Source organism: Panulirus ornatus, chromosome 11 (assembly GCF_036320965.1).
Source record: "Panulirus ornatus isolate Po-2019 chromosome 11, ASM3632096v1, whole genome shotgun sequence".
Taxonomy (NCBI): Eukaryota; Metazoa; Arthropoda; class Malacostraca; order Decapoda; family Palinuridae; genus Panulirus; species Panulirus ornatus.
This window is the reverse complement of record NC_092234.1, coordinates 43,013,003-43,085,091: the sequence shown is the minus strand read 5'-3', so window position 1 is coordinate 43,085,091 and position 72,089 is coordinate 43,013,003. Positions and strand designations below refer to the sequence as shown.

Here is a 72,089-nt window from a genome sequence, read left to right as displayed (position 1 = left end):
TATTCCATGACATTTACGAGATGTTAGTTGTTGTTTTGTGTTGTAACATGTAATTACTGTGAGTCGATGAGGGGAGAAAAGATATATAGAGTGGAGCTGGATACGCTACTCTTTCCCAGCTGAACGTACCCACTCCATGTTTGTTTGTGGAATATGATCCTAGTGTCTGTTGTCTCTAGTGCTTTCTAATTTCCATTATGTAGGAGCACATGCACACCAGTGCTTTATGTAACATTGTTACATTTGGTTTTTTTCAGTCTATATAATGTATGCTGAAATGTTGTAACTTCTGTATTGACTTGTAACTCCTCCATTCCTGATGGTTCATTGCTCAAACTCGTTTTTTCATAACTGGTATCTTCCGCAGGCCTGACCCAGAGAAGCACAGGACGGAGTTCGACATCTACCCAGACTTGGGCGTCCCGCTACGCGTCAAGCTCCGCATGCAAATGAATGTCATCTTGGACCGCAGCCAAGCTCTCGAGCGTGCGCGCCACTTCGACGTGTTCCTGCCCATATTCTGGTTCGAAGTTGGGGTCGACTCCTTACCTGGGGAAGTGGTGGGCTTGCTCAAGCTGGCCCAGAACTTGCCTCCCGTGGTGAAGACGACGAGCGTGACCCTGTGTACGGCGCTCACCTTCATCTTCCTCATACTGCTGCTGGCCCAGACGGTGGCCGCCTGGTGTGGCTGGGGTACCGGTACCTCCGCGGCGAGGAAACGCCCTCACACCCCAGACGACCTGCCCCACCACACGCACTACCGCTCCGCTCCTCCCATGTGGGAATATAATGAGCTGCACAAACCCCCGAGGCCAGGGGATTCTCTCGCCTCCTCAACGGGTTTCAAGGATCCGTTCGCCTCGCCGCTACCCCACCCTGGCTTAGACATCCCCATCATTGATGACCATACTCTCCTCCCGCCGTACCGTCGCCACAACCAAGATATCCCCGATGCCCTGCCGCAGCCGGATAGCGACGCAAACAGGACTATGGAAATTGACCTGATACCTCCGCCATATAGCCCCGCCCTACCGCAACGGACGCCATCCACAGTCTCGGTCGAAATTCACACGACGGCCTCTGACGACGAACTCTCCGACCTTCCTCTCGATCCTTCCCTCGCGAAGGCCATACCTCAGGGGCAGTGTCCACCGGAGTACACCGCTGCCCCCGAGCCCCCCGTGACTGACGAGAACGAGGAGGAGCCGGAGAGGGTGACGCCGTCCACGCCGCCCCCAGCGCCGGGCGAGTCGGTCGTAGCTCCGTTGGCGCGATTGGAAGAAGACTCCATAGACAAGGAGGGTGACCTGGGAGCCTCCGATCCCTCCGCATCACCCGAGTGTCCACTGATTTCTCCCAGATCGCCAGCCGTCTCTGACAGGTTGCCACATTCCCCAAGGGCAACATCGCCCCTCGCCACTTCGAGTCACCAAGGATCAGATGATGTTGACGATTCCGGTAACCACGCTCCTCCTCCACCGCCCTTGGAGTCGGCCTTATGAAGCGACGTGGTTTCTAACGATTAAGCCATGTGTGTTGAATGTTATAGAGAGATAACGTTCAGAATTAGGTCTAAAAGGACCTAACCAAGTGCCGAGAAGCGATGTTACCATAATTATTGATTTTCTTCCTACGCACTTTTTGTTTTTTCATCTTATTTCCAATGCTGTGATCTGACACTTCAGCACTTAAGTGTTTGTTGTAGTTTCCTGATGAAATTACTTTTTATAACTTGTAATCATTTCCAAGTGTCTCTTGTCCATGAATATCACCAGATGCATGACTCACACCCATGCTCACACAGTGTCCATTATGAGTTAGTTACTTTCATGTGTAGACCTAGAAATACACAAGCAGGTTTAAGTTATACTTCTTGTCTTCTTCATTCTGAAACTAGGTTAAGCTAGTTTGTTTTTGAATGTAGTTGATTATTGAATATCAGTGTATATATATTGCCTCCTGTTGATTCAGGAATGGAGTTAGGTTGACATATATATGTATGTATATGCCTTAGGAAGGAAGGTATATTTATAATTGGCCTTGTAAACTTTTTTTTTTTTGAAGAATGTGTTGGATTTTATTTATGTGAAATCCCTGACATTGCTTGATCTCTCATTAACTGCATCCACGATTGGCCTTCGTATGGTGTAAACAGTGATGCACAGTGATTCCCAGATTTTGTATCTTTAGAGAGATTAATTGATAAACATTATTGTATTGTCACAATACATAGTTTGTGATTGCTTCTCAAAATTCATAATTATAGACCTCCAAGGGTTGCTCATGACTGAGGACATATATTTTGAGGCATTTACAATGTGCAGTATAATGAAAATTGCTTATTGTTTATGTATCTTATAGATTTTGACAGTTATTTTACGTGTTTTATCTCTGCTTAATGTGCTGGTATGATTCATGGTATTCCTTAAGTATTTATTGATATAGATTAGTCATAACAGTAATGAGACCTTTTTTTTTCCTGATTGCTCACATCTCCAAACATACGTGTATGTTCCTTTGATGCCCAGTCTTGTGTCTTTCATTATGTTAGTTCATGAGCGGGACGTTCCATGACTTCCAAGCAAATGTTGTTAATATCATTTCTCTCTAGTAACAGTCTGTTTAGCTTAAATGCCCCTGCAACAGTTGTCCCTTGATTGGAATGATGACTTACTAACTGATGATAATCAATCGAGAGTTACAAGCACGTCATTTTTTTTAAACCGCGAATTAACTGATTAATGTGTCCTTACAAGAATCAAAAGTAATTGTAAGTCATAAAGTTTAAAGTAAAAGATGATTACAGGTTACGCTGTGCCAAAAACGTTATGATTGGTAGGCCTGCTGTATCTCGACAACATGAACTATGTAATATGGAGTACTGTATATACGTCATTGTTTTTAGCCCCCCCTTTTTTTTTTACCTATAAGGGTCTGGTCATTGACTAGGCAGTCATACCCGAGGGTCGTAGCGTCGTGTTCAAGGGTCGTACCGTCGTGCCCAAGGGTCGTGCCGTCGTGCTCAAAGGGTAGTGTCGAATGTTTTGCCATTAGGATTTTCATGTTTATGTATTTCCCTGGAATTCTCGTGACAATGAGGGAAATATCATCTCTTGCATCAAGATTTAGTAGCGTAGTCAAGGATTGTAGAAAAGTTAGTTTTTGTACGTAATCAAAGCGTGCTTGTGTGTGTGTGTGGTGTGTGTGTATCTTTTATACTGGAGGTAAGAAATGGTAATATTTGTAGGATTTTTATGAGCAACAGCTAGAAGGAACAGGTATGTTGAGCGTTTAGAATGACTTTGAAGAAATTATGTTGTCTTCTATTGTGTCGTGACTAGGAACTGTCATACGATGGTTGTATATTTTATATTCCATGGATTTCTTAAGAGGTAACATGCCTGCCATTATGATAAGTGCCTTTTGTTCATATCGCTGCCAAAATGATATGAAGTGCATTTCATGAATTTGCCATTTGCTTCGTAGGATTAAGTTGTTGCCACAGTATTAGTAATCGCTATTGTGAATGAAATTTATTGATGACACCTGTCGTGTATCATGTCTGCTGTACGTATATGCTATTGTCTTGTAGCAGTTCTGAATACAGTTCTAGTGACTTCAAAGTCGGCTTTTGTGAATGGCTTGTCGCTGACAAGGTCCAGCTACCGCATTGTATTTTGGAATGTGTTTTGGACGGTGTTTTATTGTGGCATTATTCTACCAGTCAACAGAAAAGGGAAAAGACTGTAGGAGTGTTATCGGGGCTGTGTGACTGTCTTCCAGGAAATTATAATTTTCCATTGCCCAGGTTTACATCTGGTCCTTGATAAGACTTCATCTGGTCCTTCATAAGACCTGCTTGCTGTAGTATGTGATACATTAGTGTATAGCTCTTACTGTTTTGTGTTTTTTTTTACTGAGATGTGCTTTTTACAAGTCATGAATGATAATCTGTTCTGTCCATAGATATACTCTGCTTCTCTAGTGTAAGGAGAGCGAGGAAAGTGAGTGTATTGTAAAACCTTTTGGAAAAAGAAAAAGATAAAGGACTACTTAATTTATGCAATACTGAAATCAAAGCCTTTTAGATTCTTATTGTCCCTAGTGATCTTTCTTGAAGATTGTGACTTAAGAAACCCTTTTTTTTTTTAACTTTATTTCTTGAGCAGTATGATGCAATGTCCAACCAAGGAACACATATCACAAGTTTTTTAAAAGTTCATTTTAACCTTGTGGATGATGATGATGATGATGATGTCTGGATGCTGTATTTTGTAATCACAGTATGTAACTTGGATAAATGTGCCTTTGTCCCATATTGTCTTTAATAAGGACGATGGTTTAAGATATATTTTTTATAACAACTACTGTGTAATGATTATATATTTTTTTTTGTAAATAAACTTTTGCGAATTATTTTTTGGGTTTCATTTTTCTTATGAAGCAGCGATATTTCTGATCATAAAGGAATTTTTTTATTACCCCATCTCCTACATTGTTCTCTAAGCTACTGTATTGGAAGTGTATAAACATGTTGATACACAGTGAACGAAATATTCTGCAATGCTTATAGCAGAAATCTTAACCAGCTAAAACTTGAGCAATAGGTGGGTACAGCTCAACGTCTGAATATATTCAGAGAACGGCATGTTGAATACATTCAGAAAACGGCATGTTGAATACATTCAGAAAACGGCCCGTTGAAAACATTCAGAAAACGGCATGTTGAATACATTCAGAAAACGGCCTGTTGAATACATTCAGAAAACGGCATGTTGAATACATTCAGAAAACGGCATGTCCATTACATATTTCCATTACATATTACCAGTTAACCCACGACATGTCTGTACTTCAATACATTACGGAGAATCCCTCTGAAAATTTGGGATGCGAAAGATTATTTAATCATGTCATCTGTATTTCCACCCACATCTTCATGGTTGTAAGATTATTTTTATGAGAGTAGAGATAACAGTGATAACCCAGACAAATGATGTGTTCATTGTTGTGTTTACAAGATGGAATGTGCCTAACTGAGAATCAGTTTGCGGTACTGGGTTGAGGAAGTTTGAGTGCGACAGAAGTGTAGACAAATTATAGACATTGGGAATAAGAACATGAATTACAGAAATAAAAATTTGATGTATTTCTAAATATAAGTAACTTGTAAAGTTGAAAAGTTTCTTAAATGGTTTTTTGGGGAGGGTCTTATATAAAAGTCAACTATTGTTTTGAGTTTGAAAAGGAATGCATGCAAAATTTTCAGAATTTGTAATCATGTCTTGTCGGGGATGAAGGATGCCACCAAATCTTATGGCCATCCGTGGTGTAGTGGTTATCGTCACTGGTAGATATATTTTTCATCCACGGGCCCGTCTGGGTTCGAATCCTGAGCGCGACAGTTGACCCCCAGCCAACCCAGCTGCTCATCCAACGACGGGGCTGGTCGTATATATATATATATATATATATATATATATATATATAATTTCATACTTGTACGCCGTTTCCCGCGTTAGCGAGGTAGCCCCAGAAACACGAAAATATGGCTGCATTCTCTCTCATCACATTCTCTTGTCGTCATGTGCAATGCACCGAAACCACACACACACTCATACAGCATTTTCAGTTATTTAAAAAAAAAAAGTTAAAGACTCAAGTGTTCACTGCTATGTATTTCACTGACGAAGTTTAAATCTAAAAGAATGAATCCAAAAGAGTTCTGCATAAATGCAAGATATGTAAAGTTGCATGAAGGTAAAAATTACGTAAAAAAAATAGTCGCCTTTGTTTATGTTGAGATAACTTACATATAATTAATCCTTGAAAACAACGGTACGGCTCTTAAGCACGACGGTACGGCTCTCAAACACGACGTCACGGCTCTCAAGCGCGACGGTACGACACTCAAACGACGGTACGGCTTTCAAGCACGACGGTACGGCTCTCAAACACGACGTCACGGCTCTCAAGCGCGACGGTACGACACTCAAACGACGGTACGGCTCTCAAGCGACGGTACGGCTCTCAAGCGCGACGGTACGACTCTCAAACACGACGGTACGACCCTCAAACACGACGGTACGACTTTCAAACACGACGGTACGACCCTCAAACACGACGGTACGGCTTTCAAGCACGAAGGTACGGCCCTTTAGGTATAATGAGCTTGCCTTTTGACTTCATTATAAATGGTACGAGTTAGCTGGTTAACGCCATCATACCCCAAAGGTCGTGTGCATAGAACGAACCCTTGTGGTCAGGGTTGTTATGTGTTCAAATGATGCGTTGAATTCTGTAAGTAGGAAATGGACGACCAAACTCAGGAATTTGATCTGCTCGTTGCCATCTGGTGGTTAAGTCGATGTAACGAGCGATACAGGTGTATTTGGTAACGAGATTTGGAATTTGCATACAGGTGAACATAAGCGAAGACCTACAATAATAAGAGATAAAGGGATTCGCTTTCTAAGATGTAAATATACGAAAAAACATAGTTTTCATACTACGATTGTTTCATATACCCTCACACCAGTTTTCGTGAGGTCAATTACCCGCCAATGTTTCTTTTCTGACCTCGGCAACACTACAATTGACATGACTGTACAGTTGTTGTGTTCCGAACATGAAATATAACCAGGTTGTCAGTGATGCTGCCCTAACTGGACGTCAACCACAACAAAGCAAAGGAGGTGCCCTGGGCGGGGGTCCACAGACCGGCCCTTACTCTCATTTCCTGCAGGACAGCTGGGGTCTGGCCCGCCGCTGCCGCACTAGGCTGGCTGGCTGGACCCCACGCTCGCTCACCACACGAACCTGACCACCACCGCTCAGTGTGACTCACCACGCACACATACTCACCCTCCTCACTAGTGTGACTCATCACTCACCACACACACACTGCTCACTACCGTGGCTCACATACTCACCCTGCTCACTAGTGTGACTCACCACGCACACACACACTCACCCTCCTCACTACCGTGGCTCACCACACACACACACTCACCCTGCTCACTACCGTGGCTCACATACTCACCCTGCTCACTAGTGTGACTCACCACGCACACATACTCACCCTCCTCACTAGTGTGACTCATCACTCACCACACACACTCTGCTCACTACCGTGGCTCACATACTCACCCTGCTCACTAGTGTGACTCACCACGCACACACACTCACCCTCCTCACTACCGTGGCTCACCACACACACACTCACCCTGCTCACTACCGTGGCTCACCACACACACACTCACCCTGCTCACTACCGTGGCTCACATACTCACCCTGCTCACTAGTGTGACTCACCACGCACACACACTCACCCTCCTCACTACCGTGACTCATCACTCACCACACACACTGCTCACTACCGTGGCTCACATACTCACCCTGCTCACTAGTGTGACTCACCACACATACTCTCACCCTGCTCACTAGAGTGACTCACCACACACATACCCTGCTCACTACCGTGGCTCACCACACACACTCACCCTGCTCACTAGTGTGACTCACCACACACACCCTCACCCTGCTCACTACCGTGGCTCACCACACACATACTCACCCTGCTCACTACCGTGACTCACCACACACACTCACCCTGCTCACTAGTGTGACTCACCACGCACACACTCACCCTGCTCACTACCGTGGCTCACCACACACATACTCACCCTGCTCACTACCGTGGCTCACCACACACACTCACCCTCCTCACTACCGTGACTCACCACACACATACTCACCCTGCTCACTACCGTGGCTCACCACACACACTCTCACCCTCCTCACTAGTGTGACTCACCACGCACACACTCACCCTGCTCACTACCGTGGCTCACCACACACACCCTGCTCACTAGTGTGACTCACCACACACACTCACCCTGCTCACTACCGTGGCTCACCACGCACACACTCACCCTGCTCACTACCGTGGCTCACCAGACCATACATACATACATACCCTCTTCCTTCTTGGCATTCACAGTAGATCATATTATACACACTTAGCTATTCATCTCAGTGCAATAATACATCCATTCATGAAGTACTTACCTGCACTTCATTACCGTATTGTATTATCAGGAATATTATGTTATATTTATTCAACATCACTCGACCAGATACTGGCCGTTACCCATACATCGTCAGTGAACACTTAATGGTATCTGTGAGTATATGGTTCGCATATCATTATTTTTGGCTGATTGTGTTTTCACATGACCAATGAAGCGTTACACGTGTTAACTGTGGTCTTATTTATTCATAAAATTCTACAAATTTCATACCAATCGTTAAATACAAACAAGGAACATTTCATGTTAAAATATAAAGTAAATTAGGCACTATCATTAGGGCTGTTAGTTGGCAAAATCAAAACCAATTTTGATCCTTAATTACTCATAAAGCAATAAATAATCTTTATTAATGATAAACAGTTATGATAAACTATGACGTAGACACCAACCTCACAGTAGACACTGTGACGTTGGTGATTCGAGAAATCCCTCATTACTGAACATGCAGCGTAGAGCAATAGCCTGAGTGAGTTGTACACAGATAATAGAGTTGACATTAACCTGTTTGTCATTGTGTTAAATTGGCTCATTCGGCTAATTACAGCGAGGGAGTAACTGAAACAGGTTTCTCTTTCAAGGAACGACCATTGTAAGTGTAGTGAATGACGTAGAAAAGAGTTGAGAGCTAGGCTACGAGCACAATTCATTGCATGTTTTTTTTCCCCTAAAGATAACCATAGATTACAGTAGCTATTCATGTTTTACGTCAGTCATACAGCAAGTACCAGGAGAGTGTGTCATCCCTCATAATGCCACGGGTGAGGAGGATGGTGAGGTTAGCTGGGGGTGAGGAGGGTGGTGAGGTTAGCTAGGGGTGAGGAGGATGGTGAGGTTAGCTGGGGGTGAGGAGGGTGGTGAGGTTAGCTGGGGGTGAGGAGGGTGGTGAGGTTAGCTAGGGGTGAGGAGGTTGGTGAGGTTAGCTGAGGGTGAGGAGGGTGGTAAGGTTAGCTGGGGGTGAGGAGGTTGGTGAGGTTAGCTGGGGGTGAGGAGGTTGGTGAGGTTAGCTGAGGGTGAGGAGGGTGGTGAGGTTAGCTGGGGGTGAGGAGGGTGGTGAGGTTAGCTAGGGGTGAGGAGGTTGGTGAGGTTAGCTAGGGGTGAGGAGGATGGTGAGGTTAGCTGGAGGTGAGGAGGGTGGTGAGGTTAGCTGGGGGTGAGGAGGGTCGTGAGGTTAGCTGGGGGTGAGGAGGGTGGTGAGGTTAGCTGGGGGTGAGGAGGTTGGTGAGGTTAGCTAGGGGTGAGGAGGGTGGTGAGGTTAGCTGGGGGTGAGGAGGGTGGTGAGGTTAGCTGGGGGTGAGGAGGTTGGTGAGGTTAGCTAGGGGTGAGGAGGATGGTGAGGTTAGCTGGGGGTGAGGAGGATGGTGAGGTTAGCTGGGGGTGAGGAGGGTGGTGAGGTTAGCTGGGGGTGAGGAGGGTGGTGAGGTTAGCTGGGGGTGAGGAGGATGGTGAGGTTAGCTGGGGGTGAGGAGGGTGGTGAGGTTAGCTGGGGGTGAGGAGGGTGGTGAGGTTAGCTGGGGGTGAGGAGGGTGGTGAGGTTAGCTGGGTGGGTTGAAACACAGCACCGAGCGCGGGGGTCGGTCGCTACCAGGGTTGGTTGCCAGACATGGCCGAGGCGAGTGTGGGTCCGCCATATTCCTGGAAGGGTCGAGAAGACAACTGTCCCTTAATTTGTCTTCACCCTTGTTTTATCCACCCAGCGGACGAGGACTCACACGACCAGAGGACGTAACATGAAAGTAAGAAAGAAGTTAGTTTAAGAATACGTGAGAAGAAGTAACGTTTTAGTGCTTGAGAATGGTGTATGAATGGAACAGAATGACTGAGGACATGGTTAATGCAGTAGACACCTTATATGAATAAATTTGAATTATATTACAGTAGAGAATGTTCAAGGGATGGGGACCTGCAAGTGTAGAACTCTATCCCCGTAAATTACAAAATATTTAATAGAAAGCATATATATATATATATATATATATATATATATATATATATATATATATATATATATATATATATATATATATATATATATATCCCAACCTCAGGTAGGTACACATTTTATTGGCTAACTCCGAGGGCAGATGATCTGTTGGTTTGACTGTGAACCGACTACCGCAACCAAGATTCGAACCTACGTGATGGGTGGGAGTTAGGCAGACTAGAAAGGGTAGTGACTGGTGGGGTGAAGAAGTAAAGTTGTTTGTGAATGAGAACAGGAAGGCGTTTGGACAGTACGTACAGGAAGGAACACACATGACTGGGAGATGTATATGATAAAGCGGCAGGAGGTCAAGAGGAAGGTACACAGGTTGAAAGAGAGGGCAAATGAGAGCTGGGGTGAGAGTATCAGTAAACTCTAGGGAGAATAGAATGTTAGGAAGGACGCTAATAATATGCGAAAGACGAAACAAATGGGAACATCGGTGAAGGGGGGCAAAGGGGGAAGTAATAACAGGCAGTAATGAAGTGAGGAGATGGAATGAGTATTTTGAAGGTTTATTAGATATGTTTGATAACAGAGTGGCAGATGTAGGGTAGGTGGTGTGCGAAGCGAAAGGGTCAGGGAGAATGGTTTGGTAAAGAGAAGAGGTAGTGAAAGCCTTGCTAAGGATGAACTGTGGCAAGGCGGCGGGTTTGGATGGTATTGCAGTTGAATTTATCAAGAAAGGAGGTGACTTGTGATGTTGATTGTTTGGTAAGGATATTCATTGTATGTATGGATCATGGTGAGGTGCCTGAGGATTGGCGGAATGCGTGCATAGTGCCATTGTACAAAGGCAAAGGGGATAAGAGTGAGTGCTCAAATTACAGAGGTATAAGTTTCTTGAGTATTCCTGGTAAATTATATGGGAGGGTATTGATTGAGAGGGTGAAGGCATGTACAGAGCATCAGATTGGGGAAGAGCAGTGTGGTTTCACAAGTGGTAGAGGATGTGTGGATCAGGTGTTTGTATTGTGAGAGAAATATAGATTTGTATTTGTATGTAGCATTTATGGATCTGGAGAGAGCATATGATAGGGTTGATAGAGATGCTTTGTGGAAGGTCTTAATGATATACGGTGTGGGAGGAAAGCTGCCAGAAGCAGAGAAGTTTTTGTGTACGAGTAGAGAGGAGTGAGTGGTTCCCAGTAAAGGTTGGTTTGCGGCAGGAGTGTGTGAAGTCCCCACGGTTGTTTAATTTGTTTATGGATGGGGTGGTTAGGGAGGTAAATGCAAGTGTCTTGGAGAGATTGTGGTGAGTGATGCACTATGTGGGGGATGAGAGGGGCAGTGAGTCAGTTGTTGTTTGCTGATGATCCTCCCAATGATAGAGCCTTTGCTGGGAGTGACTTTTTCCCTTGCACTGTGTAACCTCGAGTAAGCGGAGTCCGGACACACACACACACACACACACACACACACACACACACAGGTATGAAATTACCCAGTTCACTTTTAATTTGTTTGCAAGCTGGAAACTTGCTGGTTTTCTATTTTCCTTCAAGAATCTCTACAATGTCTTGAAGGTAAGGTCTTCTTATAAGTCTGGGGTTATATTGACTTCAGTATCAAAGCCGTGGCCAACAGATCCGGCGGGCTGCAGGGCACACACTGAGCCGCACGGTCTGGTACACTCACCAAGATCCTCTTTTCTTAACACTAAATTTCATTCAGTAAAATAATGTTGCCTTCCATTCACCTTCTGTATACATGTAAGGTTAAAGAATATCAAACACATGTTGATACATGTAAGGTTAAAGAATATCAAACACATGTTGATACATGTAAGGTTAAAGAATATCTAACACATGTTGTCTCGTGAGTGTGACCATACAAACGTCTAACACATTATTATTATCTAAGGCGCTCAACCCTTGGCGGTGTACGAGTTACGATATTCTTTAACACGCACAAATAAACCATTATTCCACTGAAATAACAGCACAAGAATATTCTACACGTCTTCGTTAAGTATTGAACCATTACTATCGCTACTGGAAACTATATATATGACGACTGGAGTATATTATCTGATGTTACTGTCTCATGACCTCAAAAGCAATGTTTGAAGCGTGGAGTGGCCAAGTGTGCCATTTAGTACTGCCAGTCAGACGACCAACAACATTTGTAAGTTAACCATGAGTGTTATAATTCTGCCTTACTGACGATATTCTTTAACCTTACATGTAAGGTTAAAGAATATCTAACACATGTTGATACATGTAAGGTTAAAGAATATCTAACACATGTTGTCTCGTGAGTGTGACCATACAAACGTCTAACACATTATTATTATCTAAGGCGCTCAACCCATGGCGGTGTACGAGTTACGAAGTAGCTTCCCCATGATCATCCCACATCCACAACTTACTCTCATTTAGAAATTAATCACCACAAAATCAAGTGAGACATTTAGAAATAATCATCACAGACTCAAGTGAGAGATCATAATGTTTTTTTTCCACCGCCACACATTCTATTCTGGGAAAAAAAGAAAAATAAAAAACCCCGACCGTACGCCTAAAGCAGCCGCGAATTGAACGTGCATTCCAGACGAGCCTAGCTAGTGTTGTGGAGCCGCGCGCGCGGGTGGTGGTGGCCGCCTCCCAGCTGTCCTAGGGCTGGCGGGTCTGGCCACAGTCATGGACGAAGTGCTCTGTGCTCTGCCGCAGGAGGAGGGCGAACTCTAGCCTGACTGTGGTCATACCGTGGGTGGAAAGTTACATTTGATGAAGCTGTTTCATCGTCTGTCGTAGATCCCCTCACTCCAAAGGTTCACATCATTCCCCTGCTACTGGATGTAGCGCACCCTTGCATGTATATAAGCTGCTGGAAAAAGGACCAATTTCAATACTTTATTCCTTGATCATTAACAGCGGTCGTACATTACTTCCCTAACCCTGGCAATAAGGGTAGAATGATACTGCCCGCGTATAGACACAGCCTAGCGTACCATCACTTGCAACCTAATGGTCGAATCACTGAGAGGCTGATCACGTTGTTGGCCTTACAAACCAAAGATCGTCAGTAAGGCAGAATTATAACACTCATGGTTAACTTACAAATGTTGTTGGTCGTCTGACTGGCAGTACTAAATGGCACACTTGGCCACTCCACGCTTCAAACATTGCTTTTGAAGTCATGAGACAGTAACATCAGATAATATACTCCAGTCGTCATATATATAGTTTCCAGTAGCGATAGTAATGGTTCAATACTTAACGAAGACGTGTAGAATATTCTTGTGCTGTTATTTCAGTGGAATAATGGTTTATTTGTGCGTGTTAATTATAAGCTTGAGACATGTCGACCAAGTTGTGATAATTACAGCTTTTTTATTGACCCCTTTGTAAGATACTCCTCAGCTTTATTTCCCCCCCGCCGCTGTAAAGTAATCCACGGCTTTATTGCCCCGTGTTTGATAAGACGACCTTCCTCTGCCGTGTATCAAGTCACTGGGCTCAGCCCGTCTGGGATGGGAGTCAACAAGGTTCATGTACCCGCCCGCTGCCGGATGCGCTCCCCCCTCACCCGCCCGCTGCCGGCTGGAGTGTGTTCAGTTCCTCCATTGACCCGCTCTCCTCCTCCTACATTCCCCTCTCGACATACGATAGCCCCAGAAATGCTTTAGGTTAGCCTAAAGCCTCCACTTCAGGGTGTATATGAATACCCAGTTCCCCTTTGACCTGCGTAATTATCTATTTGCATTGTACGGGACGCCGCCGGTTTGGAGGAAGCTTAATTGAGTCGAGACCTGGAGGGGCGGCCATATTGTTAGGGCAGATGCCAGCTCAGATGTTCTAAAATGAGGTTTTATTCTTCTCCTGTGAGTCGTCCAGATATTCCTTGTGAGTCACCCTACATTTTTATGTCTAATATTGAATGATGGTTATGTTGAGACTTTAAGCATGATATGAATTATGACAAAAACCATGATACATCACGTTATGAAACTTTCAAGAAAATCTGCTTTGAAAGATCACAATCAGAATGGAAGAGTTTGTAATGTATTTTATTAATAAACTTTGTACCAAAAATTACAAAATATTAATTGGCTCTATATTTTTATTGCGAATGAAATGCTTTTCAAGAAAAAAAAAATCAGGTACATCATGTGGGGAAGAAGTTATCTTCCCTCGTTGTTGAAGGGATAACAGTTCCATAAATTGGCCGTTATTAAAAATTTAGATCCCAGATTTTTCATCAGTTATGATAAATAATATCCATTATTGTAATTCTGCGAAAATTTAACTTTTGAAGGAAAGCGGAACTTTACTTCAAAATGAAAATAACATCGAAGAGAATTGTTTCCTTATATAGCAATGTCAAATTTGAAGTGGTTGCGGGTATTACTATAAAATAACTAGAAATAATCATATATTTATTAATACAAGAGATAATAAATCAATTAATTTAATGAAATACGATATTTTGACTCATTCATCTTTGATATATTTTTTAAATCAAATTACTTAGAGGAAAATGTCAAAAAGCGCAGTAATAATTCTGTGTATTTTCTCGGACAATAATTGCTTACTTGCAAATATGGAAAATAAATTAATAAAAGTCTTGATTAAGGGCAACCTCTTGAAAAGATGGTATCCAGATAGTACAGGTAGGAAATAATCAAGAAATTCATTTATATATTTTCTATGACTCAAAGAAGTAAATATGATTAATACAGGAATAATCATGATTGATAACATTATTATTGCAAAGAAAATAATTCCTGAGAAAAGTGTCCGAAAAATATTGATAGTTCGGTGTATTTTCAACAAAAAGAAATCACATTTGGAATATTCATGTGAGGAATATCTTCAGCACCTTAGACAATAACCTGATATTCTTCAATATGGTTCCCAATATCCGTAATCACTGAAATATGATGAAATATATTAAAACTTGTATTGTTCCAAGGGACATCAACGCAACTAATTATCCAAATAATAAATACTTTATATATATATTCAAACTACTGACATCTGTCAGACGTAATGAACAGCGACTACGATGAATATCTGAATGAAATATATTACAAATGCCAAAGCTTAGAGACAATGATTTCAAGTAGTTTTGAAGCAGAAAATCTTTTTGTTTTAAAACCTATAATGAGAGGGTTCAGTATGTTGACACTAAGTAAAATAGTACCGAAAACAGACGTAAAAACTTGTTGACATATGCGTTACCCCCAAGATGTGATTACGCGTTTAATTAGCAAAAGAACTTGATGAATAGCATTTATGATTAAATTTGAGAAAATTTAAAGCATGAACAAAATACATGATAACTGTTAAGGGAATCTTTCTCAAAAAAAAAATTTCACATGTAATAAGTATCGTACTGAAGGGTTTTAATATCTTACGATATTCACCTGATACATGACTGGCTTTTGTTTGCATGGAGCAGGCTTATGTAAGCAGCTGCTTGCGATCTCAACGTAAATATAGATAGTAAAAGGATCCAATCATTTGTCTCAAAGTAACAATAGATGAATAGATGGTATTTTTTTCTTTATTATTATTATTATTATCATTATTATTATTATTATTATCATTATTATCTTTATTATTATTATTATTATTATTATCAGTTATTATTATATTTTTTCTTATCGAGTATCCGTTTTGTAATGACCGCACTAGGTACCCTGGTGTTCATCTGGTGGCAAACATGAGGCTCAGCTGATGTCAGTCTGCCATTTTCCCACGTCAGTTTCTTCTTTCTTCCACCATTTGGTAAGTTACGAATGGCTCAACTGTATGTTTACTTACAGAAATTTGTTATCTGTTAGGCCGGGTATGTTAATTTTTAGAGATAATAATGTAATAAACTTTGTGATGTACGAACATGGCTCATGTTAAACTGGCCCAGCAGTTATGAACTTAATTTTATAATTACAATGGCGGTAGGTCATCCATCATGCACGGCCTGAGGTCTCGGCCATATTAGACGTGAACTGTGAACAATATATGTCGATATTACCAACGAATTTCAAGCATGAGACGAAAACCAGCGGGGAAGAAGTGGACGCCATATTGTGTTGTGGAAGGTTGTACACACGTGATGGCACACACACACACACACACACACACACTGTCTTCTGTCAAAACTGATATATATATATATATATATATATATATATATATATATATATATATATATATATATATATATATATATATATATATTTTTTTTTTTTTTTTTTTTTTTATACTTTGTCGCTGTCTCCCGCGTTTGCGAGGTAGCGCAAGGAAACAGACGAAAGAAATGGCCCAACCCCCCCCATACACATGTACATACACACGTCCACACACACAAATATACATACCTACACAGCTTTCCATGGTTTACCCCGGACGCTTCACATGCCTTGATTCAATCCACTGACAGCACGTCAACCCCTGTATACCACATCGCTCCAATTCACTCTATTCCTTGCCCTCCTTTCACCCTCCTGCATGTTCAGGCCCCGATCACACAAAATCTTTTTCACTCCATCTTTCCACCTCCAATTTGGTCTCCCTCTTCTCCTCGTTCCCTCCACCTCCGACACATATATCCTCTTGGTCAATCTTTCCTCACTCATTCTCTCCATGTGCCCAAACCACTTCAAAACACCCTCTTCTGCTCTCTCAACCACGCTCTTTTTATTTCCACACATCTCTCTTACCCTTACGTTACTTACTCGATCAAACCACCTCACACCACACATTGTCCTCAAACATCTCATTTCCAGCACATCCATCCTCCTGCGCACAACTCTATCCATAGCCCACGCCTCGCAACCATACAACATTGTTGGAACTACTATTCCTTCAAACATACCCATTTTTGCTTTCCGGGATAATGTTCTCGACTTCCACACATTTTTCAAGGCTCCCAAAATTTTCGCCCCCTCCCCCACCCTATGATCCACTTCCGCTTCCATGGTTCCATCCGCTGACAGATCCACTCCCAGATATCTAAAACACTTCACTTCCTCCAGTTTTTCACCATTCAAACTCACCTCCCAATTGACTTGACCCTCAACCCTACTGTATCTAATAACCTTGCTCTTATTCACATTTACTCTTAACTTTCTTCTTCCACACACTTTACCAAACTCCGTCACCAGCTTCTGCAGTTTCTCACATGAATCCGCCACCAGCGCTGTATCATCAGCGAACAACAACTGACTCACTTCCCAAGCTCTCTCATCCCCAACAGACTTCATACTTGCCCCTCTTTCCAAGACTCTTGCATTTACCTCCCTAACAACCCCATCCATAAACAAATTAAACAACCATGGAGACATCACACACCCCTGCCGCAAACCTACATTCACTGAGAACCAATCACTTTCCTCTCTTCCTACACGTACACATGCCTTACATCCTCGATAAAAACTTTTCACTTCTTCTAACAACTTGCCTCCCACACCATATATTCTTAATACCTTCCACAGAGCATCTCTATCAACTCTATCATATGCCTTCTCCAGATCCATAAATGCTACATGCAAATCCATTTGCTTTTCTAAGTATTTCTCACATACATTCTTCAAAGCAAACACCTGATCCACACATCCTCTACCACTTCTGAAACCACACTGCTCTTCCCCAATCTGATGCTCTGTACATGCCTTCACCCTCTCAATCAATACCCTCCCATATAATTTACCAGGAATACTCAACAAACTTATACCTCTGTAATTTGAGCACTCACTCTTATCCCCTTTGCCTTTGTACAATGGCACTATGCACGCATTCCGCCAATCCTCAGGCACCTCACCATGAGTCATACATACATTAAATAACCTTACCAACCAGTCAACCATACAGTCACCCCCTTTTTTAATAAATTCCACTGCAATACCATCCAAACCTGCTGCCTTGCCGGCTTTCATCTTCCGCAAAGCTTTTACTACCTCTTCTCTGTTTACCAAATCATTTTCCCTAACCCTCTCACTTTGCACACCACCTCGACCCAAACACCCTATATCTGCCACTCTGTCATCAGACACATTCAACAAACCTTCAAAATACTCATTCCATCTCCTTCTCACATCACCACTACTTGTTATCACCTCCCCATTTACGCCCTTCACTGAAGTTCCCATTTGCTCCCTTGTCTTACGCACCCTATTTACCTCCTTCCAGAACATCTTTTTATTCTCCCTAAAATTTACTGATAGTCTCTCACCCCAACTCTCATTTGCCCTTTTTTTCACCTCTTGCACCTTTCTCTTGACCTCCTGTCTCTTTCTTTTATACTTCTCCCACTCAATTGCATTTTTTCCCTGCAAAAATCGTCCAAATGCCTCTCTCTTCTCTTTCACTAATACTCTTACTTCTTCATCCCACCACTCACTACCCTTTCTAAACAGCCCACCTCCCACTCTTCTCATGCCACAAGCATCTTTTGCGCAATCCATCACTGATTCCCTAAATACATCCCATTCCTCCCCCACTCCCCTTACTTCCATTGTTCTCACCTTTTTCCATTCTGTACACAGTCTCTCCTGATACTTCTTCACACAGGTCTCCTTCCCAAGCTCACTTACTCTCACCACCTTCTTCACCCCAACATTCACTCTTCTTTTCTGAAAACCCATACTAATCTTCACCTTAGCCTCCACAAGATAATGATCAGACATCCCTCCAGTTGCACCTCTCATCACATTGACATCCAAAAGTCTCTCTTTCGCACGCCTGTCAATTAACACGTAATCCAATAATGCTCTCTGGCCATATATATATATATAATGAAAGGCTTCTACACTTGAAATGGTATAGTAAAATATATCGGTGCTTCCTCTGGCCGACACACCAAGAAGATATGAATCAAATAATCATAAATTGATCTCAATCATGTCATCATTTAGAAGCTTAATTAATGGCTGCCAGACAGTAGTAGTTCAGCCCCGGAATCTTATTCAACAGCAAAGTAGGCCATTTATAAAGGTCTTAAGAAAATTCTTTTTCTGAAGATCAGGAAAAAATGTCGAAATTGTTCAAGGTATTTTTCAAGACAAACCCTTTTTCTTTCAAATTTGGAAAATAACAATGTATAAGGATGTTTTCTTTCAAAAACTGGAATATAATGAAATGAAATATACTTGAAGATATAAAAGAAAATTCGATATTGATTCCCTGGCCGACAAATACCGAAAAATTAAGAAACGAGTAATCATGAAATATATTAAACGATCAAATTTTAAATGCTGTTAGATTTAATGGCCGCCAAAACTATATATTACGGTATAGCTTTTATCATACGGAATAGGCTTTGCACTAAGGTTTTGTGGAAAATATATTTACCGAACAAGAATATCATATATAGCAGGTGTGTTAACGGTATTTTCCAGATTAAAAAAAGAGAAACTTTTTCTTTCAGAAATATATTATGACAATGAAAGGATTCTGTACCTAAAATAATAAAACAATATAATGCCTCCTGTAGCTTACGGATACCAAATAAATATGAAGCAAAATTATCGTAAAATATTTCAAACGTATTTATTTCAATGATTAATTACGGAACTTATAATGGCACCAGACAATATTTCATTTCCATAATAAGATTCAGCATGAAAAAATAGGGCAGGCAGTGTGTGTGTGTGTGTGTGTGTGTGTGTACAGATTCCCCAAGACAGCCTGGCACGGGGTACACAGGGCGGCCATTGTGTGTGTTGTAGTGTAGTGGGCTCAGATATGGATGTGTTTCGTGTACGACCTGTGTGTGTTGTGATGCACGAACTATAATATGGTGAATAATTGAACTACAACAGGAGTCTTTTCAGACAGTGGGAACGCACCCTCGGGCTACACTGTTGGGAGAATGTGTTCTACGGGTCGATTTTGGGGTAACAGTTTCTCTCGTTAAGTGAAATAGTTGTAGTTCCTTTTAACATAAAATTTAATTTGTCGCTCGCTCCATGAGTGTATTACACAACCCCTTGATCCCCGACATTCTTACCGAACGCGTTCAAAGTTGCCCCGGATGTAGAACGTCGCGCATGCGCAGTTAACTCTCACTTCAACGTGGCTGATGCGCCTTTTTTTTTTTTTTCTGTCTTTACGAAAAGTTTGAGAAACCACGACAGAGAAATTCGTATTCATCTGTCAGTCATATGCAAATTGTAAACATAGGTACATTACTTACCAGGTTTGTTTACCTTAAAAAAGAACAAAATACACGCGATACAGATCTCGTAAAACAAAAAGGTTGTCATTAAATGCACATTTATCTTTATTTTAAAGGACAATTGTAGGAATATCCTACATAACGCGCCAGTACTTTTCAGTTAGTTAAGCTATATTATATTAAAAGAGAAATACAGAAATTTGATTAAAAATTTAATGTTTCCTTTGCCTTACGTATGTAGGGAATATAATTAACTATGTTACTCAAAAGGACTGTAATTTACTGCAATTGTAAATCTATTACGTGGCATTTTTTTACCGACCTAATAGTAAAAAACTAAAACCAAAAACTAATTGAAATCTACTTACATTAACTTATAATCTTATTGGGATCAAAGCTAATTATCAGTGAGTAAGGCTACAGAGGAAGTGAAGGTTTATTCAGTACGTGGAAGGAGAGGTCGTTATGGGGGGGGGGGGGGAGCGAAAATGGGTATGTTTGAAGGTATGTTAGCACCAACAATGTTATAATGGTTGAGAGGCGTGGGCTCTAGATAGGGTTGTGCAGAGGAGGGTGGATGTGTTGGAAATGAGATGTTTGAGGACAATATGTGGTGTGAGGTGGTTTGATCGAGTAAGTAATGTAAGGGTAAGAGAGATGTGTGGAAATAAAAAGAGTGTGGTTGAGAGAGCAGAAGAGGGTGTTTTGAAATGGTTTGGGCACATGGAGAGAATGAGTGAGGAAAGATTGACCAAGAGGATATATGTGTCGGAGGTGGAGGGAACGAGGAGAAGTGGGAGACCAAATTGGAGGTGGAAAGATGGAGTGAAAAAGATTTTGAGAGTTTGGGGTCTGAACATACAGGAGGGTGCACAAGATAGAGTGAATTTGAGTGATGGGGTATCCTGGGGTCGACGTGCTGTCAATGGACTGAACCAGGGCATGTGATACGGCCGGAGTAAGCTATGGAATGGTCTTTGGGGCCTGGATGTGGTGGATAGGGAGCTGTGGTTTCTTGGTGCATTACACATGAGTTTTCTTCGTCTGTTACTGGCGAAAAAATGTAAATTGTGTGTGTATATATATATATATATATATATATATATATATATATATATATATATATATATATATATATATATATATATATATTTTCTTTCATACTATTCGCCATTTCCCGCATTAGCGAGGTAGCGTTAAGAACAGAGGACTGGGCCTTAAAGGGAATATCCTCACCTGGCCCCCTTCTCTGTTCCTTCTTTTGGAAAATTAAAAAAAAAAGAAAAAAAAAACGAGAGGGGAGGATTTCCAGCCACCCGCTCCCTCCCCTTTTAGTCGCCTTCTACGACACGCAGGGAAGTGGGAAGTATTCTTTCTCCCCTTTCCCCAGGGATAATATATATATATATATATATATATATATATATATATATATATATATATATATATATATATATATATATATAACCTTTGATGCGTGTATCTATGTAACATAAACGTTATACAAACATATGTCTGTGAAACTTGGTTCATGTATCACGCTACTTTACTTATATGTGGGTGCTGACCCAACCAGTTATTAGTGTCTGTGTACTTATAAACAGGAGGACCTCGGCTCTCCGATCGTACCCTGCTTTATATAGTAATATACAGTCCTATTACGTGATGAATAATTGGCTCTCAAACCACCTTTTTAATATGCATCATATGCAGCCATTTTTGTATGAACTCGATACACCTGATTTTGTCAAATGCCTGTCAAGTCTTGCCCACATCGGATGATAGATAAAGTGATTCAGTTTATCTTGCCCACGTCATAGGATGTGGGATGACAGATAAAGTAAATGATTTAACTATACCTCAAGGCCATGAAGACTTGATGTTGACAACCTTAATAGCCCTGGTATATCTAGATAAGCGAACAGCCACCTGTGCCGTGCGTTATCCATGCTCCTGTCCCAACCAACTGTGCTCCCTGATGTTGAGTTTCCCGTGTCCCCGTCATCACCAGCTGTGCCATGTGTTAGCCATGTTGAGTCTCCCCTGTCCCCGTCATCACCAGCTGTGCCATCTGTTAGCCATGTTGAGTCTTCCATGGACCCGTCATCACTAGCTGTGCCATGTATTGGCCATGTTGAGTCTCCCGTGTCCCCGTCATCACCAGCTGTGCCATCTGTTGGCCATGTTGAATCTCCCATGTCCCCGTCATCACCAGCTGTGCCATCTGTTGGCCATGTTGAGTCTCCCATGTCCTCGTCATCACCAGCTGTGCCATGTGTTGGCCATGTGTTGGCCATGTTGAGTCTCCCATGTCCCCGTCATCACCAGCTGTGCCATCTGTTGGCCATGTTGAGTCTCCCATGTCCCCGTCATCACCAGCTGTGCCATCTGTTGGCCATGTTGAGTCTTCCATGTCCCCTTCATCACCAGCTGTGCCATCTGTTGGCCATGTTGAGTCTCCCGTGTTCCCGTTCTTTATGTTTGCAATTGTAAACAAACGGAGCCCAGGTGGTGCAACTCACCACCTGACAACCAGACTAATAACGGAGGAACAACCTCTTCATCTCAGCCTTCCGGCCTTTACCAAACGACGAGAGAGGAACATTATTACTTCCTTACTGAAGGAAAGTAAATCTAATCAAGGTAAGAACCCTAGACACTCCGGTATGGCCTAGTGTACACTGTGGCCTGTATGTGTCCCCCCCCCCCCGAGTATATTTCATGCACTACTGTAATATGATTAATATGTTGCACAATATTCACTCCTATCCTGTATCATTTACCAGACTACATAGTGTGTGTGTGTGTGTGTGTTTCCATTACAGGTGAATTATCTGGTAAGGTTGTAGTGTGTGTTTCGTGTCGCTAGGTATTCCGTATGGCCTCGAAAAGTGTAAGTGGATTTAAGTATACTGCTTTACTTTAGATATGTCATGTCAGTAACTTTAGAAATCTCAGGAATTTTGTATGGGTTGGTTATGTAGAAATCTCAGGAATTTTGTGGGTTGGTTATGTTTCCTGTGGGGAATGGATTAAAACTGGTAGTGATTGGATTAATCATCATTAGGGGCCAGTGATTATTTTGCCAACATACTGACAATGGGGGGTAAGTAGTTATAAGTTATTGAGCTTACTTTTTGTTTCAGTTTTCTTTGATATCACTTTATTACTGGGTTTATTGACTTTTCCCCAAGAAGAAAAGATTTAGGCAAATGTTGGTTTCATGTAAGAGTCAAGTCGGATGAGCTAGATTAAGTTCAGTCCAGTGTATGTAAGTGTTGGAAAGCTGTAACCTATCGCCATATTGATGTGTAGGAAAATGCTAGGTCAAAACTGTGGAACCATTCAAATTTGTTCATCTCCAGTGGGGAGAGGGGTACACAGAGCCCCCTGTTTCCCTGGCCCTAGCCTATCAAATTTTAAATCAGATGGGAAGTAGTTAGATGAATCCAGTAATAAAGTAAAGGAAAATGAACAGTCAGCTGGATATCATTTGACGTAGTACTACTGATGTATTTCTCAGGTAATTTGGTAAAATAACCAATTTTGGTACGATAGTCTATGATAGTGTGGTGGGCTGTGAAGATCAGTTGTATTGAGATTATTAACACAGAACAAATGAAGACACCAGATTTATTAACACAGAACAAATTATGACACCTTTATAAATCAACAGAACTTATGAAAACTTTGCCTAACATCCCCAGTCAACTGATTTGATACTGTTATATTATAGTCAATGTTCCAAGTACATTGCTGTCTTCCTATTTCCGAATAACGTAGAATGTTCATTTGAATTGTGTTCTCTGGAATGGGTTTTTGTGGAAGAACACATAGAGCTCATACCTTCTAATTACTGAATATAGACTTAAGACAGACAATAAGATTTTATCCATATTCATTCCTTAGAGGTGTACGCTATCTTGTACAGGCTACCCACTGTGGACTACAGGTGCCCACGGGCCAGTTCTCTTCATGGTGGCTCAGATGTCAGTGCCCCTTATTCATTGACAGTTATTTTAACACGTAAGACATTATTAAGACTTCCCATGCACAGCAATGTGCTAGTGATAAGATCCTGTGTTCTACATCTTTTTAAAATAATTTTGTATTTATATATTTTATCAGCAACTATAAACCACGATATATGCTGAATTATGTCATTTTTGTTTGTGAAACTTGCCTCCATTCAAATATATTATCTATTACAATTTAGTTCAGTGTTTTACATAATTAGACCTTAAAAAAGCTTTCTCTCCTGTGCAAGTGAAAAACTTAACAATTTTCCTAACTGTACTTCACCAAATATTGCATATTTTCTAATAGATTTTTTTAAAAAGAAACAAATAATCTTTCAGTAAGGAGTGCTCAAAAGGATTTCCTTCTACACCTAAAAGAAATGGGTTTTAAAAGCATATATTGCAGCATCCCTGTAACATTGCAAGAACTACTGCATACCTGGCACACTGCAAGAGCTGCTACTTACCTGCCACATTGCATGAACTGCTACACACCTAGCACAGTGTAAGAGCTGCTGCATACCTGGCACAGTGCAAGAGCTGCTGCATACCTGGCACAGTGCAAGAGCTGCTGCATACTCGGCACAGTGCAGGAGCTGCTGCGTACCTGGCACAGTGCAGGAGCTGCTGCATACTCGGCACAGTGCAGGAGCTGCTGCGTACCTGGCACAGTGCAAGAGCTGCTGCATACCTAGCACATTACAAGAACTGCTGCATACCTGGCACTGTGTAAGAGCTGCTGCATACCTGCCACATTACAGGAACTGCTGCTTACCAAGTACAGTCCAAGAACTGATGTATACTTGGCACAGTGCAAGAGCTGCTACATACCTGCCACATTACAAGAACTGCTGTGTACCTGGCACAATTCAAGAGCTGCTGCATACCTGGCACAGTGCAAGAACTGCTGCATACCTGGCACAATGTAAGAGCTGCTTCATACATGCCACATTACAAGAACTGCTCTATACCAGGCACAGTGCAAGAACTGATGTATACTTGGCACAGTGCAAGAGCTGCTGCATACCTGGCATAGTGCAAGAGCTGATTCATACCTGGCACAGTGCAAGAACTGATTTATACTTAGCACAGTGCAAGAGCTGATGCATACCTGGCACAGTGCAAGAACTGATGCATACCTGGTACAGTGCAAGAACTGATGCATACCTGGCGAAGTGCAAGAACTGATGCATACCTACAACAGCATAAGATTTGTAGAATCTAGTATGAACTTTTATTCCTTATATCTTCAATGCACTAGCTGATTCCTCTGTATACCATATACTGTCTTACTAGCATTTCACTCGTATATAGTTTATTTGTAGATTTGTTTCATATTGTATGTGTATATGGTACTGCATTTCTGGAGCAATTTTATTATGGAACATGTTGCCTTTTACTTTCAAAAACTTGCGATACATTGTCAGAGGGACATGTCTACTTACCTCTAGACCAACAATCTTTCAGTATCCACTCAGTATCCACCCAAGATGACCCTGTAATGTTTATGTTTGTGGCTAATCACAGCTCTTGGGTAGAAGATGGGACCACAGCAAATCAGAGGAATGGACAGCAATGATATAGAGCCATTGTAAATCCATTTGGGGCAATTGCGGCCTCATGGTTGTTGGATTGATTAAGACTTATGCAGGTGAACAGTGGCTAATAGGTTTTTGTTACATTATCTGGGTCAAATAAGGCTAAGTATTAAGGAATGAAATGATCAGGCTAGGTTAGGCTAAGTTACGGGAAAAGTTTGGTTAGGGTTATGGTAAGATAAAGATAAGGTTTGGTTTGCCATCTGTTGGATTCTTTAGTTTCTGTTAGTGTTGATATTTCATTATATTCAGGCAATTAAGGATGGTACCATTTGTGTGAGAGACAGACTAGTCTCCATCATGGAATGGCTGTAAAAAGATCGTGTTTTTGTATGAAAGAGGGCTTGAATACTGTTGTTTGATGGTAAAAAGCAGGACTGCACATAGTAGAAAGGTAGCAAACTACTACCATACTGAGTACGTTGCATCCAGCTACATGCAGATGCTGAGAACAGTAACTTTGCACCTATGAATCAATACAACAAGATATTGCCATTAGTCAGGGCTAGTTCATTGTACTCTCACTGCATATCTTGCTGACTGATAATGCCCTTTTTCTTTGCTGCCTCTCACATTTTAAAAATATCAGTTGTGGGCACATTTGCTTCTATTTTTTACATTGTGTCTGATAGTACATTTAATAACCTCTCCATCTTTCTTAATGGCCTTTTGTAGATTTGTGTTTGATATGTATTTGTTATGGATTTGCACAGTATTAATAGGAGTTAAAGAAAAATGTACTTAAAAGATCTGGTCATTCAGTAAAATGACTAAAACAAATCAAGGGCATGAGGTGCTATGTTAAGCAGGGTCTTGGCAAATGTTCTTTTGATTCCCCAAATTCTAGGTAAAGTAGTGGATGCTTGGTCATCCTACATTGTGGTGTTTCCAAAAATAAACTTGGTGATCTTTTTGCAGTGGTTGAATGTGACTGCCAGCTTGTATCTAACAGTACAAATGCAGACATCTTGCTTCCTGTATAACAAACCATAAAAGACGATTCACCAGAACCTTTGTGGTGTAGTAGTTAGCGTTGTTGACCTTGTAGCATTCATAGGCCACCCGGGGTCATGTGCATTGATTCAAGTCCTGGTTGTGGCAGTCATACCATGGTCAACCCAGCTTTTTATTCTCCCCCAGGGGTTGATAGATGAATAGAGCAAGGTTATTAGGTACAGTAGTGTTGAGGGACAAGTCAATTGGGAAGTAAGTTTGAATGGAGAAAAACTGGAGGAAGTGAAGTGTTTTAGATATCTGGGAGTGGATTTGGCAGCAGGTGGAACCTTGGAAGCGGAAGTGACTCATAGGGTGGGGGAGGGGGGGAAAGTTCTCAGAGCGTTGAAAAATGTGTGGGAGGCAAGAACATTGTCTCAGAAAGCTCTTAAGAATAGGTATGTTTGAAGGAATAGTGGTTCCAACAATATTATGTGGTTGTGAGATGTGGGCTGTAGATAGGGTTGTGCAGAGGAGGGTGGATGTATTGGAAATGAGATGTTTAAGGACAATATTTGGTGTGAGATGGTTTGATCGAGTAAGTAATGAAAGGGTAAGAGAGAGTTATGTGGTAATAAAAAGAGTGTGGTTGAGAGAGCAGAAGAGGGTGTTTTGAAATGGTTTGGTCACATGGAGAGAATGAGTGAGGAAAGATTGACAAAGACGATATATGTGTCAGAGGTTGAAGGAACTAGTAGAAGTGGGAGACTGAATTGGAGGTGGAAGGATGGAGTGAAAAAGATTTTGAGCGATCGGGGCCTGAACATGCAGGAGGGTGAAAGGCGTGCAAGCAATAGAGTGAATTGGAATGATGTAGTATACCGGGGTCGATGTGCTGTCAATGGATTGAACCAGGGCATGTGAAGCGTCTGGGGTAAACCATGGAAAGTTTTGTGGGGCCTGGATGTGGAAAGTGAGCTGTGGTTTCGGTGCATTATACATGACAGCTAGAGACTGAGTGTGAACAAATGTGGCCTTTGTTGTCTTTTCCTAGCGCTACCTCATGCGCATGTGGGGGGAGGGGGTTGTCATTTCAGGTGTGGCAGGTTGGCAACGGGAATAGATAAAGGTAGCAAGTATGAATTATGAATATGTATATGTCTGTGTATGTATATATTATACGTTGAATTGTATAGGTATGTATATGTGCGTGTGTGGACGTGTATGTATATACATGTGTATTTGGGAGGTTGGGCCATTCTTTCGTCTGTTTCCTTGTGCTACCTCGCTAACGCGGGAGACAGCAACACAGTATAATAAATAGATTAATGAAATACTTATACTATTAATTGGAGGAATACTATTAATTGGAGGACATTTTTCAGCTTTTCTTATGATTTTGAATAATGTTTGATAATGGTTTAATATTGTTTTTAAGGAATGCTGATGTCATATACAGAAAATTCAATTTTCAAAGAAAGAGTAATACAGAAGGACCTTTAGACACTAAAATTTTTAGTGGACAATTGGCTCTGATATTTAATTATGCAGGGAAAGTGTCAAGTTGATTGTGAAGGCATGAAATTGGATTTGTCCCAGTTACTGAAGTAAACCATTAAGAAATATGAATATTGATATTGCATCATTTCTTGTTTGGAAATTATGGAAGCTGGGAAATTTGTTACATTGGAATGTCACACTTATGAATATATTTTACTGTGTCATACACCATTGTATATTGGTGGTTGAAAATAAGAGTAACGGTGCAGTGCTGATTTAGCTTAGATTCTTTTTGCTTTACTGTTTAATGCATTAATCAGCTACTTTCTTAGGGAACCAGTTGTTTTTTCCTTACATATTTCATTATGCATTAGATGAAAATAATGCAGTTCATATTATTTCAGCCAAAATGCCTGAGGGTCCACATATAGACATGGACCGTAGCAACCAGCCATTGCTTCGTCGTTGTGACAATCCATGGAAGCCCAATGCCCAGCATGGCCAATCAGAGGTACTTTATATCATTTTTGTGCATGACATTATGTATATTTGGAGAAGTTTTGCTCTTAAGAAAGTTATAGGTTAGGCTATTGCAATCCTTTTAAGCTAGGAATGAAACTGAAAGTGTTGATATGATAGTCATCAATAGAATAGAAAAAAAATCATCTTTTGATTAAAAAGGATAGTTTGCTTTTGAGTATTAAAGCATTTCAGATCTTTTGAAATCCAAAATAGTACATTACCTTTATTTTGTAATACTATGCATTAGTAGAATTAAGTTATTTTTTTTTCACTTCTACATTTTCATGAAATTTTAAACTTTGACTTGTATAAAAGTTAGTAGTATTTTCTTGCATCTTAGGAAGGTAAGAGAAGTCAAGAAAGATTTTGTTATTTCCTTATTATGTAGACTATAGCTGCACTGCATAATTACATTTTGTTTTATAGTACTGTTTTGTGATAATAGGTGCTTGAGAGGATATTGTATTTAAGGGAGTTTGATATAGAATTTGTGTTAATGACACTGAAATACTGTATGTTTATTGTACTTTATTTACTGTGTCAGATTTATTATATTTAAGTTTTCTGTACAGTCTCAACAGTCATATTTGTATATAACAAATAGATTTGTCATAAAGTAATTGGCGGGACTGTAATGGTTATTAAATGCACAGGTGTATCGTCGCATGCTGGGCATCTTAAATCGGGTGACACAACAGTCTCTTGGAGTATTTCTAGAACAGGCCCGAGAACTTCCTCTCTCTGATCCCACACACTTACCTCACATACTCAGTCTTCTTCTTGAGAAGGTTGGTATTTGAGTGGATACTTTGTAGTATAACTGTTAAGAATAACCGTATCCCACAGTATAAGAAAAATTTCAGAGGTGGAATCATCAAATAGAATCATCTGTATTTGTGTCGTCTAAAGGTAGTACTGTATTTTACTTATATTGCTCTCATGATTTGTTGAAGACATTCTTGGTTTACATATATGGTTGGTATATAAATTGTTTTTATTGTATATACTTTCTGAATATGTATGAATGAAACCAAAATGAGAAAAAGAGGAGAGATTGAGTGAAGAACGGGATAAGGTAACAGTAGATGAAATAAGAGGAGTGGAGAGTATTTAATGTGGATGAAGTATGTGGTATGCAGAGGGTAGGATTTGGTCAGATGAGGACGTGTAGTGAGTGATGGAAGATGAATGGATGTTTTGTGCTGGTAAGGAGTGTGAGTGATTGGGAAAAGTACAAGAAAAAGTGGTAGTGGGCCGAGAGAAAGGTGCAAGAGCTGAAAAAAGAGGGCAAAATACAGAGATAAATTGAGAGAGGAGTGAATAACTTTAGAAAGAATAAGAAAACATTTTGGAAGGAAGTAAACAGTTTGAGGAGATCAAAAGAATAATGAAAACAGTTGTGAGAACTGATAGGGAAGTGTTAAGGGGTAAGAAAAAGTGAAAAGAAATGAGATAGTATTTTAATGGACTGTTGAATGTGGTAGATGATAGGGTGGTGGATGTGGTGTATTTGGGATGAGGTGGCATGTGGATTTAGAGAGCCATGGCAAATATTAATTTTATGGTAAGAAGAGAGTTGGTGGTGAAAGCTCTGCATGATAAGAAGTGTTCCAAAGGAACATGAGTGGATGGGATTGCACTTGAGTTCTCAAAAAAGAGGGTGAGAGTGTTTTTGATAAGTAAAGCAGACCCTTTGATGTCTGTATGGCCAAAGTTGAGGTGCCTGAGATTGGCTAAATGCAGGCTATGCTGTAGGATGGGGTTACACCTTTATATAAAGACAAGGGAGACAAAAGTGAATATTGTAAATCTTTTGCATTTGCCTGTTAAGGTGTATAGAAGAGTTGGGATTCCAAGGGTGTTGGCATGTACAAAATATCTTTTTTGAGGAGGAGTTGGGATTCCAAGGTTGTTGGCATGTACAAAACATCTTTTTTGAGGAGGAGCAAGGAGGCTTCAAGGAAAACTGAGGTGTAGATCATTTGTTTGCTTCGAAGACTTTGTGAGAAATACTTTGAGAAGATGAATTGTCTTGGCATTTATGGATCTGGAAAAATGCGTATGATGGAGATGGTAAAGAATTTGCCAAGCATATGTAAGGGAAATGAAAAGTTTCTAAATTCAGTTAAGAGTTTTAACTGGGAGAGTAGAGCATATATATGAGTGGGAAGGGAGGGGGGCATTTGGCTTTTAGCAAATGTTGGTCTGTCAAGGATGTGTCATGTCTCCATGGCTGTTTAATCTGTTTATGGATGGGATGGTGATAGAGGTGAATATCAGGGTCTTGGATCAAGGAGGGGGCCTGTAGCATGATGGAGGTGGATGGGGGCATTGGAGCTAAATCACTTTCTGTTTGCAGATTGACATGGTTCTCACAGCAGACTCAAGAGGGAAACACCAGAGTCTGGTGATAGGGTTCAAGTGTGTGAAATAATGAATTTAGAAGTTAATGTGAACAAAAAGAAAGGTAATGAGATGCAATGCAAAGTAACAGAAATATGTTAAAGTTGACTTCATTTAACAGTTTGATTGAGTGTCCCGAAGAGGACTGAACGTTATTTTAACACCATATTTGTATTCACCATGAAAAATCCTTCTTATAATGAGTTTTTAAAGGAAATCTATTTTGAGAAAAGTAACAAAAATTAAAGGTATTTTTTGGCCCCAAAAACTTTTTGTTTCAAAATTGAAAGATGAAGTATTCACACACTTCTATACTTGAAGTAATCATGGGAAATATATCATATTGCTCACAGTTACCAATACGAACACAGTAAATACGATGCAAAGGAGTAGAAAATGTTTTGAAATTGACTTCATTTAACAGTTTGATTGAGTGCAATAAAGAAGACTAGACGATATTTTAACACTATATTTGTATTCAGCATGAAAAATACTTCTTATAATGAGTTTTTAAGGGAACTTTATTTCTCTGAGAAAATTGCCAAAAATTGAAGGTAATACTTCAGGGTATTTTTTAACTCCAAAAAGCTTTTGTTTCAAAATTGAAAGATAAAATATTCAAACACTTCTATGCTTGAAATAATCATGGAAAATATAATGCTCTCAGTTACTGATACATTCCCAATAAATATGATACAAAGGATCAGAAAATATTTTGAAATTGACTTCATTTAACAGCTTAAATGAATGTCATAAAGATGACTAAAGGATATTTTAACGCCATGGAAAGTTCGGTGGGGCCTGGATGTGGAAAGGGAGCTGTGGTTTCGGTGCATTATTACACGACAGCTAGAGACTGAGTGTGAACAAATGGGGCCTTTGTTGTCTTTTCCTAGCGCTACCTCGCACACATGATGGGGGAGGGGTTGTTATTCCATGTGTGGCAAGGTGGCGATGGGAATAGATAAAGGCAGAAAGTATGAATTATGTACATGTGTATATATGTATATATATGTCTGTGCATGTATATGTACATTGAGATGTATAGGTATGTATATTTGCGTGTGTGGACGTGTATGTATATACATGCATATGTGGGTGGGTTGGGCCATTCTTTCGTCTGTTTCCTTGCGCTACCTCGCTAACGCGGGAGACAACGACAAAGCAAAATAATAATAATAATAAAAAATTTGTAATTAGCATGAAAATACTTCTTATGATGAGTTTTTAAAGGAAATTTATTTTTCTGAGAAAAATACAAAAAATTGAAAGGTAATAGTTCAGGGTATTTTTTAGCTCCAAAAACTTTTTGTTTCAAATTTGAAAGATAAAGATTAAAACACTTCTATACTTGAAATAATCATGGAAAATATATCATAATGATCTTTGTTACGGATACTTACCCAGTAAATATGATGCAAAGGAGTAGAAAATGTTTAAAATTAAAATTAACTTCATTTAACAGCTTAAATGAATATTATAAAGATGACTAAACAATATTTTAACACCAGATTTGCATCCAGTATGAAAGATATTATGGTGCTCTCAATTACCGATACACACCCAGTAAATGCGATGCAAAGGATCAGAAAATATGTAAAAATTGACCTCATTTAACAGCTTAAATTAATGTCATAAAGACGACTAAATGATATATTAACACCATATTTGTACTCAGCATGAAACATATTATAATGAGTTTTTAAAGGAAATTTATATATAGCAGTGAGAAAAATACCAAAAATTGAAGGTAGTACTTCAATTTATTTTTTGGCTCCAAAGACTTTTTGTTTCAAAATTGAAAGATAGAATATTCAAACACTTCTATACCTGAAATAATCATGGAAAATATGTCATAATGCTATCAGTTACTGATATGTACTCAGTAAATACAGTATAAAGTAACAGAAATATTTTAAAGTTGACTTCATTTAACAGTTTGGTTGAGTGTCACTAAGAGGACTAAACGTTATTTTAACACCATATTTATATTCATCATGAAAAATACTTCTTATAATGAGTTTTTAAAGGAAATTTATTTTTCTGAGAAAAATACCAAAAATTGAAGGTAATAGCTTAGGGTATTTTTAGCTCCAAAAACTTTTTGTTTCAAATTTGAAAGATAAGATATTCAAACACTTCTATACTTGAAATAATCATTGAAAATATATCATAATGCTCTCATTTACCGATACATACCCAGTAAATACGATACAAAGGATCAGAAAATATTTTAAGATTGACTTCATTTAACAGCTTAAATGAATGTCATAAAGATGACTAAACGATATTTTAACATATTTGTATTCAGCATGAAACATACTTCTTATAATGAGTTTTTAAAGGTAATAATTTTTTTTTGTGTGATCGGGGCCTGAGCATGCAGGAGGGTGAAAGGAGGGCAAGGAATAGAGTGAATTGGAGCGATGTGGTATACCGGGGTTGACGTGCTGTCAGTGGATTGAATCAAGGCATGTGAAGCATCTGGGGTAAACCATGGAAAGCTGTTTAGGTATGTATATTTGCGTGTGTGGACGTATGTATATACATGTGTATGGGGGTGGGTTAGGCCATTTCTTTCGTCTGTTTCCTTGCGCTACCTCGCAAACGCGGGAGACAGCGGCAAAAAAAAAAAAAAAAAAAAATTGACAAAAATGCCAAAAACTGAAGGTTAACAGTTCAGGGTATTTTTTAGTTCAAAATTTTTTTTATTTCAGAATTGAAAGATAAAGTATTCAAACACTTCTATGCTTGAAATAATCATGGAAGATGTATCATAACGCTCTAAGTTACCGAAAAATACCTAGTAAATAGGATGCGAAGGATCAGAAAATATTAATTTAACAGCAGAATGAATGTCATAAGGATGAATAAATGATACTTTAACACCATATTTTTATTTAGCATGAAAAATTTTTATAATGAGTTTTTAAAGGAAATTTATTTTTTTGAGAAAAAATACCAATAATTGAAGGTTCAGGGTATTTTTCAGCTCCAAAAACTTTTTGTTTCAAATTCTAAAGATCAGAAATTCAAACAAGATAGTCAAACACTTTTATACATGAAATAATCGTGGAAAATATATCTTAATGCTCTCAGTTACCAATACATCCCCAGTAAATACGATGTAAAGAGCCAGAAAATATTTTGATATTGACTTCATTTAACAGCTTAGATAAATGTCGTGAAGAGGACTAAACGATAGAAAGTACTTCTTATATTGTATAGCTTTCACTGTGAAGACATTAAACACTCCTCAGTTGTCATGCATTTTCCGTACACACATCACCACTTTATGACCTGTGGTCCCTCCCAGTGGATATGGAAGCTACCTGAGCACTGCAGGAACCCTTTAGAAGGGACTCCTGGGTTAGGAATAAATCTTGAATTTTTTTCCCAGAAAGCCTCATATTTTCATAATGCATTTTTAAGATGATTCTGATTATGGTATATGGTAATGAAAAACAGCATTATGCTTTCTTTTAGCATATTTTTCATTGAAAGAATAAAAATTTACCTTGCGCTGAAGCTTTGGCAAATGTAAGGTATGCTTAGGCCTCTAGGTAGGTTAGAATAACATTATTACTAAATTATTCCTATGGTATTTAAAAGGAAGACCATTAATGTAATCAATTTATGATTTAGAATACTGCTGATATTGGTGTATGCAGTGAATAAAGAAAAATGCCTTTTGCTATTTCCTATGACTTCTTTACTTTGTCTCCATGTAAATGTTGATATCCAAATTCTAAGCTTAGACACTAATTTTTTTGGAGGGAAGTAATTTAATGAACTGCAAAGTTTGATTAATTGAGGTCTTAGGTAACCTAGCAGTGCAATACAACATATTTAGGATATAATTAACATTAGATGTTATCTCTCTCAGTCCCAGGATGAACCAATGTTTGCCCCGATATATGCACGTTTATGTAGGGATCTGTCTGTGAGTGCTGGAATACAGAGGGATCTTACAACTGCTTGCGAGGCTCACTTCATGGAGAATTACCAGCAGTTGCTTCATTATAATGATATATTTGAGGTAAGCTCAACAGATTGTCTTGCAAAGTGTAACAAAACTTTTAGGTGATTGTTTATTTTCAGTATGTGTTTCTCATTTTTGAAATTTGGAAATGTGAAATTAGAATGCAGTGCTTCAGTCGTTGAAAACTATGGAAACTAACCATTGTGTGTGATTATTTTTTGCTGCTTGAAATGATTTCCATTCAGTTAGACAATTTTTCCAGTTTTGGCAAATTTGGCAGTTAGGATGGATTTGTTCATACCCTCCTGCCACAGGGCAGTGGTGATATAGCTTATTGCTCTCTTTCTGATCTCTTCATCACCGATTCTTGCAGTAATCGTAGTTCATGCCCCATTTCATGATGTGATTGTAGATATTTTATAAGATTTTTGCTGATAACTATGAGGAGAAATGGAACGTGATCAACCCTGAGACTTGTCTGCCCTGAAAATGTAATACATGAAAGCACCCTCAGAACTTATTGTGCTTTGTTTTACCTTATGGTTATCAGCATATACTTAGATCAAGCACATCCCTGTGATTCTGCTACATTATATTAGATACATTTGCCTCTCTAAGGTAAGGCTGCTTTGAGAGTTTGCAACAACCTCATTGGCTGTGAATTTTGTGTGAGCACTCAGTTATACAGTATATGTACATATTTTCTTGCTTCGAGAACATCCATACTAAACTCGGTCAGTAAAGTCAGTCAGATTATGCTTACTACAACTTTCCCTTACATTGTCTTTCCTTAATGAGTGTTTCTTCAACTTTTTTTCTTTTACCTGAAGGCACCTTAAACTCAGATAACATGTATCATGGGATCTGTATTCCATAATCAGTCATTTCTTTTTGCATTAAGATGACATGCAATAACCAAGTGATTTTTGATTGAATTAGGGAGGGAATACAAATGGATTCATGAAGCAAAGTTTGTGGTTAGGTAAATTTGTTACAGTAATGGCTATATATCAGTGAATTAAAGAATTTTACATATAAAGTTAGCAAATTAGTCAAAAGATGGACCTTGCATGATTTTAAGCATGTTATAATTCATTTTATTTCAGTAGTTTTTATTATGTAGAAGAGAAAGTACAAATATGAAATAAAAACAAACCTGAAGATTTTTACTGCTCTTAGTGAGACATTTGGGCTTGATTGGACTTGCAGATCCCAATTATGTAAAGAGGAATATTAGGCTAGCACTTTCTTGGCTGTATATGGAAACTGCAAATGATCTAATGTCGTCTGACTGCCCAGGTAATATGACACTTTGCTGAAGTCTTGTCATACCAGTAAATTTTTTTAGTCCTTTGCAGTATAGAGAAAAAAACCTGATGGATTTAACTGTTCTTGAAATAACAAGGAAATAACTCTTACTGATTAAGAAATAAAACGTACAAGAAAATATGACTATCAGTGAAGCTCAATGAATATAACAGTTTCTAAGTTTTACCACTTTTTTCTATATACTCATATTACGTTTTAGCCACATACACATATAACATTATATGTGTATATGTTATATGTGGGTATGTTTAAAGGAACAGTGGTTCCAACAATGTTATATGGTTGCGAGGCATGGGCTATAGATAGGGATGTGTGGAGGAGGGTGGATGTGTTGGAAGTGAGATGTTTGAGGACAATATGTGGTGTGAGATGGTTTGAACGAGTAAGTACTGAAAGGGTAAGAGAGATGTGTGGTGATAAAGAGAGTGTGGTTGAGAGAGCAGAAGAGGGTGTATTGAAATGGTTTGGTCACATGGAAAGAATGAGTGAGAAAAGATTGGAAAAGAGGTTATATGTGTCAGAGGTGGAGGGAATGAGGAGAAATAGGAGACCAAATTGGAGATAGAAGGATGGAGTGAAAAAGATTTTAAGCGATCAGGGCCTGAACATACAGGAGGGTGAAAGGCATGCAAGGAATAGAGTGAATTGGAATGATGTGGTATGCCAGGGTCAATATGCTGTCACTGGATTGAACCAGGGCATGTGAGGCATCTGGAGTGAACCATGGAAAGTTTTGTGGGGCCTAGATGTGGAAAATGAGCTGTGGTTTTGGTGCATTACACATAACATCCAGGGACAGAGTGTGAACGAATGTGGCCATTGTTGTCTTTTCCTAGCGCTACCTTGCACTCGCGTGGGGGGGAGGGGGATGCCATTTCATGTGTGGCGGTGTGGCAACGGGAATGGATGAAGGCAGCAAGTATGAATATGTACATGTGCATCTATATATATGTCTGTGTATATGTTGAAATGTATAGGTATGTATATGTGCTTGTGTGGGCATTTATGTATATACATGTGTATGTGGGTGGGTTGGGCCATTCTTTCGTCTGTTTCCTTGTGCTACCTCGCTAACGCGGGAGAGAGCGACAAAGTGTGATAAATAAATAAACATTTATATGTGTATGGAGAAAAAAGTGGTAAAGCTCAGAAACTATTATATTCATTGAGCTTCATTGATAGTCATATGCTCTTGTACGTTTTATTTTTTATCTAGTATGAGTTATTTTCTTGTTATTTCAGTAACAGTTAAATCTGTCAGGTTTTCTGCTATACTGCAAAGGACCAAAAAATAATTTATTGTTTAAATGTATTCAGATTTTTGTGGCAAATCTTGGAGATGTATGTGGCACACCAGCGTGCACCCTAGTTGGAAGTCACAGCCTTATATGATCAGCCAATCGCACACCACATTCATTTCCAGCACATTTACTCTCTTCATTTCATTTGCATTCAGGGCCCTTGATTCACAGCTATACAACACAGCTAAACTATGGTATACTTCAAAGATTCTTATCTTTACCATTACAGGCACTGATGTCTCTTTCCACATTATCTCTAATGCTCCTAGGACCCTAGTCTACTCGTCCACCCTGTTACTTGCTTCATTCCCTATTGTTTCATTAACATGACCACTCACAGGTGCCAATGGTGATCCATCTCAACCAGATCTTTCCCATTTGAATTACATGCAAGTATTCTTTCTCATCCCCCTGTTGCACCTCATCACTTTATGTTTGTTCATATTTTCAGCTTTCTCCTTTCTCACACTCTTAATCATATTACCAGCTTCTGCAGTTTTTCTCTGGAGTCTACCACGATAGTGTATCATCAAATTGCTACTAATTTACCTCTCATGCTCACCCCCTCCAGCATACTGTAGACCTGCCTTACTCTAGTCTAAGACTTACATTTATCTCCTTCACCACCCTGTCCATGAACAGATTAAACGGCTGTAGTAGTATCACACATCCCTGACATAAACCCATCTTTGGAGGGAAGCACTCACCCCTCCTTTCCTTTTTTGCACATATGCCTATCTAATGAAAATTTATGACTGCATTTTGTAACACCAGTTGCCCAATACGTTTGAAGCTCCATCCACAAGTCCTCTTTGTTAACAAATGCTTATCCCACAAACACTCTGCCTCTCCTGAAGCCACATTATTCTCTTCAGTCAGATATTCTGTGCGTGCCACCACCTCCTCAAGTTACCATTCTCCTATACACTTTACCCAATATACTAAACAGACTTTTACTTATTTAATTTGAGCTTTCACATTTATCTCTTTGCTTTTATATGGAGGCACTATACATGCATTTCCTTGTCCTCAGGCTCCTCAACTAGAGACACAAATGTCAGGTAGGCAGACTGACCATTCAACAACACTTTTACCCCTTTCATGAGAAACTCAGTTGCAGTCCCATCCTCTCTTGTTGTTTAGCCATTCTCCATCTTAAGTATGTTTATGTTGAGTATATGAAAAAGTACTTATATATCCCTATTAAACAAATTGGAAATGATGTATTATTCCTCTCTTATTCTTGATACTATTCATCTTCTTTTTGCAGGGACCAATATCTTCACAGCTGGTTGATGAAGAAATTCTTGCAAGAAAAAGATTTGTTGGTCATTTGAAGTAAGGTTATGTGCTTGCACGCTGAATATTGTAATGTAGTTTTAAAAGAATCATAGTGGTGTGTTCTTGAAGGTTTTTCATAATTTTTTTTTTATTTCCCAATTTATCAATATTCTTATTACAGTACCTAAAGGAAAATTAAGTTGTCCTTTTATAACTCATGTATGATGCAAAGCTCGATGAAATGAACTTAGGTTTTTCTGAACTGAGTGGAGATGAGAGGCAAGTCTTTTAGGATGAGCTGAGTGAGTGCTTTAGCAATTTTATGTTAGGACTCAAGTCTTAGTGGTGGGAGATTTGAATGTGAGAGTGGTTAATGTGGGAGTTAAGGGCATGATATTACTGGGTGCATGGGATACCCAATGGAAAAGAAAATGGTGAACAGATAGTTGAGTCGTGTTCTGAAAATAGATTGATGATTTAGAATACTTTGTATAAAAGAAAATTGCATACTTTAGTGTGTGTGGGTGAGTGGGGTTAGGGGTCAACAGGAGCATCTGCATTATGTATTAATGGATAGGCTTGCAAAGGAGATACTGTCAGAGGTGAATGTGTTGAGAGAGGCAGCTGTTGGGTTTTATGATTGTTTGATAGAAGTTTGTGTGAAAATTTGTAGTGGTCTTAGGAAAAGAGGAATGACATGGGTGGGAAAAGGGTGGTAAAAGTGAGTGAGTTTAGAAAAAAGGCTTGTTTACATATATTCCAAAAGAGATTGAGTGAAGAATGGTATAAGGAGAGAGCAGATGTTAGGTGCTTGGGTGGGGTGGGATAAGGAGTAAGAGAGTAATGGCAAATGGTTTGATGGAAAGAGAGGAGATGAAAGGCTTGTGTAAGTTGAAGTGTAGCAAAGCAACAGGAGTGGATGGGAATGCAGTTGACTATGTTAAGAAACATATATTTGAGATGGACTATTGAAGGTATTTAGGGAATTAGTTCTTAAGTGTGCGGTTGAAGAATGTGGTTTGCGGAAGGTGGGATGTGTGCACATGAGAGAAAGGATGATATTTGGTGGGTTGAGGAATTTAAGGTGTTAATGAAAGGAAAATTAGATGTATGGATGGTATCTGTAGAGAAGGAGTATGAGTGACTGGATCATGAACACAAGAAAGAGGCAGTAGGTCAAGAGGAAGGTAAAGGGGCTGAAAAAAAGCTGCAAATGAGAGTTGGAGTGAGAGGGTATCAGCAAACTTCAGGGAGAATAAGATGTTTTGGAAAGAAGTGAATATTATGAAGAGAGCAAGAGAACAAATGGAAACATTAGTGAGAGGAGCAGATGGGGACATGATAACAGGCAAAAAAGAGTTGAAGAAGAGATCGTTTGGAGAACTGTTGATTATGGGATAGCAAATGTTGGGTGTTTGGGTGAGGTGGGATGAGGAGCAAGAGTGCAATGGCAAATGGTTTGCTAGTAAGTGATGAAAGGCTTGTTTAATTTGAGCTGTGGCAGTGCAGTTGGAGTGGATGGGAACATGTTTGACTTTGTTGAGAAAGATGATTATGTGGTTGGTAGGTTTGTCAGGATTTTCATTGTATGTTTGTCCTAAGGTGAGGTGCCTTAGGACTGGAAGAGTGCCTATATAGTGTCTGTATTTGGAGGCATGGGGGATGAGAGTGGATATCTGAATTACATAGGTATAGGGCAGTCGAGCATACTTAGTAAGTGTATGGGAGAGTGGTGATTAGTCTGAGAACACAAAGTTGATGTAATGGTTTTGCAGATACCTACTGTTATCTTTGGTTTCTGTGTATTTTATTGAATTTCAAACCTATATGAATCGTAATGATAATCCTGTGGGATACCTTTTCAGATGATTGTTCCTCACTCTGAAAAACTGTTTTACAGTACATTTGTGCATATGTGATGCAATTCTGAAAGAAAAATTTGCCTAATTAATATGAAGTCTACCTGTTGATGACTTAGTTTTGATGTACAAGTATTGATAGTGGTGAGAGTAAGTGAGCTTGGGAAGGAGACTTGTGTGAGGAAGTACCAGGAGAGACTGAGTACAGAATGGAAAAAGGTGAGAACAAAGGAGGTAAAGGGAGTGGGGGAGGAATGGGATGTATTTAGGGAAGCAGTGATGGCTTGCGCAAAAGATGCTTGTGGCATGAGAAGCGTGGGAGGTGGGTTGATTAGAAAAGGTAGTGAGTGGTGGGATGAAGAAGTAAGATTATTAGTGAAAGAGAAGAGAGAGGCATTTGGACAATTTTTGCAGGGAAAAAATGCAAATGAATGGAAAATGTATAAAAGAAAGAGGCAGGAGGTCAAGAGAAAGGTGCAAGAGGTGAAAAAGAGGGCAAATGAGAGTTGGGGTGAGAGAGTATCATTAAATTTCAGGGAGAATAAAAAGATGTTTTGGAAGGAGGTAAATAAAGTGCGTAAGACAAGGGAGCAAATGGGAACTTCAGTGAAGGGGGCTAATGGGGAGGTGATAACAAGTAGTGGTGATGTGAGAAGGAGATGGAGTGAGTATTGCAGTGGAATCTATTAAAAAAGGGGGTGACTGTATTGCTGACTGGTTGGTAAGGTTATTTAATGTATGTATGATTCATGGTGAGGTGCTTGAGGATTGGCGGAATGCTTGCATAGTGCCATTGTACAAAGGCAAAGGGGATAAGAGTGAGTGCTCAAATTACAGAGGTATAAGTTTGTTGAGTATTCCTGGTAAATTATATGGGAGGGTATTGATTGAGAGGGTGAAGGCATGTACAGAGCATCAGATTGGGGAAGAGCAGTGTGGTTTCAGAAGTGGTAGAGGATGTGTGGATCAGGTGTTTGCTTTGAAGAATGTATGTGAGAAATACTTAGAAAAACAAATGGATTTGTATGTAGCATTTGTGGATCTGGAGAAGGCATATGATAGAGTTGATAGATATGCTCTGTGGAAGGTTTTAAGAGTGTATGGTGTGGGAGGCAAGTTGTTAGAAGCAGTGAAAAGTTTTTATCGAGGATGTAAGGCATGTGTACGTGTAGGAAGAGAGGAAAGTGATTGGTTTTCAGTGAATGTAGGTTTGCAGCAGGGGTGTGTGATGTCTCCATGGTTGTTTAATTTGTTTATGGATGGGGTTGTTAGGGAGGTGAATGCAAGAGTTTTGGAAAGAGGGGCAAGTATGCAGTCTGTTGTGGATGAGAGAGCTTGGGAAGTGAGTCAGTTGTTGTTCGCTGATGGTACAGCACTGGTGGCTGATTCATGTAAGAAACTGCAGAAGCTGGTGACTGAGTTTGGTAAAGTGTATGAAAGAAGAAAGTTGAGAGTAAATGTGAATAAGAGCAAGGTTATTAGGTACAGTAGGGTTGAGGGTTAAGTCAATTGGGAGGTGAGTTTGAATGGAGAAAAACTGGAGGAAGTAAAGTGTTTTAGATATCTGGGAGTGGGTCTGGCAGTGGATGGAACCATGGAAGCGGAAGTGAATCATAGAGTGGGGGAGGGGGCAAAAATTCTGTGAGCATTGAAGAATGTTTGGAAGTCGAGAACATTATCTCGGAAAGCAAAAATGGGTATGTTTGAAGGAATAGTGGTTCCAACAATGTTGTATGGTTGCGAGGCGTGGGCTATGGATGGAGTTGTGCGCAGGAGGGTGGATGTGCTGGAAATGAGATGTTTGAGGACAATATGTGGTGTGAGGTGGTTTGATCGAGTAAGTAATGTAAGGGTAAGAGAGATGTGTGGAAATAAAAAGAGTGTGGTTGAGAGAGCAGAAGAGGTTGTTTTGAAATGGTTTGGTCACATGGAGAGAATGAGTGAGGGAAGATTGACAAAGAGGATATATGTGTCGGAGGTGGAGGGAACGAGGAGAAGTGGGAGACCAAATTTTAGGTGGAAGGATGGAGTGAAAAAGATTTTGAGTGATCGGGGCCTGAACATGCAGGAGGGTGAAATGCGTGCAAGAAATAGAGTGAATTGGAACGATGTGGTATACTGGGGTCGACGTGCTGTCAATGGATTGAACCAGGGCATGTGAAGTGTCTGGGGTAAACCATGGAAAGTTCTGTGGGGCCTGGATGTGGAAAGGGAGCTGTGGTTTCGGTGCATCATTACATGACAGCTAGAGACTGAGTGTGAACGAATGTGGCCTTTGGTGTCTTTTCCTAGCGCTACCTCGCACACATGAGGGGGGAGGGGGATTTTATTCCATGTGTGGCGGGGTGGCGATGGGAACAAATAAAGGCAGAGGGTATGAATTATGTACATGTGCATATATGTATATGTCTGTGTGTGTATATATATGTGTACATTGAGATGTATAGGTATGTATATTTGCATGTGTGGACGTGTATGTATATACATGTGTGTGTGGGCGGGTTGGGCCATTCTTTCGTCTGTTTCCTTGCACTACCTCGCTACTGCAGGAGACAGCGACAAAGCAAAAATAAAAGTATTGATATTTCACTTTGTTTTTGGAATCCCATTGCTGTGTATCCAGTGAGAAAATTTCTACAGATATTTTTTGTGGTTTGTTAAGTTTATAGGTGAGTTGTTAGTATTAAAGGATATCAGATGGATGCAAAATGTAGCTGTTAGTATGTCATAGTCTTGTATTATAGTTTTAGTTTTATTTACAAGCTGTTATTAAGTTTGTTTAGGTGAGACATTCTTTACCAGGATTAGATTTAGATAAACCTTAAACTTGTTGATAATGTCACAGAATTTCACAGATCTACTGCTCCTGCAGTTAATGCAATGTTCTCCATTCAAGAAAATAGGTATCAGGATGATGAGACATTTGGACACTACCAAATCAGACTGCTTTGGAAACTGCTGAGAATGAAGCCAGATAGCTGCAATGTAATACACCTCCCAGGAAGTAGATATAGCTTCAATTACATCAGAAAGGAAGCCAAGAGCTAACAGTGTAATGATAGGAAAGTACAAAAAGTGTATGATTTCCAAGCTATAGTCAAATCACCTTTATCCAAAGGTTATGTTTCAGTCAAATCTATCAAATTGAAAGTACAGATTTTCACTTTCATTCTTTGGAAATTGCTGATGTCCAGGAACGATTGATTGACACTCATCTATATCTCCCTGGAAACTTTCTACGGGGAGAATAAAAGTATATATGTTACATTGTCTGGTTGTGTGGTAGATGAGAAGAAATGTGACTCATGGATAGTTCTACAGAGTGCATATGATATTCTGTTGCTGGATGTTAAACAACTTATGGTGCATAGCACTGACATAGCCATAGTGTCATGCTCTTTCACTAGGACTGTACATTTCTCCAGTGTGTTGAAATCTCGTTCAGACTGCTTGGACTCCAGGACTGTGCTCTGCCGCTATAATTGTATTCCTTCAAAGAAAAGGATAACTCTTAACTTCATCTGTGGTACAGGGAAAGTAAGATCATTAAGATGTCACCATGGGGTGAACTGTGAGCCTTTGGCCAAACATGGAGACAATGAACAATATGAGGTTGATATTACCTCTTGAGATTATATTAGGGGTCAAGGTTTTTATCACTGTAAGTAGTGAGAGTTCTTGTGTTTAGTGAAAATCAAGGAACTTTTGAAGACTTCCTCCAACAGAACTTTTTCTTTTACAGTAACAGAAAGAATAGTTCAAGTTGCAGTGCCATCATTGCCTCCAGTGGTCATTTCTGGGGAGAACATTGGTCCATATTTCATGGGACTTGTGACCATGACACTCACTTTTGCCTGAACTTACAGAAACACTCATGAGTTGTAAATCCATAACCAGCAAGTGCAGTCAATGAAACTGCTCATGTAAGAAATGTTTAGTTCCATGTTGTTTTGCTTGTCAGTTTGAAGGCATGTAGGATGAATGTGAATGCACAGCAGTTTCCATGTTCACAGCATTGCTCCATGCTCTTGTGTGTATGATTTATCAACATGTAGATGGAACTGATTCAGATGACTCAAGAAAATTACCAAACTATATTGTTGTGTAATATTGCATTAGTCTCATCAGTTTGTGCAGTATCGCTCATCTGATGCTTTTATGACACATATATGATATCATAGATGTTTAATTTTTAATACCTGAATCCCTTAATGGAAAACTTTTGTCTTTTTTGTTGCACTTGATATCATTCATCATACCTCACAAGTGATAGGTAATACAGCTTTGAATAGTGATTCTTTGTAAAGTGCATTCTACATGCTGTGGTGAATGTGCTTGTTCAGATGTTAACATGCCATGTAAAGTGAGAATAATGAACATACTTTATGATCAAGCAATATCTCTACAGTTATTGACTATTTTGTATCATAAGAATTTATAATTATCAGTAATCATTTTTTCAATGTAGGTAAAATATATAGTATAACATAAATAGTGTCAACTCACTTGGCACTTAGACCTTACTTATGCATATTTGAGCACTTTATGCTGATGCATTTGCAGATTATGTAATAGTATGGATGAAATATGCTTGGGTAATTTTTTTTCATTTTTTTTTGAATATCTTAGAAACTGTAAAGTTGAACACATTTTTCACATAGCTTGAAAAACCGAGATTCTTAGGGTTGGAAAGGAAACCTAATTGATAAATTAAGGAGTTAGGTATTTCATGTAGGTGTGGAACAAGGAGGGTTTAGGAAGGGAATAGTTTGTATAGCCAACAACTTTGCTCTTCGATAAGTTGTAGATGAAGCCCTGCAGAAAGATAAGAAAGTATACCCTATATATATATCATTTCGAAAAAGGTGTATGGAAGCATTGCTTATGTGAGAGCAAATTGTTATGTAAAGAAACCAATTTTATGTCACTGATGATATCTTTTCTTTCTCAAGCAGTGATGTGCATTTTTCATTTTCACTCTTTGCTTCATTTAGGAAACAGAAAAGACATGGTTTCTGAATATAAAGTAATACCAACAAGAGTTTTTAGTTAAAGCCGTCCTAGCAGAGCATCTGTTGTGTATAGAAGAAGCAAAAGGGAGATGGAAAGAATATTATGAAAAATTGATGGATGTGATAGAAGGTGAGGCAGCAGTTATTACATGCGTGGGTATGGAGGTTGGAATGAAAAGGATACAAGTGTAGGGGCCTCTTGCAAGAAGGGAGGAGAAAAAGGACAGTAATGAAGTTGAAAATAGGAAAGGCACTTGAAATGCATGGGATTGTGGTTAAAATGTGGAATTAAAGAGGAGAAAGTGCTACAGAGTGGATGCATTTGATAAGTGATTTAGCATGGAAGCAGAAGGTTGTGCTGAGGATTGGGTGAAAGCTATTATTGTTCATTTATTCAAAGGAAAAGGAACTAGGGATGTATGTAACAATTAAAGGGAAGTAAGTATTTTATGTATACCAGAGAAATTATAAGCAAGAGCGTTGATTGATAGAGTGATGAAAGTGACTGAATGCAGAATAAGTGAGGAGCGAGGGGTTTTTAGGAAAGGTAGGGATGTGTTGATCAGAATTTTGCTGTGAGAATGTGGAAATGTACATAGCAAAAGGTAAGAAGCTGTATACAATTTCTTTGGGTCTGGCAAAAGCAGATGACAGAGTTGAGTAGAATGATTTATGGTAAGTTGTATGGATATATGGGGTAGGAGGACAACTGTTGGACGGTGTGAAAGTCTTCTACAGAGTAGCAGATACATGCGTAAGAATGGATGGCGTATTGAGTGAAAGTTTTGGTGTACATGTGAGTGTAAGGCAGGGCTGTAGGATGTCGCCATGGCTTTTGAACATACACGTGGATGGAGCGATAAGATAGATAAAAGCATAACTAGGGAAAGAAGATTCAGAGATAGATTGTGGTGGTGAGGTTTGGCGGCTAGTGAAAATCTTGTTTTGAGGTGATACTGTGTTGTTTGCTAAGAGTGACGAGGAATTGCATAAAGTTTTAAGTGTATTTTATGATGTGTATAAGAATAGGCAGTTGATGGTGAATTTAGATAAGATTAAAGCATTGGTGTTTGAAAGGAAACAGTGAATATTTAGATTTTGCAAAGCCTATAGAGTAAGAGAAGAAAGTCTATTAAACTGTGGTATAGATATGGGGGTAGAAAGACTTGAAGAGTTGACAGAATTTAAGTATTTTGGAGCCAACTTGTGACATGGAAGGAATGATAAGGGAGAGGGAGCAGTACAGGGTAGAAGAGTCATTGGCTCCCTTAATAGAATAACAAAGGTTAAAGGTGTAAGTAGAGAAGTGAAGAAAGGATTACGGGAGAGCATAGTCCTCCAGATCCTGACCTATGCAGCTGAAAAATAGACATGGAATGATTCACAGTGGTCTTGAATCCAGCCTATGTAAATGAGCTGTGAGGGGAGCATTCAGTATGGCTAGATGGATTAAAGAAAGAAATGATAGGATGTTTGAGAGATTTCATATGGCAGGAAATGCAAAGGGAATGAATTGTGGAGTGATAGAGTGCATGAAATGTAATAGTTTGAGATGGTTTGGACATGTGGAAAGAATGCAAGAAAGGGAATTTGCAAGGAGAGTGTATGATAGTATAATTAAAGGGGTTAGTGTGAGAGGAAGACCAATTGTGACATGGAGCAATAGAGTGGAAGCGTACTGGGGGGAGAGAAATGGTGGAAGAGTGTGTGGAATGGTGTATGCAAGGGAGGCATGTCAGGAACAGGGATAAGTAGACACTCTTTTGTCATGGCCATCTCCTTGTTAGAAGTTCCCAAAGGGAACAGGTGTTAGATATATAGATAGTATAGATGAGTTGCTTTTATATTTATAGTTCAACCCTAAGACACCTTTATTGGAGCTCCTGTACTTTCAAGTCTGTGCTATGATTAGTAGTTGGGAATTTATGGACTCCTCTTGGGCAAGAAGCTCCTTGACAAGACTACTCCTTACTGTCCATTGCCTGTGATTCAGCTTTTCTAAAGGTGACTTTTCATTTGTGGTGTAACCTCATGCATGCTGAGCTTGTAACATTGATGAACTGTTTAAAGCGTAATACTTTTACCATTTGCTCACATATGGGAGGAGAATCAGTGATATTTGTGCCACTAAAAGAAGTCTTACTGTCACAACTGAGTAATATTCCAGGCATATCAGTATTAGAAAATAATTATGAAGGAACACATCTCTCTCTACTTTTCCCTTACTTTTTCTTCAAGGTCTTTAGAGTGGCATTTTAGATAATTAGAGACATTTTGCTATGCCTTGTAAGAGTTCTCATATTCATATCAGTCTTTTAAAGTAACATGATTAACTGTTAGTTATAATGATGTGCAAAAGGAGGTTTCAAGTTCATCTTTGTCATGAAGTAGGAACTTGTAGGAGTGTTCTTTGATTTTAAGGACTGCTTATTTTGAGGAAAATCAAAATATGAGGTTTCCTTCATAGACCATATTATTGATAAAGTCTTTATACCTCCACTGCTGGTGATGTTGGACTATGCCTATAAGTGGTTACACAGTGAGTGGGGAGTCGCCTATGGCAAGGTTGTAATACCATCTTTTGGTTGGAATGGAATACGGTCTCGTTGAGGACCTCACTCTAGAATGGTCCATCATTTTCTTGCTCTTGCAGTGAGTGCAGCCTTGAAGCTGCAGGAGCCTCTTGTAAGATATCCTAGGGATGTTAGTAAGCATACCTCTACTGTCTAATTCTGTAGATGTATTATTGAGTGAAATTTTTCTTTCCTCAGACTTTTTTATATCTTTAATGTAGTACAGTATCTGCCCTCTCATAGTCTTTTATTGTTTTCATTTTGTTCTGCATGTTCTAGATGCACATAAGGTAAGAATCTTTCTCCTTTTGTCTATCTTGAATTTAGATTATGGTCATATTCCACCCTAAGTATTTCTTGTGTCTCCTGTGAATTTTCCTGAGTATGTATTTCCTTATTTTGAATAAACATGGTTTATTGTAGTGGAGATACTTTAGTTTGAATCAGATGAAAATTCATTCTAATGAGGTCTTTTATGCAAACTTTTAAGTCTGTGAAAATAGGGAAGTAAAGTATATATAGTTGTCATTCATGATTGGGATGGCTTGGAGCAGTGATGCTTGGGAGGGGGTGTAGGCCTCTTTCCATGTGATGTGTAAGAAATCTTGATGTTTTCTCATGTTTGTGGGAATTGCCTACCAGATTGAGGATTCTGGTGGATATTGTACCTCTGTGATTTGAACTTCCTCCTCCTCTGGGGAAAAGACTTGTGCATCTCATTTGTATGTATCTATGTATGTCTGTATATCTCTACTGTATAAGGCTAACTGAGTAACTTTTTTTGATGAAGGTTTATGAGTGAGCTCTACAAAGTTGGGGTTATGTCTAGCAACCAGATAGCAGTTATGGCAGAAACTCTTCTTCAGCATGGTGATGACCGCTCTCTTGAAGGACTTTGCCGCCTCCTGTCCTTTGCTGGCTTGGGCCTTAGTCAGTCACATGAGGTTAGTTTTCCAAGTTACTACTACTTCAGTTTATCTTTTTTTGATGCAATATGTTTTTTTTTTTTTTTTTTTTTTTTTTGTCTCCCGCGTTTGCGAGGTAGCGCAAGGAAACAGATGAAAGAAATGGCCCAACCCACCCCCATACACATGTATATACATACGTCCACACACGCAAATATACATACCTACACAGCTTTCCATGGTTTACCCCAGACGCTTCACATGCCTTGATTCAATCCACTGACAGCACGTCAACCCCGGTATACCACATCGCTCCAATTCACTCTACTCCTTGCCCTCCTTTCACCCTCCTGCATGTTCAGGCCCCGATCACACAAAATCTTTTTCACTCCATCTTTCCACCTCCAATTTGGTCTCCCTCTTCCCCTCGTTCCCTCCACCTCCGACACATATATCCTCTTGGTCAATCTTTCCACACTCATTCTCTCCATGTGACCAAACCATTTCAAAACACCCTCTTCTGCTCTCTCAACCACGCTCTTTTTATTTCCACACATCTCTCTTACCCTTACGTTACTTACTCGATCAAACCACCTCACACCACACATTGTCCTCAAACATCTCATTTCCAGCACATCCATCCTCCTGCGCACAGCTCTATCCATAGCCCACGCCTCGCAACCATACAACATTGTTGGAACCACTATTCCTTCAAACATACCCATTTTTGCTTTCCGAGATAATGTTCTCGACTTCCACACATTCTTCAAGGCTCCCAGAATTTTCGCCCCTTCCCCCACCCTATGATCTTTCCTCACTCATTCTCTCCATGTGACCAAACCATTTCAAAACACCCTCTTCTGCTCTCTCAACCACGCTCTTTTTATTTCCACACATCTCTCTTACCCTTACGTTACTTACTCGATCAAACCACCTCACACCACACATTGTCCTCAAACATCTCATTTCCAGCACATCCATCCTCCTGCGCACAGCTCTATCCATAGCCCACGCCTCGCAACCATACAACATTGTTGGAACCACTATTCCTTCAAACATACCCATTTTTGCTTTCCGAGATAATGTTCTCGACTTCCACACATTCTTCAAGGCTCCCAGAATTTTCGCCCCCTCCCCCACCCTATGATCCACTTCCGCTTCCATGGTTCCATCCGCTGCCAGATCCACTCCCAGATATCTAAAACACTTCACTTCCTCCAGTTTTTCTCTATTCAAACTCACCTCCCAATTGACTTGACCCTCAACCCTACTGTACCTAATAACCTTGCTCTTATTCACATTTACTCTTAACTTTCTTCTTTCACACACTTTACCAAACTCAGTCACCAGCTTCTGCAGTTTCTCACATGAATCAGCCACCAGCGCTGTATCATCAGCGAACAACAACTGACTCACTTCCCAAGCTCTCTCATCCCCAACAGCCTTCATACTTGCCCCTCTTTCCAAAACTCTTGCATTCACCTCCCTAACAACCCCATCCATAAACGAATTAAACAACCATGGAGACATCACACACCCCTGCTGCAAACCTACATTCACTGAGAACCAATCACTTTCCTCTCTTCCTACACGTACACATGCCTTACATCCTCGATAAAAACTTTTCACTGCTTCTAACAACTTGCCTCCCACACCATATATTCTTAATACCTTCCACAGAGCATCTCTATCAACTCTATCATATGCCTTCTCCAGATCCATAAATGCTACATACAAATCCATTTGCTTTTCTAAGTATTTCTCACATACATTCTTCAAAGCAAACACCTGATCCACACATCCTCTACCACTTCTGAAACCACACTGCTCTTCCCCAATCTGATGCTCTGTACATGCCTTCACCCTCTCAATCAATACCCTCCCATATAATTTACCAGGAATACTCAACAAACTTATACCTCTGTAATTTTAGCACTCACTCTTATCCCCTTTGCCTTTGTACAATGGCACTATGCACGCATTCCGCCAATCCTCAGGCACCTCACCATGAGTCATACATACATTAAATAACCTTACCAACCAGTCAACAATACAGTCACCCCCTTTTTTAATAAATTCCACTGCAATACCATCCAAACCTGCTACCTTGCCGGCTTTCATCTTCCGCAAAGCTTTTACTACCTCTTCTCTGTTTACCAAATCATTTTCCCGTAACCCTCTCACTTTGCACACCACCTCGACCAAAACACCCTATATCTGCCTCTCTATTATCAAACACATTCAACAAACCTTCAAAATACTCACTCCATCTCCTTCTCACATCACCACTACTTGTTATCACCTCCCCATTTGCGCCCTTCACTGAAGTTCCCATTTGCTCCCTTGTCTTACGCACTTTATTTATGGTGTTTTTACAAAATGATGTAATTTACATGTATCCAACATGCCTTGAACAGAACATTCAGGTATCTCATGCATAACTTTCCTCACACTCCATAGGAATCTGTAAGACTCTTCTGTTAAGGTCCTCCTAAAGCACATTTTTCTTCATTATCTTATTTCTTCATACATACTGATTATTTTAACTCATCAGTTATTTCCATTTTACTAAGATACACTCATTTCAGTCAGTTGCACCAAATCACTGCCTCCACACATGTACCTGTCACCATTATGCGTAGTCTTGTACTTCTCTGTCTCCTCCAGCCATAATGTTATATCTCCTGGTTATTTATGTTCCTTCCCCCATATGAAATGTTCCAGCCCCACAGCTTTGCCCTTAGATAGATAAATATGCACAAACCCACACATCTAAAGAGCACTATATATTCATGTCTGTGTATACCCATAGTAACCTTCCTTTTTTCCATCTTATTATCATGAATTTTTCTTTGATATATCACAAGACAGCCATACTGCTATCCATCTCTCCTCTCTTAGAATAAAAAATTTCAAATGTTTTTAATACTAATTGTCTTGCCTATTTTAGTGAGTTAGTGTCAGGAACAAATATATAAAGGCCTAACTTGCAGACACCTATTCCTTGGCTCCCATGTTTAATGCACTGAAACCTGGGTCTGCCAACCACAATCAGGCCCCCACAGATTGCTCCAAAGTTTATCTTGATTACTTAATATGCACAGTATGTTTCCCAGGATAATGTGGATTGATTTATGAATTGTAATCTTTTACACAGTTTATGCATTTGGGTTCGTTGTATTTCTGTATGACTATATTGTGGATATACTAACCATGTAAGAAATTAATTTATCTATCCATCTTGTCTTTTATATTTTTCTTTTTTTATTTTAGCATAGAAGGCATAGGCAGTTGAGGCTCTAAACTAGACTATCCCATTAACGCTAGATATTATTTATTTATTTTATTGTACTTGATCGCCGTTTCTCGCGTCAGCGAGGTAGTGCCAGGAAACAGATGAAAGAAAGAATAGCACATCCACTCACATTCACACACACACACACACACACACACACACACACACACACACACACACACACACACACACATGCGCACACACACACACACACACACACACACACACACACACACACACACACACATATATATAGATGCTTGTGGCATGAGAAGAGTGGGAGGTGGGTTGATTAGAAAGGGTAGTGAGTGGTGGGATGAAGAAGTAAGATTATTAGTGAAAGAGAAGAGAGAGGCATTTGGACGATTTTTGCAGGGAAAAAATGAAATTGAGTGGGAGATGTATAAAAGAAAGAGACAGGAGGTCAAGAGAAAGGTGCAAGAGGTGAAAAAGAGGGCAAATGAGAGTTGGGGTGAGAGAGTATCATTAAATTTTAGGGAGAATAAAAAGATGTTCTGGAAGGAGGTGAATAAAGTGCGTAAGACAAGGGAGCAAATGGGAACTTCAGTGAAGGGCGCAAATGGGGAGGTGATAACAAGTAGTGGTGATGTGAGAAAGAGATGGAGTGAGTATTTTGAAGGTTTGTTGAATGTGTTTGATGTTAGAGTGGCAGATATAGGGTGTTTTGGTCGAGGTGGTGTGCAAAGTGAGAGGGTTAGGGAAAATGATTTTGTAAACAGAGAAGAGGTAGTAAAAGCTTTGCGGAAGATGAAAGCCGGCAAGGCAGCAGGTTTGGATGGTATTGCAGTGGAATTTATTAAAAAAGGGGGTGACCGTATTATTGACTGGTTGGTAAGGTTATAAAATGTATGTATGACTCATGGTGAGGTGCCTGAGGATTGGCGGAATGCGTGCATAGTGCCATTGTACAAAGGCAAAGGGGATAAGAGTGAGTGCTCAAATTTCAGAGGTATAAGTTTGTTGAGTATTCCTGGTAAATTATATGGGATGGTATTGATTGAGAGGGTGAAGGCATGTACAGAGCATCAGATTGGGGAAGAGCAGTGTGGTTTCTTTTTTGCTTTGTCGCTGTCTCCCGTGTTAGCGAGGTAGCGCAAGGAAACAGACTAAAGAATAGCCCAACCCACCCACATGCACATGTAAATACATACACGTCCACACACGCAAATATACATACCAATACATCTCAATGTACACATATATATACACACACAGACATATACATATATACACATGTACATAATTCATACTGTCTGCCTTTATTTATTCCCATCGCCACCTCGCCACACATGGAATAACAACCCCCTCCCCCCTTATGTGTGCAGGGTAGCGCTAGGAAAAGACAACAAAGGCCCCATTTGTTCACACTCAGTCTTTAGCTGTCATGTAATGATGCACCGAAACCACAGCTCCCTTTCCACATCCAGGCCCCACAGAACTTTCCATGGTTTACCCCAGACGCTTCACATTCCCTGGTTCAATCCATTGACAGCACGTCGACCCCAGTATACCACATCATTCCAATTCACTCTATTCCATGCACGCCTTTCACCCTCCTGCATGTTTAGGCCCCGATCACTCAAAATCTTTTTCACTCCATCTTTCCACCTCCAATTAGGTCTCCCACTTCTTGTTCCCTCCACCTCTGACACATATATCCTCTTGGTCAATCTTTCCTCACTCATTCTCTCCATGTGACCAAACCATTTCAAAACACCCTCTTCTGCTCTCTTAACCACACTCTTTTTGTTTCCACACATCTCTCTTTCCCTTACATTACTTACTCGATCAAACCACCTCACACCACATATTGTCCTCAAACATCTCATTTCCAGCACATCCACCCTCCTGCGCACAACTCTGTCCATAGCCCACGCCTTGCAACCATACAACATTGTTGGAACCACTGTTCCTTCAAACATACTCATTTTTGCTTTCCGAGATAATGTTCTCGACTTCCAAACATTCTTCAAGGCTCCCAGGATTTTCGCCCCCTCCCCCACCCTATGATTCACTTCCGCTTCCATGGTTTCATCTGCTGCCAGATCCACTCCCAGATATCTAAAACACTTTACTTCCTCCAGTTTTTCTCCATTCAAACTTACCTCCCAATTGACTTGACCCTCAACCCTACTGTACCTAATAAACCTTGCTCTTATTCACATTTACTCTTAACTTTCTTCTTTCACACACTTTACCAAACTCAGTCACCAGCTGCTGCAGTTTCTCACATGAATCAGCCACCAGTGCTGTATCATCAGCGAACAACAACTGACTCACTTCCCAAGCTTTCTCATCCCCAACAGACTGCATACTTGCCCCTCTTTCCAAAACTCTTGCATTCACCTCCCTAACAACCCCATCCATAAACAAATTAAACAACCATGGAGACATCACACACCCTTGCCGCAAAGCTACATTCACTGAGAACCAATCACTTTCCTCTCTTCCTACATGTACACATGCCTTACATCCTTGATAAAAACTTTTCACTGCTTCTAACAACTTGCCTCCCACACCATATATTCTTAATACCTTCCACAGAGCATCTCTATCAACTCTATCATATGCCTTCTCCAGATCCATAAATGCTACATACAAATCCATTTGCTTTTCTAAGTATTTCTCACATACATTCTTCAAAGCAAACACCTGATCCACACATCCTCTACCACCTCTGAAACCACACTGCTCTTCCCCAATCTGATGCTCTGTACATGCCTTCACCCTCTCAATCAAGACCCTCCCATATAATTTACCAGGAATACTCAACAAACTTATACCTCTGTAATTTGAGCACTCACTTTTATCCTCTTTGCCTTTGTACAACGGCACTATGCAAGCATTCCGCCAATCCTCAGGCACCTCACCATGAATCATACATACATTAAATAACCTTACCAACCAGTCAACAATACAGTCACCCCCTTTTTTAATAAATTCCACTGTAATACCATCCAAACCTGCTGCCTTGCCGGCTTTCATCTTCCGCAAAGCTTTTACTACCTCTTCTTTGTTTACCAAATAATTTTCCCTAACCCTCTCACTTTGCACACCACCTCGACCAAAACACCCTATATCTGCCACTCTATCATCAAACACATTCAACAAACCTTCAAAATACTCACTCCATCTCCTTCTCACATCACCACTACTTGTTATCACCTCACCATTAGCCCCCTTCACTGAAGTTCCCATTTGCTCCCTGTGTCTTACACACTTTATTTACCTCCTTCCAAAACATCTTTTTATTCTCCCTAGAGTTTAATGATTCTCACCCCAACTCTCATTTGCCCTCTTTTTCACCTCTTGCACCTTTCTCTTGAACTCCTGCCTCTTTCTTTTATACATTTTCCACTCATTTGCATTTTTTTTCCCTGCAAAAATTGTCCAAATGCCTCTTTCTTCTCTTTCACTAATAATCTTACTTCTTCATCCCACCACTCGTTACCCTTTCTAATCGACCACGCTTCTCATGCCACAAGCATCTTTTTCGCAAGCCATCACTGTTTCCCTAAATACATCCCATTCCTCCCCCACTCCCCTTACCTCCTTTGCTCTCACCTTTTTCCATTCTGTACTCAGTCTCTCCTGGTACTTCCTCACACGAGTCTCCTTCCCAAGCTCACTTACTCTCACCACTCTCTTCACCACAACATTCTCTCTTCTTTCCTGAAAACCCCTACAAATCTTCACCTTCGCCTCCACAAAATAATGATCAGACATCCCTCCAGTTGCACCTCTCAGTGCATTAACATCCAAAAGTCTCTCTTTTGCGCGCGCTTATCAAGTAACACGTAATCCAATAACACTCTCTGGCCATCTCTCCTACTTACATACGTATACTTATATATATCTCGCTTTTTAAACCAGGTATTCCCAATCACCAGTCCTTTCTCAGTACACAAATCCACAAGCTCTTCACCATTTCCATTTACAACACTGAACACCCCATGTATACCAATTATTCCCTCAACTGCCACATTATTCACCTTTGCATTCAAATTGCCCATCACTATAATCCGGTCTTTTGCATCAAAACCACTAACACACTCGTTCAGCTGCTCCCAAAACACTTGCCTCTCGTGATCTTTCTTCTCATGCCCAGGTGCATATCACCCATCTCTCTCCATCAACTTTCAGTTTTACCCATATCAATCTAGAATTTACTTTCTTATGCTCTATCACATACTCCCACAACTCCTGTTTCAGGAGTAGTGCTACTCCTTCCCTTGCTCTTGTCCTCTCACTAACCCCTGACTTTACTTCCAAGACATTCCCAAACCACTCTTCCCCTTTACCCTTGAGCTTCGTTTCACTCAGAGCCAAAACATCCAGGATCCTTTCCTCAAACATACTACCTATCTCTCCTTTTTTCTCATCTTGGTTACATCCACACACATTTAGACACCCCAATCTGAGCCTTCGAGGAGGATGAGCACTCCCCGCATGACTCCTTCTTCTGTTTCTCCTTTTAGAATGTCAAAATACAAGGAGGGGAGGGTTTCTGGCCCCCCACTCCCGTCCCCTTTAGTCGCCTTTATTTATTTATTTATTATTCTTTGTCGCTGTCTCCTGCGTTACCGAGGTAGCACAAGGAAACAGACAAAAGAATGGCCCAACCCACCCACATACACGTGTATATACATACACATCCACACACATACATATACATACCTATACATTTCAGTGTATACATATATATACTTACACAGACATATACATATATACATATGTACATAATTCATACTTGCTGCCTTTATTCATTTCTATCACCACCCTGCCACACATGAAACGACAACTCCCTCCCCCCCGCACGTGCGTGAGGTAGCGCTAGGAAAAGACAACAAAGGTCACATTCATTCACACTCAGTTTCTAGTTGTCATGTATAATGCACCAAAACCACAGCTCCCTTTCCACATCCAGGCCCGCAAAACTTTCCATGGTTTACCTTAGATGCTTCACATGCCCTGGTTCTGTCCATTGACAGCACATCGACCCAGGTATATACCACATTGTTCCAATTCACTCTATTCCTTGTACGTCTCTCACCCTCCTGGATGTTCAGGCCCCAATTCCTCAAAATCTTTTTTACCTCATCCTTCCACCTCCAATTTGGCCTCCAGCTTCTTGTTCCGTCCACCACTGACACATACATCCTCTTTGTCAATCTTTCCTCTCATTCTTTCCATATGTCCAAGCCATTTCAGTACACCCTCTACTGCTCTCTCAGCCACACTTGTTTTATTTCCCCACATATCCCACACCCTTTCATTACTTACTCGATCAAACAGTCTCACACCATATATTGTTCTTAAACATTTCATTTCCAACACATTCACCCCCCTCCACATGACCATATCTATAGCCCATGCCTCGCAGCCACAAAAACGTTGTTGGAACGACTATTCCATCAAACATATCCATTTTGCTCCGAGATAATGTTCCCTCCTTCTGGACATTCTTCATTGCTCCCAGAACCTTCATCTCCTCCCCCAATCTGTGACTCACTTCTGCTTCTGAGTTCACTCCCAGATATCTAAAACACTTTACTTCCTCCACTTTTTCTCCATTCAAACTTACATCCCAATTAACTTGTCCCTCCATCCTACTGAATCTAATAACCTTGCTCTTATTCACATTTACTCTCATCTTTCTCCTTTCACATACTTTTCCAAACTCAGTCACCAACTTCTGCAGTTTCACACCCAAATCAGCCTCCAGAGCTGTATCATCAGTGAACAACAACTGACTCACTTCCCAGGCCCTCTAATCCCCAATGGAATGCATACTCGCCCCTTTCTCCAAAACTTGTGCATTTACCCTAAACACCCCATCCATAAACAAATTAAACAACCATGGGGACATCACACACACCCCTACCACAGACTATCACTCACTCATACACATGACTTACATCCTTGTAAAAACTTTTCACGTGCTTCTAGCAACCTAACTCCTATGCCATATACTCTTAAGTCCTTCCATAAAGCATTTCTATTAACCCCATCATATATTATTATTATCATAATTATTATTATTATTATTATTATTATTATTATTATTATTATTATTATTATTATCATTATTATTATACTTTGTCGCTGTCTCCCACTTTAACAAAGTAGCGCAAGGAAACAGACAAAAGAATGGCCCAACCCACCCACATACATATGTATATACATACAGGTCCACACACACACACATATACATACCTATACATCTCAATGTATATATTTTTTTTTTTTTTTTGCTTTGTCGCTGTCTCCTGCATTTGCGAGGTAGCGCAAGGAAACAGATGAAAGAAATGGCCCAACCCACCCCCATACACATGTATATACATACGTCCACACACGCAAATATACATACCTACACAGCTTTCCATGGTTTACCCCAGACACTTCACATGCCCTGATTCAATTCACTGACAGCACGTCAACCCCGGTATACCACATCGAATCCAATTCACTCTATTCCATGCCCTCCTTTCACCATCCTGCATGTTCAGGCCCCAATCACACAAAATCTTTTTCACTCCATCTTTCCACCTCCAATTTGGTCTCCCACTTCTCCTTGTTCCCTCCACCTCCGACACATATATCCTCTTGGTCAATCTTTCCTCACTCATTCTCTCCATGTGCCCAAACCATTTCAAAACACCCTCTTCTGCTCTCTCAACCACGCTCTTTTTATTTCCACACATCTCTCTTACCCTTACGTTACTTACTCGATCAAACCACTTCACACCACACATCTCATTTCCAGCACATCCATCCTCCTGCGCACAACTCTATCCATAGCCCACACCTCGCAACCATACAACATTGTTGGAACCACTATTCCTTCAAACATACCCATTTTTGCTTTCCGAGATAATGTTCTCGACTTCCACACATTCTTCAAGGCTCCCAGGATTTTCGCCTCCTCCCCAACCCTATGATCCACTTCCACTTCCATGGTTCCATCCGCTGCCAGATCCACTCGCAGATATCTAAAACACTTTACTTCCTCCAGTTTTTCTCCATTCAAACTTACCTCCCAATTGACTTGACCCTCAACCCTACTGTACCTAATAACCTTGCTCTTATTCACATTTACTCTTAACTTTCTTCTTTCACACACTTTACCAAACTCAGTCACCAGCTTCTGCAGTTTCTCACATGAATCAGCCACCAGCGCTCTATCATCAGCGAACAACAACTGACTCACTTCCCAAGCTCTCTCATCCCCAACAGACTTCATACTTGCCCCTCTTTCCAAGACTCTTGCATTTACCTCCCTAACAACCCCATCCATAAACAAATTAAACAACCATGGAGACATCACACACCCCTGCTGCAAACCTACATTCACTGAGAACCAATCACTTTCCTCTCTTCCTACACGTACACATGCCTTACATCCTCGATAAAAACTTTTCACTGCTTCTAACAACTGCCCTAATTTATTCCTGTCGCCACCCCGCCACACATGAAATGAAAACCCCCTCCCCCGCATGTGCGCGAGATAGCACTAGGAAAAGACAACAAAGGCCGCATTCGTTCTCACTCAGTCTCTATCTGTCATGTATAATGCACCAAAACCACAGCTCCCTTTCCACATCCAGGCCCCACAAAACTTTCCATGGTTTACCCCAGACACTTCTTATGCCCTGATTCAATCCATTGACAGCACGTCGAACCTGGTATACCACATCATTCCAATTCACTCTATTCCTTGCACGCCTTTCACCCTCCTGCATGTTCAGGCCCCGATCACTCAAAATCTTTTTCACTCCATCCTTCCACCTCCAATTTGGTCTCCCACATCTCTTTCCCTCCACCTCTGACACATACATCCCCTTTGTCAATCTTTCTCCACTCATTCTCCCCACATGACCAAATCACCTCAAAACACTCTCCTCTGCTCTCTCAACCACACTCTCCCCACCACCACACATCCCTCCCACCCTCCCACCACTTACTCGATCAAACCACCTGACACCACAGCCTGAGCCAGGTTACCTTTTTATTGACCAACCCCTATGGGTTGACTGTGGACTGACTGCCACAACCAGGATTTGAACCTGTGCACTTGACCCTGGGCGGCCTGGGAATGCATCATGGTCAGGAATGCTAACTACAACACCACAGGAGTCTCTTAGTTCTTTCTCATTTATCTGGGGTGCATCAGGTGCATGTAACCTCTGAATTCACTCATGCATATCATCAATTTTACATATGCACTGTGCAAGAGCATTTTGATGATTGCACTGTGCAAGAGCATTTTGATGATTTTTTGCTTTTCAGAGAAACTTACGTATATTTGATATAGATATATAGTCCTTGTGATTAATTCCAGATATGTACCATTTTAGTTTACTGGATTATTACAACTTAATTATAAATTGGATATTCAGAGATGGTGTAGTAGGTTATACTAAGAGATCCTTCTGACTGTCAGTAAAATTGTAAATGATATCAGCAGTAACAATGATTAAGATAAGGTTATGCAGGAATACCTAAATCATTAGCAAAATCTAATGACATGTAGATATTGACCAGATTATGGAGAATTTTCAAATCATGCTCCACAAGCTATGACCCTCCCATAATATTCTGGGTGATTATGTATATATCAGTATATATCTCTGTCACCTGTTTCCTCTGGGAACTCCTGTGAGGGAGTGGCCACATCAAAAGAATCTCCACTTATCCTTGTCCTTACTTGCCTCCCTCGCATATACCATTCCATGCATTCTTCCACCATTTCTCTCCTTCCAATGCTCTTCCACTCTTTTCCCCTTGTCACAGGTGGTAGTCCTCTCACACCAACCTCTTTAATCATACTTTCATACACTCTCCTTGTAAACTCCCCATTTTGTATTTATTCCACATGCCCAGTCAACCTCATTGTACAGATGCTTCCCAACATATGTGCGAGTTCTGTTCTGACCAACCGATCGTATTCCAAAATGGATGTAAGTCAGACATATGTCAGCATGGCATGTAGAATTCGTATACTTGTATAGCATTCTTTTATCCTACTCAATTTCTTTTCAGATTATCTCATTTTTTATTAAACAGCTTTATTATATGATTGTGTAGTTTCTTATCTTTTTTTTAAGATTGTTTAGTTCACGGATTGATTCATCCAAACTTTCAATGAACTTCTTGGCAGCTCCTTTGTCAGCACATACTACTTCACCAGTGACTCAAACATTGTGCAAACTATATCTTTTAAATCTGTTGAACCAACCATGACTTGTGAAGTTCTCAGTGTAACCCTCTCCCTCTCACTCCTTCAGGGTCTCAAAAAGACTTTTAGTTTTTGTTAGTGGCTTAGTGGTACACATTTTTTCATTTGATCTTCCATCCACAGCATCAACAACTTTTCCATTTCATGGATGGGCCCTTGTCATTGCTTTGTTATTATTGTAGACTTCATACTTGCCAAACCTTTCACTGCTTCACATATTTTTTCTTTGTCCTTTAAAATCGTGGAGACTGTTGAATGGGACAACTGTAGATCATGTGCAATCACACTGACTTTTTTTTCCACCTTCATATTGGGTGATTGCCTTCATTTTCAATTCCAAATCGAGCATCTTCTTGGCTTCTTGCTAGATCTATCAACATGTGATGGCTTTTCTTCTTGCTCATCATCTTTGGGGTTTAATACAAAAATGGTCAATCCAGCATGAAAATTTGTTAGATTCTTTTGAATAACGCGTGCTTACTGAATGGTAGCTGAGATCAAGAACTGAGAGAGATGCTCTGATGTACAAAATGCCAGATCATCTGACATTTACTGTCTTACACATGCAGCCGTAAGCACTGTTTGACGTACGACCAAGTTTAATTTTTATATTTACATTTTTTTTTTTTTTTTTTTTTTTTTTTTTATACTTTGTCGCTGTCTCCCGCGTTTGCGAGGTAGCGCAAGGAAACAGACGAAAGAAATTCCCCAACCCCCCCCATACACATGTACATACACACGTCCACACACACAAATATACATACCTACACAGCTTTCCATGGTTTACCCCGGACGCTTCACATGCCTTGATTCAATCCACTGACAGCACGTCAACCCCTGTATACCACATCGCTCCAATTCACTCTATTCCTTGCCCTCCTTTCACCCTCCTGCATGTTCAGGCCCCGATCACACAAAATCTTTTTCACTCCATCTTTCCACCTCCAATTTGGTCTCCCTCTTCTCCTCGTTCCCTCCACCTCCGACACATATATCCTCTTGGTCAATCTTTCCTCACTCATTCTCTCCATGTGCCCAAACCATTTTAAAACACCCTCTTCTGCTCTCTCAACCACGCTCTTTTTATTTCCACACATCTCTCTTACCCTTACGTTACTTACTCGATCAAACCACCTCACACCACACATTGTCCTCAAACATCTCATTTCCAGCACATCCATATTTTTTTATTTATATTTCTTTCTGGTCTTATGTACAGATGGTCGTGAGTTGCATAGGTCATAAGTCAGGGAGCATCTATTATGTTTCACCCAATCTACCTCACCGTAATTCATTCCTTTTGAATTCCCTTCCATACCAAATCTCTCATACTCCCACTCATTTCTTTCATCATTCCATGTAGTTGTACAACATACTCATATCAAATAGCTCATATTCACAGCCTGGATTTTTGACCTTTGTGATTCATACTATGTTCATTTTTCAGCTGCATAGGTCAAAGTTGGGAGTAATATGCTCTCCCATTATTCATTTTTCTCTTCCTTATTTACACCTGCACCTTTTATTAAGGGACTCTTCTACTGTGTACTGCTCTCTCCCTTATTTCCCCTTCCATATCACAACATTTGCCGAAGATAGTTATTTACACCTGCACCTTTTATTAAGGAATGCTGTGACTTCTACTGTGTACTGCTCTCTCCCTTATTTCCCTTTCCATATCACCACATTTGCCCAAGATAGCTGCAAAATACTTAAATTCTGTTACCTCTTCTCAGTCTTTCTCTCACCATATCAGTACCACAGTGCTGTACACTTTCTTCTCTCACTCTGTAGGGCTTTGCAGAACCTTTACTTTCATTCTGTTTCCTTTCAAACACTATTTCTTTACTTTTACCTTCAGTCACTTACTCTTCCTCACATCATAAAATATACTCACAATTCTGCAAATCCCCTTCACTAGCAGCAGACACAAGATCATCCACATACAGACTTGTCGTTAACCAGCATACCTCACCACCACACTCCACCTCTGCACTCCCTTTCCTTAGTTTTGCTTTCATATCTCTTATCACTTTATCTATGTATGTGTTAAAAAGCCATGGTTACATCACACAGCCCTACCTCACACTCACATGTATACCAGGACTTTCATTCAATTGTCCATCCAATGTTGCACATGCATTTGTTACTCCAACAATTGTCCCCTACCTCTTATATCCTAAGCACATTAAGCATTTCAGTCGACTCAGTCATGTGCTTTTTCCAGATTCATAAAAGCTGCATACAGCTTCTTACCTTTTGCTAGATGTATTTTCATTGTCATTATCACTGCAAAAATCTGATCAACATATCCCCTATCTTTCCCAAAACCTCCGTGCTCGTCACTTTTTCTGCTCTGATTCACTTCTCTTTATCCGTCAACACTCTTGCATACACAATGTACTGAACAAACTTGCTCCCCTTTAATTGCTACATTCATCCTTAGCACCTTTTCTTTAGAATAAAGAAATGATAGTAGCTTTCACCCTATCGTAAGGCACAACATTCTGCTTCCATGGTAAATTACACAACAAATGCTTCCACTCTATCACACTTTCTCCTCCATACTTCATCGTTTCAGCCATAATCCCATCTACTCCAGGTGCCATTTCCTATCTGCAACCTCAATACTGCCCTTTTTACCTGCCTTGCTATCTGCAAAGGTTTTGGGAGCATTGAGGAATGTGTGGAAAGAGAGGTCAGTATCTGTGAGGACAAAAATGGATATGCTTGAAGGTATTGTAGTCCCAACAATATTATATAGATGCAAGGCATGAGCTATAGATGAGGATGTGCAGAAGAGGATGGATGTGTTGAAAATGAAATGTTATGGGCAATACATGGTGTGAGGTGGTTTTGATTGAATAAATAATAAAAGGGTAAGAGAGAGGTGTGCTAATTAGAGCGGATGGTTGAGAGAGTTGAAGAATGTGCTGAAATGGTTTGGACATACAGAGAAAATGAGGGAGGAGATGTTGACAAAGAGGATATATGTCAGAAGTGGAGGGGAAATGGAGAAGGGGAAGATCAACGGGAGATGGAAAGAGGGTGTGAAGAATATTTTGAGTGGACAGAGCCTGAACATGCAGGATGATGAAAAGTGTGCATGGGATAGAGTGACTTGAAACAATGTAGTATGCAGGGGGCGATATGCTGTCATTGTACTGAACCAGGGAAAGGTTCTGTGGGGCGTGGTTGTGGATAAGAGCTATAGTTTTGCTACATTGCACAAGACAGTTAGAGAATAGTTGGAAGTGAATGGGGCCTATCTGTGTCTGGCACAACCTTGTTGACTTGGGAAACAGTAGACAAGTATGAAAAAAATATCATTATTACTATTATTATATTTGTATGTCAAAACATTGTCAAATTATTTTAAGTAAGTGTTTATAAAAGGTTTTCTGCTTTGTCAAGTTTACTTTGATTACATCTTGTTGCTCTTTTTTTTTAATACATCTTCAATTATGTTAAGGAAATCTGTGGGAAATTGGATTTCATTCTTGATTTTTTTTCTTTTTTTTTTAAAGAATGGCTTCTCAAGAGTGCATCTGTTCTGTTACCAGGGATAACCTGCATAAAGATCCAACCTACCAGCCAGAGGTGTTCCATGTTTCAAGTCTAGCTTGTGTTTCTAATAAGATTTCCCACCATGTGTGAATGTAAATGCAATGTTTGCTATATAAAGAAAATGGTTCAGTAAGCAATGACTGTAGCATGTTTGTAAGTCTTTTGTTAGGATGTTTGCATGTTTTAAATATCAACTGATTGTGATATACAAATTGTTCCTTTACCACAGGGCTTAGTAAACCAGAGTTGCACCTATTTGGAAAATCGTCTTGGAGATGGTAGCTTAAATCTCAGACTTCGATTTTTAACACAAGACACACTGGACCTTCGTGCTAATGGGTGGAGACCTCGAGGTGGTGATCGAATCCATCTTCCTCCAAGCAGGAATGTACGAGGATAATAATTTGAAATATGGGTCATTGAGTTATGTACGTGTTATTTATGGTGACGTTTTAACTCTTACATTGTAAGATATTTATTGTTGTATGTTTCTTCACATGTTCAGTGGTCAACTTTCACATAAACCCAGATTTAGAATAGCTCTCGGTACGGCTTCCAATTGTATACCACATTCACAACCATTTTATTGTAGACATTTTCAAAATACAGCATATACTACATACCAAGCATGGTACAGTAATGTAACTCTACACTGCCTCACCAGTTTATATTGTAATCATCACTGATACCTTGTAATTAAATGGCATTGTATTTTCTTTATAATATGGAGGTTACTGGGAAGGTGGTTCTGTTAATCATGTTGTGGAGTTGGTTAGGCTTTATTGAACTTTATGATGCGAAGGAAGTATTTGCTTACTTTGAAATGTGACTATCCATCAAAATTCTTTCCTTACATAGAAAAGTATTTTGGTTGGGCCTTCATATGATTATCTAGTTTACTTTAGCTAGTTGATACCCAGAGAGCAAAACTGAAATAGTAGCAGGTCTCAGGATTCTGATACTGTAGTTGCTTATTTTCAAAACTTAGTAATTTGTATCATTGAAATATTCCACTTTTCAAAATGGAATAATGCCCTGTGAGTATGATGGCAACGTTGTTCTTGATGATGTACTTTTGATTTGAGTAATCAGGATAGTTTACTGCATATTTAGGCTACTGCTTGAAATTTTCCCAAATGTCATGAAGAAAATTAGCATTATAAAACAGTGTAAAAACCTTTTACTGGTAAATAAGTTACTGTTGATGACTTTAATACAATTAACAAAAGAAGGAACAGAGAAGAGGGCCAGGTGAGGATATTCCCTCAAAGGCCCAGTCCTCTGTTCTTAACGCTACCTCGCTATCGCGGGAAATAGCGAATAGTATAAAAAAAAAAAAAAAAAATGAATGTGGTATTCAGGATTTTTTCTTTGTATATTTAACAACAAACATGGTGATAATGATAGAACACCTAGTGACAAGAGAATATGTAAATGTATAATACTGTAGTGTAAAAAGTACACAGTTGTTCATTTCATTTCGCATTATGAAATCCCAGGAAATTTGTACTAATGAAAACAATGAACCAAGAACCTGTGATGAGATAACAATAAAAGATTTTAGAATACAACAAGATAGAATGTAAAACATATCCATAGTCTTAGAACATATTATTACTTTTTTCATTTATCACACATTTATCATTTGAAGATGTAAGCAGTTATAGGTATGAAAAGGCAAGCACTTACGGAAAAGAGAAATGGAGTGAGTGTTCTGAAGGGCTATTCAATACCTTAGATGATAAGATGGTGGATGTGGTGTGTTTGGGATGATATGACTAGTGAAGTGAGAGTCTTGTTGAATGGTGTTGTGAAAAAAGAGGTAGTGAAAGTTTTTTCATAAGGTGAAGTGTCGTGAAGCAGTAGGAGTGGATAGGAATACCAATGAATTTTTCAAGAAAGGGGGTGACATTGTTTATGACTAGTTAATCAGCTAGTCAACATTTTTGTGGCCCTAAGTTAGTACCCTAAGATTGGCAGAATGCATGTATAATGCCCTTGTTTTATATAAAGGCAAGGGAACAAAAGTGAATGCTTGAATTACAGAAGAATTACTCATTTGATGCGCTTGGTAAAGTGTATGTGAGAGTGGTGATTGAAAAAGGGGTGGTATGCAAAGACCATCTGACTGTAGGGAAGCACTGTGAGGTAGAGGTAGAGGATATGAGGACTCAGGCATTTTCTTGAATTTATGTGTAGCATTTATGGATTTGGAGAAAACATACGGTGCATGGACAGAGAGGTCTTATGGAAGGTGCTCCGAATATGTAGGTTCAATGGAAAGTTACTGAATGCAGTGAGGAGTTTGAACAGTGAGAGCAAGGCATGTTTAAGAGTAGGAAGGGAGGTGGGTGAGTGGTTCCTGGTGAAGTTGGATCTGCATCAAGGATGTGTGATACACTTTTTTTTTTTTAATCTATGGATGGGGTGGTAGAGGAGGTAAGTGTAAGGGCTTTAGAGTGAGGGGCATAGAAGGTGAATCATTTGCTGTTAGCAGACAACACAGCTCTAGTAGCAGGCTTGAGAGAGAAACTCCAGAAGCTGGTGACAGAGTTGGGAGAGTTTGAAAGAAAGTTGATAGTAAATTTTGAGCAAAAGTAAGGAAATAAAGTGCAGCAGGGAAATGAGACAGGTTAGCTCTCTCAATAAGACTGTGCTTACTACCAAACTTCTCCCTCACACTGTCATACCTTACACAATCAGCCGACTTCACAACACATAGTCCTCAGGCATTTTATTTTCAATATGTCCTGCATCTTCTTTTCTTTTGCTTTCAAGGCCAAGACTTAATAGAACTCTATAGGGATTATTTTACCTTCAAACATACCCATCTTACCCTTTAGAGAGAGTAACTCCTCCTTCCACATGCTCCTTATTGCACCCAGGACCTCAGCTCCCCTCCCCATTCTGTGATTCTCATCAATCACCATGTTTTTATCCACTGTCATGTCTAGTTTCAAGTGTCTAAAACACTCAAAACACTCCAGTTCCTCCCATCTTTCCCTCCTCCTGATGCACATCATTACTTTTGTTGACATTTACTCTGTTTTCTTTTTCCACCACTCTCACAACCAGCTTCTGGAACTTCTTTCAAGAGATTGCCATCAGAACCTTGTCATCTGCAAACAGTTGATTCATCTCCTGTGCCCAATCCAACCCCAAAATACTGTAGACCTTCCCCTTTCCATAGAAGTGTGGCAAAGCAGCAGGTGTGGATAGGAATACAGATGAACTTCTCAAAAATGGATTGACATTATTTACATGATGTTTACACATTATAGATATTTGCATTTACCACCATAATTATTCTTTCCATAATTTAATTAACGAGAGTCTCCTTCACAAGGAACCACTCGCCCTCCTTCCTTCCAATCTAAAACATGCCTTGCTTTCCGGGTAAAAACAAACCACTGCATTTAGTAACTTTCCATTGAAACCAAATATGTGTGGCACCTTCCATGAGACAACCCCACCAAAGCTACCATATGCTTTATCCAGATCCTAAATGTCACTTACAAGTAACTCTCTTTCTTCTGGCATTTCTCACACATATTCTTCAAATCAAACACCATATCCACTCAACCTTAACCTCTCCTGCAGCTGCGTTTCTCCAACTCACCTGGATTTTCTGTGCCTGCCATCTTCCTCTCAATTACCATTCTTTTATACACCTTACTAGTTATACCAAAAATACCCATGCCTCCATAGTTTTGAGCATTCATTTATGTTCCTTTTGCCTTTATATAAGGGCATTATACATGCATTCTTCCATTCCTCAGAAACCTCACCTTGAACCACACAAGCACTGAACAGTCCGAATAATCAATCATCAATATCCACCCCTCCTTCTTTTGAGGAACTCAACTGCAATCCCATCCATACCTGTTGCTTTGACACTTCATTTGTTAATAGTTTTCATCATAACATCTGCCCAAACTCCCTCACTCTGCATGACACCTCCTCATGCAATATTTCTATCTTCCTTATCATCTAATCTAATGCATTCAGCAGTTCTTCAGAACACTCAGTCCATCTTCCTTTTCTTTTCTTGCTACCATTTCTCCACTTGGTCTTCTCTTGGTTGCCCCCTTGTGTTCTTTTGTTCTGCTCACACTGTTCATCTTCCAGAATGTTTTCTCCTTGAAGTTCATTGGTGTACTTTAACCCCATCAGTCATTTGCCCTTGCTTTCTTGCATTCCTTCAAATCACTGGCACTCCTTTCCTGCAGGTAAAAGGTATTTAATTTCTTTTTGTCTGTTTTCATGGTGCTACTTCGCTGAAGCAGGGGGTAGCGATGCTATTTCCTGTGGGGCAGGGTAGTGCCAGGAATGGATGAAGGCAATCAAGTATGAATATGTACATGTGTATATATGTATATGTATGTATATGTGTATGTATGGACGTTTATGTATGTGTATGTGAATGGATGGGCTTTTCTTCATCTGTTTCCTGGTGCTACCTTGCTGATGTGGGAAACAGCAATCAAGTATGATGATTAATTTCTTTAGTAACCCTTATAAACTCACAATCCATGTTGTCTTTTCATACTCTTTGCACAGGTTTTTACAAGGCTGATCATTATTGCAGGTCAAGACCCTGGACTAGTTAACCATCTTACAATGGGAGGTTGCTACCCTGCAAAAATTGAAGGACAGTTGTGATTTATGGTCTGAGTAGGGCCATATATATTTGATTTCTGTGGCAATTTTCATGTTTATTCAAGGGTAGAACTCAGATTAAATGATGAAGAGAACTACTAGTATACTTTAGATGAGAATGCAGATGGTAATTCCCTTGGTGCTTCCTGATAGTTTAATAAGTCTTTTTTACTTATGAAGATTTTTTGTAAAAGCAATTTACATTTTTTTCTATTGCAGAATACTATTTTCATGTGTAGTGATAAATGTTGTTAAATTCACAAAGAAAAATCATAGTCAACTTACAGCCAAGTAGTGCTTCTTATATCTTGTATAGATAATTTGTATTTGATACATGAAATATTTGCCAAAGGTTTTTACAAATAGTTATTTTATTATTGACATTGCTGTGACCAACTAGTACCCTTGGGGATAAGGGAGTAGAAATACTGCCTCCATATCTCCTGTATGTTCTAAAAGGCAACTAAGAGGAGCAGGAATGAGGGGCTAGAAATGTTCCCCTTCCCTGTTTTACTTTCTAAAAGAAGGAACAGGGGAAGGAGTCAACTAATTATTTTTCTTCTGAGGCTCAATCATTTGTTCTTGATGCTACCTTGCTCAAGTAGGATATTGTGAACATTCATGAATGAAGGAAAGAAAGTAAGTGATCAACTGGTAGAAAGTTATATTGTGTGACGTATGGGGTGAGAAATTGCCTTCAGTAAGAAAGGAGTCACATGCCACAAGAAATTTAAGCACTCTCATCTATTATTTCTCCTTAAAGGTAAATGAGGAATGCTTAGGAACGATATGAATGAGATGATTTCATGCTTAACATATTCATAGGATACATTCAGCATGACTTAAGGAATCAAAGAAAGTGGAGTATCTCTATTATGAGTAGACCTCTTGAATCTTTATCTTAAAGCGGCAAGTAGATGCATGCAAAATGTTTGTACTCGATACACAGCTAAAGAAATATGTTGTGATTGATCTGCCCTCTTCTGACTTGAAAGAACATTATATGGAAACCAAATTACCTGAATGTGTAGTTACTGTACACCATTCCTAGGTAGCTAACTTCCCAGATTATGCCATATGAATACATTAAAATCAGTAAAAGAAAACCAGTAGTAAGCAAACTCAACCAGTCAGGAGTCAAGGGTACATTGCAAAATTATTGGTTATTCTTTCATGCCACAAGCTCCTCTTTATCAGCAAAACCCAGGTCAGATAGCTATACAATCTGCCAAAGTTTTGAGACACCCATGCCTCCATAGTTTGAGCATTCATTATGTTCCTTTTGCCTTTATATAAGGGCATTATACATGCATTCTTCCATTCCTCAGAAACCTCACCTTGAACCACACAAGCACTGAACAGTCCGAATAATCAATCATCAATATCCACCCCTCCTTCTTTTGAGGAACTCAACTGCAATCCCATCCATACCTGTTGCTTTGACACTTCATTTGTTAATAGTTTTCATCATAACATCTGCCCAAACTCCCTCACTCTGCATGACACCTCCTCATGCAATATTTCTATCTTCCTTATCATCTAATCTAATGCATTCAGCAGTTCTTCAGAACACTCAGTCCATCTTCCTTTTCTTTTCTTGCTACCATTTCTCCACTTGGTCTTCTCTTGGTTGCCCCCTTGTGTTCTTTTGTTCTGCTCACACTGTTCATCTTCCAGAATGTTTTCTCCTTGAAGTTCATTGGTGTACTTTAACCCCATCAGTCATTTGCCCTTGCTTTCTTGCATTCCTTCAAATCACTGGCACTCCTTTCCTGCAGGTAAAAGGTATTTAATTTCTTTTTGTCTGTTTTCATGGTGCTACTTCGCTGAAGCAGGGGGTAGCGATGCTATTTCCTGTGGGGCAGGGTAGTGCCAGGAATGGATGAAGGCAAT

At 39.9% G+C, this 72,089-nt stretch overlaps 2 protein-coding genes across 6 annotated transcripts in view; both read left to right on the top strand.

Annotated features, from left to right (window-relative positions):
- The window catches only part of LOC139751143 (uncharacterized), a 67,679-nt gene extending 66,177 nt beyond the window's left edge, over positions 1 to 1,502 (top strand). The window contains exon 3 of the mRNA XM_071666241.1: positions 368 to 1,502. Coding sequence (XP_071522342.1) covers positions 368 to 1,502 — 1,135 coding nt within the window. The remainder of the gene's footprint in view (positions 1 to 367) is intronic.
- Positions 1,503 to 15,716: 14,214 nt separating this feature from the next.
- LOC139751433 (eukaryotic translation initiation factor 4 gamma 1-like) lies at positions 15,717 to 70,930 on the top strand. 5 transcript variants are annotated; one of them, XM_071666842.1, is made up of 8 exons: positions 22,487 to 22,842; positions 28,654 to 28,760; positions 29,425 to 29,559; positions 35,061 to 35,213; positions 39,057 to 39,124; positions 49,302 to 49,455; positions 65,767 to 65,965; positions 70,126 to 70,930. In XM_071666842.1, the coding sequence occupies exons 1-7, from the start codon at positions 22,509 to 22,511 to the stop codon at positions 65,935 to 65,937; spliced, it is 1,122 nt and encodes a 373-aa protein (XP_071522943.1). In that variant the 5' UTR covers positions 22,487 to 22,508; the 3' UTR covers positions 65,938 to 65,965; positions 70,126 to 70,930. The 5 variants fall into 5 exon arrangements, with proteins under 5 accessions (XP_071522944.1, XP_071522943.1, XP_071522942.1 ...); XM_071666845.1 differs by lacking the exon at positions 22,487 to 22,842 and adding an exon at positions 23,021 to 23,092; XM_071666843.1 differs by lacking the exon at positions 22,487 to 22,842 and adding an exon at positions 15,717 to 15,809 and having other exon boundaries at positions 65,767 to 70,930.
- The last annotated feature ends 1,159 nt before the right edge of the window (positions 70,931 to 72,089 follow it).

Bases quoted from the DNA above. Each gene is read 5' to 3' on its own strand.
- LOC139751433 (XM_071666842.1), top strand. From the start codon at position 22,509: ATGTCCCCGTCATCACCAGCTGTGCCATCTGTTGGCCATGTTGAGTCT. The intron at 29,560-35,060 runs GTTGGTATTTGA...TATCTCTCTCAG, and splicing joins TCAGTCTTCTTCTTGAGAAG to TCCCAGGATGAACCAATGTT. The intron at 49,456-65,766 runs GTTAGTTTTCCA...CCTTTACCACAG, and splicing joins GCCTTAGTCAGTCACATGAG to GGCTTAGTAAACCAGAGTTG.